Raw genomic sequence first — 72,089 nt, 5'->3', positions numbered from 1 at the left:
GCCCGTAAATAGGAATCGCACGGCCCTGTAACGGTAAACAAGAAAGATCTGACCAATCACACGAGAGTTTGCAGGACCACACTGCAGAACTTCGACAAGATCCGTCGGCGCAGACGGTGGGCACTGCCGAATGAAAGACCCACGACGGTCGAACTCTCTTCTCATTCCTATGGGAGATGATTTGGCCTTTATAGTTCAGCGGAACTCAAAACGGGGAAACGGAGGAAACGGCATTAAAACAGGAGAGGTCTCCATGGCAACCACTCCAGACTAATTTAGATGTTGGGGTGGTGACAACCGGCTGCTAGACAAACTTTCTGTCCCTTTACGGTCGTTTGTGGAGTCGCAGGAATATTTCTTCCACTTGTCTGGCTGTCGTGACCTTTGACCTTTTGCCTGCATCAATTGGTGGAGGCCTCCTATTTCTCCTGCTCCTCCTCAGCCTGATGATGGTGAAGGTGATGAGGATGATTATGAGGAAATTTAGTTAGAAGTGAGGAAATAATCAGGACTTCTGTGTGTTGAGAAGAAGCTGAAATCAGTGTAATTCAAAATAAATCTTACAGCAACAAATGCAACACAGTCATCCCCAGCCCAAACTCTAATCCTAATCCTAAACCTAACTCCTAACCATAACCCAAGCTCTCACCCTAAACCTAACCCCTAGCTCTAACTCTAAATCAAATCCTAAATCTAATTTTAGCTCTAACTCTGAATCTAATCCTAGCTCTACCTCTAAATCTAACTCTAAATCTAATCCTAGCTCATACTCTAAATCTAATCCTAAATCTAATCCCAGCTCTAACTCTAAATCTAATCCTAAATTTAATCCTAGCGCTAACTCTAAATCTAATCCTAAATCTAATCCTAGCTCTAGCTCTAAATCTAATTCTAAATCTAATCCTAGCTCTAGCTCTAAATCTAATCTTAAATCTAATCTTGGCTCTAACTCTAAATCTAATCCTAAATCTAATCCTAGCTCTAACTCTAAATTATAATCCTAAATCTAATCCTAGCTCTAACTCTAAATCTATTCCTATATCTAATCCTAGCTCTAACTCTAAATTATAATCCTAAATCTAATCCTAAAACTAATCCTAGCTCTAACTCTAAATTATAATCCTAAATCTAATCCTAGCTCTAACTCTAAATTATAATCCTAAATCTAATCCTAGCTCGAACTCTAAATCTAACCCTCACAATGACGGAGAACAACCCATCTGTGGCAGAGAGGTGGAAGCAGCTCACCTGGCTCCCCTTACGTAAGGTGAATTACCTCTTTGCCCATTAAGGAGTCGCCCGGACACAGACGTGACATTAGGAGGAGCTCACATGGACTGACGGAGCGAGGGTGGTGGTTAGAGCATGTAGGAGATGGTGGAAGAGAAAAAACTCCCCTTTAACAGGAAGAAACCTGCAGAACCAGAGTCAGAGGTGGAGGCTTCCTGCCGTTCCAGTCGGGGTGAGAGGACACTCTTTCAAATTTGGCTTCAGAGCCTCGATGACCTGAGGGCCATCCTTCATCTCTCAGCAGACAGAAAGGCCACTCATAACCCGCCTGGGACGTCGTAGCCAAGATGTAATTGTCGCTCAAAGACTCAGGACAAGTTGTCGAGACGCTGGCGTTTCTTCCGTTGTCGTGGGTGTACAGTACTTCAAGATCAAACTGAAGGACAACGTGCAGGTTAAAGAAGAAACTTTCAAACCCCTGAACTGTCGAACCTTTTTGTTTCCAGCGTTCACAGTTGCAGCCTTTTGTTCTTCCTGAAAAGACGTCTGTAAACTCTGTCGGACATCGGCTGTAAACTCCCCCATCAATGTTATGTAACGCGGAAGCGGCAAGCATGTGGCACAGACACAGCTTTAACACAATAAAACAAAGATTACTCCAAAAAAAAAACCCCAATGCATTAGAATCACCGAACACACAAAGTAGAGATAAACGAGAACATGCTGACTACACTCACCGTTCAGAAATGAAAACGTAGAAACGATATGTTTTCTCTTGAAAGTTTGCAGCGTAAACAGGGTCCTAATGAGTTTAACTATGATTTAGGTATTTATTCTCGATTCCTTGTGTGCTGCCCTTTCAGCCCCGCTGGGATTTACGATAAGACAAAACACAAGTGGTATTTTTCAAAATAAAGCATGAAGCTGTTCTAATCTGAAATCTGCTTTAGACCTCGTTAAAACGACACAGTTTTTCAGAAATGTTTTGGTTCACACAGAAAAAAAATCTGAAAAATTCTGAAAACGAAATTCTGTAGTGACAGTGCCAGGCCACTAGTTGGCGAGTTGTATGGACAGATGACCAAGTTCGATTGTTATTGCTGTAACTCTCAGCTATAAAACTACCAAGTCCCAGGAGAATACGGACTCAGGAAACACTGTGGTTATAGTCGAGCTACTCGCACATGTGCAGTAACAGTGTGACACAAAAGTTGGCATTTCCACAGGAAAACTTTCAAAAAGTGGTGTTTTCAGTCGCCCCAAAGCAACGTCCTCCGATAAAAGCAAGTACTTCAAAACGTTGCCTTCCGACTAACCCAACGAGAACAAACCTCATGACTTCAAAAGTGTTGAAAAAACATTTATTTATTCCCACCGAGTTCAAATTTTCAAGTAGTTCAAGTAGTGTTTAAACAATAAAAGCACAGACACACACACACACACACATATATATATTCTTAAGGAAACAATTCACAATAAAAGTTGGGTATTTGTTGGGCACACCAACACATTCACCCATATTTAAAAAAAAAAGAAGAAATCCATTGTAAAGAGTTTATAAAGCAGATGAAAGCCGACATTTCCTCCAGCGCCGACCTGCTGCCTGTGAGCCACTAATTGGTCCTGAGAAAACTCACCTACAATAAAAAAGCAGGTCTGAATCGTCCTGCGAGGCGACCCCCATTCAGCCCAGATATGTAACTCGAGCCCCTCCATATTATTATTACCCCGGACGCCGCAAACTGCTAGTTAGAGCCGGCCTCCGCGGTGCCACCTTCAGACCAGCTCCATTGTGTGGACGCACCAAGGCTGAGATTATGTGGTGGGGTTAAAACACAAGAGAAAGACCCCCGAGCTTCCACCCCCCCCCCCCCACCCTCCACCCCCGGCTCTTTGGGAACCTGCTTTAAATGGGCTCCATAGAACAACGGGAGATGGTCTTACACATGAGGCAGCAGCTCAGTGAGCTGGTCAGGTTGCTGTGGTCACCTGGAGCTGGTGCCACCCAGCGGGACTCACCCTTTCATCCTTTGTGGCGCCGAGCAGGAAGGGGAGGGGCTTTCATTTTGCCATGCAGCTGGTAGGGACGCTCCTCTTCCAAAAAAACCCCGGGCCCCACCCCTCACCCCCTCCTCCAGACCCGACCGGGGACCCAAACGCAGGTCTGAACTTCACCTCGACTCACCTCATCGCCTGCATATGTTCGCAGCGCTACTCGGATTACGGCGGCGGGTTTCCACTGTTTCCCACCTTCACAACAAAAAGGCAGAAAACATGGAACATTTTCCAAAAAGGTCAAAACTCATCAGTCGGTCACAGAGGAACTTCACACACTCTCATTCACACTCGCCCCATAGCCCCGTTTCCACGACGACGTTTTGGGTGAAAACAAAATGTTTTTGCATTTTTGTTTCGTAAAAGTTTCCCGGAAAATTTTTTGGAAAACGAGGTCCGTTTAGGCGGAAACAGAAACAGCAGTAACTAACGCTGTAGTTTTCTTTCAGCTTGTGTTTTCTCCCGTTTCCACGGCGACAGAGTTTTCAAAAAGTTGCATTTCCAGTGACTTCGAGCATCGTCACTGTCGAACAGAAATCCAAAGCACAAGAACAGTTTTTTTGTTTTGGCTTAAAAAACCTCCTGGTTTAAACTCAACCTGGGTGTTCACCTCAAACACTTTGGCTTTTTGGTTTTTTTTTCATTGTGGGAGGAAACTGAAGTACACGCATACACGCACATGTAGAACATGAAAACTTCACACAGGAAGACGAACAAGCCCAGACTTGACATTTTCACACATTTCTAACTCCACATTATGAAGACGTTTCTATTTCCAGTTTTTTTCAGTAAAGCTAATTTTAATCTCCTTTACTGTTATTCTTGTTTTTAGATGTTTTTCTGCGTTTTAATTAGTAAAACACTTTGAAGTGGCCGACGGTTGAGTTGTGCTCTGCAGGTAAAGGCGTGTTGCCTTAAGTTTAACATCTGGTGTAGTTTCATAAACCTTCACTTGAATACGAGCTTTACATTCCTGCAGATTCCTTCTGTTTCCAACTCCACCTTTCTAATGCCTTTTTAAGCATCCGCCACCTCGTCTTTAGTCGATATTTTACGGCGAGTGTAAATATATTTCCTGGCTCGTGTTGATTCTTCACGTATGGATTCAAATGTAGAGAAGAGGCCACGAGGTAGACGATGCCTTCGTCCCCTCCTCCTCCTCCTCCTCCTCCTCCTGACTCCGCTCCTGTAACAGCCAGTTAAAAAAGCTCGGACACACTTGAAGCTTCTCAGTATCCTGAGTGAGGAGTTAACAAGCCGCCCCCCTCCCGGCCGGGGTGAATGGATGAGAGCCTGTCGGTTGGAGTGCTCCCTCTTTATCCTCCACCCTTTCCACTGATCACTGAAGTGTGATGTCAGCAGGAGGCCGCCTGCTCTGATTGTGTGGGACACTTTTTTTTATTGGATAAGTGGAGCGGCTTCCTTTGTGCCTTTGAGCCCGAGGTGGCCTGTTGGGCTCTTAATCACCGGCGCTCCGAGGTGCGCCGCGTCCGCGGGGCGGCGGATAAAGGAGCGCCGCCTCATTCAGGCCGAGCTGTTGATCTACCAGCTCATTGTCCCTCGCCTGCGCACCTCGGCCGAGCAAGGTAAACAAATGGCAAACAAAAGGCGGAGCTTCAGAGGCGAGCCGCCGCCATGGGGGGGCTGCTCCCGAAACGTGACCACCGTTCCACCAAAGACCCCCCCCCCCCCCCCCCCCCCCGAAACCTCCCCCACACAGCTCCCGGTTTCAGCGTGGAATTTGTCACATTTACGTCTTTTGAACCATTGAACTTACGATTTTAGTCCATTTAAACATAATTTATTCAAAATCCAAAGCTTCACTGCGAAGATTCATCTTTTACTGCTCGAACTCATCGCGCTGATGGACGATTCAATTCAGTTTTTATTGATACGGACGTGCACGTGCCAAGTAAAGAGGTAGAAACTAAACAACCAACTGGCACCAGATACGTCACAAAGTCCTTTCAAAGCTCTTTTACAGAGAAAAATCCACCAAATCCAGATGAGGAAGCAGAGGAGATGGAGGATCGGGGGAAAAAGAAACCCTCCTTTTTAATGGGAACAATGGGAATGTATGTTTTTATGGGTGCACGGACAACTCGTCCACGACTAATTATTCCTGCATTATTGATTTGTGAAGTGTCTTTGACACATTTGGAAGGATTTCAAAGTATATTTTCACACAAAAACATAATATATATTTATATATTTCATAATGGAGCAGTCTTTAGGGTGAGATCTGAGGTGTGACCAGGCCAGTGTCGGGGTGTTAAACTGAATTTGAGCAATTCTCAAGAGACACAAAGCCATAGGATACTTTACTAAATGTGTTTTGTCGTATACTAGATATATGTAAAATATATAAAGTATCAATTAGAAATGATATGTAAAAGTACATTGTACAGGATCCTCAGAAAAAAAGTCTAAACCAATCAAAATTTGTTCTTTACCTGGTTAAAGAAAGAATAATTATTATTTGATCCTGTGTTATCACAATGGATAATTCATCTCGATCCATCGACCTCCTCGCTGACATTCTTGTTCTATTCTGATTTTCTCTCCAGCCGCCGTCTCTCCGACTCTCTTACATGAACAAACAAACCTCATCTGTTTAATTTTCTCCTCCAGAGTGTCCCCGCATGAACATTCCAAAGTACTTCAATACGTGAAACCAGAAAATATTACATTTGATTAACCTGCAAACACAAAGAGACACGCTGGATCTTCCTCGAGTGTCTCGGCCGTCGCTAAGCACACAGAGCGAGGGGACAAAAAAAACAACAAAAAAAACCCCACACAATCGTGGCAGCAAAGCTTCGGTTCGGTCACACGACCGCAGGAGTGGCTCATCATCACACCGCTAATCTGAGCTGATCCCCCACGGAGAACAGGGGTGAGGAGGGAGAGCCAGGGGGAGGCAATAGAGGGGGGGGATTAGGAGCATGTTGGGGCGAGGGGGTGGGGGTGGTGGTGGGGGTGGGTGGGTGTTAAGATACGCAGAATGAGAAAGTTTACAATGAAAAAAAAAATCAAACAAAAAAGTTAATTCTAGAAATTAGTATCCATCATAACTTCTCTGCAAACGTTTAGTTCAGTGGGTCTTAAAGTATAGAAGTTAAAAAAAAAAAAAGAAGAAAAGAAAGTCTTTCCTGGATTTGAGTAAATCCTCTAAAACTCTTGGGCTCTGCGGTTCCCAGTGTGGGGGTCAGGACCCCCCCCTGGAGAGCCCACCATGAGTCAGAGGAGGTCAAACGATGGTTTAGAAAGAGCAAGAGGGGAAAAATCTGCCGAACTAACTGGCTGCGTTTTTTAAAGTCAAACAACATAAATATAGAATTGGAACTCATGTTTGTTTAATTTCCTGGACTGGAGGCGTTTCTGCTGTTCGTGGCCTCGTGCTGCTGCTTGTGGAGCTTTTTAACACCGATGAGTTTCCATGTAAACATTTTCATGGAGTGTCAGCGATGGAGAAATGATGCTGTTACACACACACACACACACACACACACACACACACACACACACACACACACACACACACACACACACACACACACACACACACGTTTGACCTGCAAAAGCACCACGAAGGCAAACTGCAGACGGCGCCATCTGTTGCTCACATACATCACCACAGAGGAGGACGGCTGCGACACAACAACATAGAAAACACACGAACACACGGCTGATCCACACGGGGGAAGAGTAAAGAAAAGTCTTCCTCCTCAGCCTGAGCAACAAGTCTATGAAGACATGAAGTCAGCAATATTACTCTAATTGTTTTGGCAAATTTTCCACGCATGAAAAAGAGAAACTGATGCCCAATGAGGTCTGTTGCAAGCACTGAATCATTCGTTTGATGAAGGTAAATCTGTTAAGTCAGTAAAGTTTATTTATAAAGCTCTTTTCACAGATAAAATTAAAAGAAAAAATCACAAAGTGCTGTACATAAAATGGGAGCAATTAAAACAAAACATAAGAATGTCATAAAGTAAATCGGAAAAAGTGGGAAATTAATGTCACCAAAAGCTTTTTTAAATAAAAATGTCTTTACGTCCTTCCATAGCCTGAGGGCTAAAGCCTCAAGTCAAAACACGTAGTTTTTGAGTTTTCATTTTGGGAAAGTTTTCGGTTTACGCATTTAGAAAACGATGCCTGTTTCCACGACAACGGCAGAAACAGTGAAAATGATGTAGTTAGCATGCCAGGCCACGGGTTGGCGCTGTTGTTTGTTTTTGTAATGAAAGCACACACACAGCAGAGAACAATCCAATATAAACATTAACAATGGGAGAACACGGACATATAATTTTGGATATATTAAAGTTTGGATATAAAGTTTATGTTTTACTGGTCCGGCCCACTCAGATTGGAATTGGGCCGTATGTGACCCCTGAACTGAAATATGTTTGACACTTGTTCTAAGTGTTGTAAAAGGTTCAAATCTTATGTTTGAAATTATTAAGGAAATGTGTTAATTCATAAATAAGTTAAAATGACTTTATTTTGAAAGTGTTTAAGGACGGAACCTAAGTTCCATGAGGTTTAGGTTCCTACGGCGGAGTTTACAGCCGGACCACACAGTTCACTGACACGTAAACAGACTTTAGTAAAAAAAAAGACGAAAACTAAAGACTCTTTCTCATGAAATGCGGCGAATGAGGTACTGCTCCATCATATATGTTTGTATATTTATGAAATTGACCCGTACAATGTGCGTTTTCACAAGTTTATACTTTTCATGTTGGTTGTAGTTCTCACGGCGTCCCGGTACTCTGCAAGAACTTATATAAGAAAGTAAACGCCCGTTCCAAAAGAACCTGTGTCCATGGTCGTGAAGAGTTCTACGACATCACTGAACAATAATAATCAAAACAAAAATGTTAAAAAGTTTTTAGGTTTTTCCAAAAAGACTAAAAATACCACAAGTATGACAAAATAAAGACTTTTCCCGTCACTTTATTCATATTACACAATGTTTTGCTGATAACTGTGAAGAACAACGATTCCCTCTTCTGTTCATGGAGGATCTCGACCTGGAATAATGAAGTTTTAACTGAATCTTCGCAGCAGCGACGCTGCCGACACATTCCTGAGTGTCTGAACGGCGCCTCAATGAGATTTAGATATCGAGGAAGTTTTAAAAAGCTAGTTAAGTGCTATTCAGGCGCGCTCAAAGGGAGAGGCTTTGAAAAAGCCAAAATGAGAGTGTAAAGAGTGTCGCGGCAGGGGGTTCGTGGAGAAGCGAAACATCGACATTATGGCACGGATGCCATCTCTGAGCCGGACAGAAAGCCCCCCCCCCCCCCACCCCCACCCCCCCCCCCCCCCCCCCAGCTGGCAGCGCCGAGCCCGTCGGCTGAAGGCTTTCACTCCGGGACAAAAGATATCTAATTGAGAACAAACTGTCAGTGAAAGAGACGAGACCGTGACCGGAGACGGGGCCACTCTGGGCTGCCGGCCAGTACCGGGGGCCCCCGAGGCCAGCTCCGGGGGCCGCCGGCTCTCAGTCTCTCTGCGAGGCCCCCCGGCCCTCCCTGCCCTCCCTGCCTCTGGGTTCCTCACACCTCTTGTGACTGACACAAGAGGCCACGGAGGATAACACGCGCAGCGGCTCCACACAAAGGCCTTTCACAGCAGACACAGTCCGAACTCAGTCGACTGTCAAGTGTGAAGGAGAGGAGGGGCTCCTGGGAGGGTGGGGGGGGGGGGGGGGGGGGGGGGTGCTTCAGGCGGATCCCAGCACATCACAACTCTCCACATCTGCAGGTTCACCTCTGTCAACGGAAACACTGCAGATCTATGTCATGTTTCAGTCTCAGACCACACAAAATAAAAACACGGAAGTCTTTCTGGAGTGAAACTTTACCGAACTCCTCAGACGTTTCCCGGCTGCGCTCGTTTTATTCACAATCGCTGAGCTCCTGCCTCCTCGTCCCAGAGCTCTTCATTTCCCAAACACTTCGATGTAGATCGATAGACAGAGAACTCCATTGTCATTCTGACAGTTACATCAGAGATGCACTGCAGAGCGAAATTTCGATGTCGGGTCAACGATAAAACGCACAAATAGTGGAAATAAGTACAAACAGAAGAATTAAGTATTTACAGTCCTCTGTTTAAAAGACTTGAACCTGGTAGTTTTTCCATCTGAAGCTGCGAAGCCTTTCTGCGTCTTGGTAAAACAGCATCCATTCCTTCCAGCTGATTAATCCTCCTCCTGCTATCATCACTGCGTTATTGCACTGACGAGCTCAGTCCGATGGCGGGAGGTGACGTCCTACAGTGTCACAGGAATAAAAGCTGTTTTTGAAACCACAGATTTATATGGAAAGAGTTGATCCCTTCGTCACAAACAAAGTTTTTGTCAATATGGGCGATCGCACAATAAAGTAACTGACGGAGCCAACAAGGTGTTGGTGCAGCGAGTTTCACCCGAGATTTCTTCTGAACAAAACTGGATAGAAAAGATAATATGATGTAAGTTCAAAAAACAAAAACAACAACAGCACAACTTTCAGTGGATTTCTGTCTGGTTCTGTCTCCTCCTCTGCAGCTTTCTCTCAGTTAAAAGGGAGTTTTTCCATTAAACCTCCTCCTATATTTGCTCGAATAATATTTTTCTCTCCGACTCTTTTGTGTTCGATGCTTTAGAAATAGAATTCATTCGAATTTGTGAAATTTGATTTATTTAACACAGACTTGGAGCTCGGTGAGAAAGAGTCACGCCGACTCTCTGAAAAATCAGGTTTTCACTCTGACGTCTGGAACAAACAATAAATAAAACAAAATACCAGGTCGAACAAACACTAATAAAAGCTTTTTTTTTTTTGCAGGTTTTGTAAAGTTTACTTTGAGATATCGTGGATGTGAAACATATATTCCATTACCTGATTTTATGAAAACCCCAAAACAAAATGATTGTTCTCTTTTTAAGTCTGAATAAATAGAAAATATGAAATAATGAAAATCAAAGAATCAAGTATTTTCTATACTATTCTTTTGGATTAAACAATCCAGTTCAAACTAAATATGTGAACAATAAACCTGCAGCCTCACAAACATAATAAACTAAATATAATTAACTGTTTATTAGGGAAGTTTTTCAGATGGGATCACATATGATTTGTGGGATATGATTTGATCTACAGGTATTTTGTTAGTAGTGGACCAGCACATGAAGAAAGAGCTTGGAGGTCATGTGACTCACAGAAACAGTCCAGCAGAGTTCTGTGAAAAGTACCAATGAATTCAAATCAAATAAAAACATAAATCTTTTTTTGGAATTAAATTAAATTAAATTAAATTAAATTAAATTAAATTAAATTAAATTAAATTAAATTAAATCAAATCAAATCAAATCAAATTAAATTAAAACTCAACGTAAGTAAAATCCTCCCCTCAAGAGGACGTTTGGTCTTAATTTAAATCTGTGTTTTTTGCCAGATATTTTTAAAGTGTAAATCTGAAATCAATCACAACAAATAAAAAAAATCTAATTCATGTGTAATTCTCACAAACAGAAAACTCATGGATTCAGTTTCACTACAACTTTAAAGACGTTTTTCCGCCTCAACAGGTGATTTTAAAACTTGTTTCTCTGGAATCTTCTTCAGAAAGTTTTAACCCTTTAACCTCCGAACCCTGCACCCGTTGTGCTCTGAAGTTTTTCTTTCTTTTTTTTAAATTGTTGGATATTCTCTGTCTTCTTTTGTTGTTGTTGCATCTCCTCGCATTCGTCTTTTCAATACATTTTTTTTTGCATCTTTTATTCTTTTTTGATTGAATTTTCCCTCCGTCCTGTCTGATCTTCTCTCTGTCTTCTATTTTTTTGCCCGATCTTCTCTCCATCTTCGCTTTGCTGTTGGATCTTCTCCCCGTCTCCTTTTCCTTGTGGTTGGATCTTCTCTCCATCTTGTCGGATCTGCTCTCCATCTTGTCGGATCTGCTCTCCATCTTGTTGGATCTTCTCTCCATCTTGTCGGATCTTCTCTCCATCTTGTCGGATCTTCTCTCCATCTTGTCGGATCTTCTCTCCATCTTGTCGGATCTTCTCTCCATCTTGTTGGATCTGCTCTCCATCTTGTTGGATCTTCTCTCCATCTTGTTGGATCTTCTCTCCATCTTGTTGGATCTTCTCTCCATCTTGTCGGATCTGCTCTCCATCTTGTCGGATCTTCCCTCCATCTTGTCGGATCTTCTCTCCATCTTGTCGGATCTTCCCTCCATCTTGTTGGATCTGCTCTCCATCTTGTCGGATCTGCTCTCCATCTTGTCGGATCTTCTCTCCATCTTGTCGGATCTTCTCTCCATCTTGTCGGATCTTCTCTCCATCTTGTCGGATCTTCTCTCCATCTTGTCGGATCTGCTCTCCATCTTGTCGGATCTGCTCTCCATCTTGTCGGATCTTCTCTCCATCTTGTTGGATCTTCTCTCCATCTTGTCGGATCTTCTCTCCATCTTGTCGGATCTTCTCTCCATCTTGTCGGATCTTCCCTCCATCTTGTCGGATCTTCTCTCCATCTTGTCGGATCTTCCCTCCATCTTGTTGGATCTGCTCTCCATCTTGTCGGATCTTCCCTCCATCTTGTCGGATCTTCTCTCCATCTTGTCGGATCTTCCCTCCATCTTGTCGGATCTTCTCCCCGTCTCCTATTGTTGTTGCCGGATCTTCTCCCCGGCCTCTCGCTCCACCGCCGTGATGTTTGGAGTGTGAGAGATGAAAAGCAGCCCTACCACCAACAGAGCTGAATGGTCATTGTGAGGTTCACAAAGGCGGCTGCAGGGGAACACAGGACTCACTCGTCTCAATGGTTCACTTTGGGAGCGCAGACAAAGGCGTAAAAACACAGATAGAGGCTCCAAAAGAGAAGCACCACTCCAGTCTGAGGGACTCATCTGGGATTGTGCTCTCTGTTAAAGACGCCATCAATCACCCCATCAGCATTGCCCCGCTGACCTGATTTACATGTCGGCGCAGGAACCAATCAATCATCTCCTAACCTGCGGGAGGGAATCGGAGGTTCGCTGCACCTGATCGGGATCCTCCGTCCCGCGGGGGAACGTCTCAATACCTCCTCTGATTTTCTTCAAAGTTACAGGAAGGGCCTCAGTGAGTTGCTCTGTTTTTCTTCTTCTCGTTCACACTCAGGTGTGGAGCGGTGGAAACACTGAGCGGAACATCAATGATGCTGTCGAGAGGCTCCAATCCAGACCGCGAAGAAAAACTGTAAACATTTCAACAAAAACATCAACTTTTTAAACAGATTTCTTAAAAATACACAATACTGAGACCTGAGCTGAGATACTAGAGATGCAGATGGTTTTTTTTGGAGGGACATTTTGTATTTTGCACCGGAAGGTTTCATTGAAATTGGTTCTATATTGAGATTGAAGTGTAAATATAACAACACAATGAGCAGAATCTTTCAGTAAAATTTCATTTTAGATAAAGAATACCAGAGTGAAACTTACTTGATTAGCTCTAAACACATATTCAGGTCACAAATACTACGTTCTGGTTGATTAGTTGGCTCCTCCTATTAGAATATATTGTTGTAAACAGAAATGTGAAATTATTGGGTCTCAGGCCGCACACTCATAACAGATCACATTCTCATTAGGATCAAGAATCGGAAGAATCTATTGACGCTTTTCTAGAAAAATACTCAAGATTAACTTAGCATGAGATGTGGCGTCATTTAAACCTGTACTGATTACCTTGGTGAGTAGAAATACCTCTAAACCCATGTCAGATAGTGGCGGTTAGTGGTAATCGATCAAAACTCTTTGTACTCGGCACTGCCCCCTAAAGGGAGCTGCAAGTACTGCTCGCCTCAAACCTGCTTTTTAACTGCATTTTTAAATACATGAAATCATATTATAATTTACAATTTTAAAATCAGCTGTGCATTGTTCAGAGTTAGATTTAATCCCCCCTGCAGTAAAACAAATTCATGACGATGATGAGGAAGATAAAATCCCTCACATTCGTCCACCAGGTGAGTCCCGCGTCTCACCTGTTCCTCTGAAACAAACAGTGAGAGATAAATAGATCCGATTCTATGCTGTTGACGATGTGCAGATGAATCAGGAATCTTTCCATCTCTATGAAGTCAAACTTTTTCTCTAGTTAAAGTTGTAATGACTGTTTTTTTTATTGTGACTAAATTCGGCTTTTTCTCCAACTTCTGGAGAGTTTTGTCTTTCATTCATCTCCCCTGTTGTTGTTTCAGTTGAAGCTTTTGGTATTGAGGTTAATAAATTAAAGTTCTCAAGAAAACAATGCAAGATCCTTAAAAACCCCACCCCCACCTCCACCCCCCCCACCCCCAGCGACACCTCCGTGTTTTATCGACCCGAAAAAAGTCCAAAACGAGCCGATTGGTGCCGTCTGCGGGGAGACTGAGGAGAATCTGCTTTGGGAAACAAGCACATTTGTGACGGAGGAGGACGACGCAGTGATTATTCCTCCCTCTGATTCCTCCCATCTGTCCCCGTTTCGGCCGGCCTGAACCTCTTTCACGGAGCCTGACAGGAGCCTGCAGCCCACAAACACAGAGCTGGTGGGGGGGTGGGGGTGGGGGTGGGGGTGGTGGGGGGTGGCTCAGGACCCCCACCTTCCCTAGGCCGTCCACACAACCTCAAGCAGCTCCACCCCGCGGCCCCCCGATTGTGGCCCCGCACAGCAAAGCACTCTTCTATAGCTTTTTGATTGGCTTTCAATCCCCAGACCACTGACAAGGCTCTGTATGGGAGGAGGTGTGAGTGTGTGTGTGTGTGTGTGTGTGTGTGTGTGTGTGTGTGTGTGTGTGTGTGTGTGTGTGTGTGCGTGTGTTGGTGGGCTTACTAAGGAGATTTAGTAGAGGAGGGGTGTGTGTGTGTGTGTGTGGGGGGGGGGGTGTACAGAGGTGATTTTTCAGGGGGAGGAGGAGGAAAGTAAAAACTGGGACAGATGGGGCTGATTGTTGCTCTCTACGCAAATTAAGGAGCGAGACATCTGCAGAGAGACGGAGTGGTCCACCAAGGCAATTAAGACACACACACACACACACACACACACACACACACACACACACACACACACACACACGTGCATATATGAATTGTGTGTTTTTTTAATTTGCCCAGCAACAGACGATCCTGAGCTGTGATTGGCCGACAGGTGTCACCACCTGTGACTGAACCTGTGATAAAATGTCAGGAACCGTCAGGTTTGTACCCCCCACCCCACCCCCAGATCAGATGTCGTAAACGTTTCCGTTTGCGTTTAAAGACGTAAAACTTCCCACTTCAACCAAAATTTCAAAAAGAATACCACATTTTATATTTGTTTTTATTTTTTTTTTAGAATTTTTTGTTAGTTTATGTTCTACTTTGCACTTCAACACATTTTCTTTAAAGTGGTTTTCCTGTCTTTTTCCTTCAGATTGATTTATTTTTTTAATTCCTGAAATACTTTGTTTCTGTTAAAGTTACTCTACCAGAATCCACACGGAGAAATAAAGAGAAATATTTAGGACCCAGGATGAGTTGTTGATGTACATCTCTAATATGTTGTCAATACGTTTCTGAGCGAAATTTGTCATTAAAGTCATACAAACTCGTATTTCCAGCGTTCACATTCCAATCCCGTTTGTGCACTCGATCTCGATTCGCACTGGAAAAATGATTGATGGTCAGTTTGAAGACTTGATGACTCTGTCTTGGAGGAATTCTGGTATTTTTTCTCGGGTTGAATCGGTCAAATGTTGATATTTTCGCTGGCGCTACTGCGACACCATCTTTGACATCCCAGAAACCCTTGCGGCAGGTCTCCCAAGATGAGTCGGTGAAACATAAACACAGTTTGATGGCTTCAAATTCCAGTTTCTTTGTAAACATATCGACTTTTGTGTGATCGATTTGGGAAACTACGGGTTGGAAATTTATGGAAACGGTCTTGTTTTGGTTTATTCTCTGTGCAGAAGTGATTCCTTTTATGGGGAGTAATTAAAAAAAGAAAATCTGGTAGAGTAATATTTGTAAAATCACTACATTCATATGATTCACGTGTTGCTTTTTAAATCCCTGCATTTGTTTACTTCAGTAGTTTATTGAGTTATTTTTCATTGATTGAAGAATTTTGTGATGATCGCAAACGAAATACAAACTCTCAGTCTTTATTAAAACAATTCAAGGATTATGTATTTAGAAATGGAAAACACATTACTAAAGTTAAATATAGGAGTTTGGTGACAAACTGCTGAGTCATGAATCAATGACACAGCAATTTTGGGGTTTCTGTCTTTTAGTGGCATTTTGTATTTGGACATTTACTAAAGGCCCGTAAACACATGAAGAAATGTTCAAATATCGTTGTTCGGCGGGAGAGTTCACGCGCCAAGATGAAGCTGTTGAGCTTATAGGCCATGCCCCCTGACGGCAGGCCACGCCCCCTCACAGCAAGCGTGTTATCTTTTCAACTGTACAACTTATTTCTTCCTCCAAATGTTTTCAGAAGTACATTCTGCTGGACTGTTTCAGTTGTAAAAGAGAACGTTTGTGTCCGGGCCGTGACGTTGGTCCGGTTTTAACCGCACAGCTTTGAGTGATGCGTTCAGGGACATCACGTAAACTAGAATCCGTGCTACGTGCTAAATGCTTATAAAAATGATGTCATTTGTTTGGCAAGACCCTCGAGTGGGTTTTTGGCCTTAAGGCTCCATAAGTTGGGTGACCGTTTAGACGACATCGGTGTTCAGAGCCACTGAAAACAGTTTTTGAAAACACTCCCAACTTTTCGGAAATGTTGCTTTTCCACACCCGTGTAAACAATTTTGTTTCATATCCAGAGTTCAATAAATCCGGTGGAAGCCAGGACCTGTACTTGGACGCTTTACTGAACCACAGTGTGAAAACTAACAGAACATAATAAAATATACAAGTCATAGATACGTATGACTCATGGTAAAACAGGTGAGTATAGCATACTGTACTGTAAACAACAACAACAAGATGGTAAAGGAGAGAAACACTAATATTCTCTCATTCAAAGTCAGTTAAAGTAGGTAAATATGCAAATATACACAAAAACACAGTAGCGTCATATCATCCAAAATGACTTGGTAAATAAAACTAAATCTCGGTTGTACTTTACAAATAATGCGCTGAAAACATAAACCTTATATACATAAGTATTTACAGACATTGCGTCTTGGTAAACCTTTGTAGAGGACGGGGGTAGATGAATAACACGCACAAAATGTTCTCTTCCCATCATGTCATTCACTTCCTGAATTATTCCAACTTCCTGTCTCGACCGGAAATTATGTAAATATTGAGGTAACTAATGATTTCACCATGAAACCGCCACTAGGGGGAGCAAGAAACAACAAGGAAAGAAGGATCCATAACATGTACTCCTTGGATTTTGATCACATCTTTAGTTTATTGATCCACCAACATCAACAGGGAGTTTCCATCATTATATCAGCCTGATATTGAAGATTTATTCAGCTGTTTGCATGGATGTGGGCAAACATTATTGTATTATTATTATTATAAATACTGTAAATAAACAGTATCTGAACTCCCAGTGAGACTCCAGCGACGGTCAAGGATGAATGGATGAGTGTTTCCTGACCCGTTAAACAGCATCTTGGTCAAACTTTTAACTTGTGAGGGTCTTTAAATTGATCAAAATAAACGTCTGTGCGAGCGGCGAGGGTGAGGAGGGGAGGGCTGAAGAAGAGGAGCAACTCCTCGCTCCGACGGGTCAGAGGTCTCGGCATAGGCGAGCAGTGTGCTGGATTTAATGCGAGCCCTTTTTGTCTCCGCACGTTTGGGTTTTTTGTTCAGTTCCACCACTGCGTGCACACACTCGGAGACCTCGCGTGACAAAGCAAGGTCATCAGCGGGATTATTCCTGCCCACCGCCGCCCCCGTCGGCCCCGTCGGCCCGCCGCACGGGAACTCGGCGTGCTGGAGTGTGAAAAGTGAGCCAGATTAAAGCCAAGTTTGGAGCCGCGCTGCCTCCTGCTCTTCTGTTTTCTGCAAACCCGGGGCCTGAACTTGATGAATCTGCCTTTGTTTTCTGATGTAGGTTTGCAGACTCCAACAACCAACTCCAACAAAGAATGAGCGTTGTTAAAATGTTAATCCCCAACTTGGCTTCACCCCCCCCTCCGTCCTCATCCAGCGACAGCTGAGCAACAAAACAAAGCCTCCGGGGGAAAAAAAAAAAAAAAAAAAAAAGACACACTGTAAAGCACCTGCTAATCTTCACTCTCATGAAGAGAAGTTTGTACATAACAGGCGGCAAAAAGGTTTTAAGGACTTCCTAAAAAATATATGTTTTGGTAGTTTTAGGTCCATTTCCGCCAGATTCACATGTATTCATTCATGGTTCCTCTTTCATGTTTCCTGGTTTTCCTCGGGAGATAAACTCATGAGTTCATCCTTGAAGCGACGCCATCGCGGGTTGAAGTAATGCCACCTTCGTGCACTGGGGGGGCAGCAGTGAGTCCCTGTTCCTCCGGGGTTCAGCCGTTTGCTCTCAGCGACGGAAGCCCTTAAAGGACATAAAATACATTTAATTTTCTCTGTTTTTGCCTGATAATGTAACAGACTTAAAAAAATACATTTTATTAATTACTATTTTCAATTTAAGGTTGTTATTGTTTATGTTAAGTATTTGGGAATATTTATCTTAATAGATCATTTTTATTTGCCAATGTTTTATTAATTTTGCTTTATTTTTGAATTGCCTTTCTGCTTGTCTCTCCCGGGCTTCTGTAGTTCCTCCATATATTCCTCAGTGGTTGTGGGATAATTCACTGCTGCTAAAATAGTTTTCTCTATACATTTTGTCATTTATGTCAAAGTTCTGGTGCATATTTATTGTCGTATGGTGTCATGCTATCAAGCTGTTTTGACCGTTAATTTAAGTCTTAGAGACGTTTTTAGTTTCACTCATTGTGGCGCCATTTGCCAGTGACGCCTGCACACATTTCAGCTCCTTCTCGTTTGTATGTTCTGGACCAGAGTGGGCAGAAGAAGATTAATTGTGTTCCCGTTCATTCCTACTTTTATACTCTGTATTTATGTGTCATCACTTCTTCTAGAATGGTGAGAAAACCGACCTTGTTTTATACAATAACCGTGTCACGACTCCCGGTCCCAGCTTGGTGATCTGTCCATACGACTGTCCGCGTGCTCGTGACGTTTATAGCGGATGGTTCTCTGCTTGCATGCGTGGCGGCACTGCAGGAAGGGATATTTTCACCTGAAGCAACAAGTCCAGGTGCTGAGTGGCGAATCGGCTTCCAAGGAGCCGCAGAAGTTAAGAAGCGACTCACGAAACAGCAGAATCTTCACATTCCCTGAGTCTAAAAACTTTGACTTGAGGATCTTTGTTTATTGTAAATTTCCCCGTCGGTGTGGAGTCTCTCTCCATAACTGACCTGCCGTCACCTCCGGTCACCTGGGATCAGCCAAAGTAAATTACTTTTTAATAGTCATGCACAGATGGACACCAGAACACAGATACTTGTGTTATCGCCTGTGGCTGATTTAGGATTTCTTCTCATCTGGACATATTGATAATTAAAATTGGAGTCACTGTTTTTACATCAACGCTCTGTTACTTTATCATGGTTAAAGTACTTCTGCTAATCCAGCTCAATGAAAGGATCCTACATGCTGGAGCTCCATATCATATCATGAGAGTCTGTTCTGCCCTTTGGACATGAAATAATTGATTTTATATTTTTTAAATCCACTCTTCATGTTTCCTGCAGATCAGGGTTTGGACATTTAAGTTCTCGCCTGACTCATCAGTGCTCCTAATCCCAGTAACAACCCCCCCCCACCCTCCACCCTGACTATGATCTGGAACCAGACTCCTGATCTAATCTGGTGGTTTGAACACCTCGTCTGACACTCGGATTCCCAGCGGGTCAGTCACCTCCGGGTGTGAGGCAGAGCTCAGTCCGAGGCGTTCAAAAGAGTGGAGAGAAAGGCTGAGAATCCCTCTTCAGTGCAGAGATAAGAGCTCTTTGTCGCGCCGCCTCACAGGAAGCTTTTGTGAAACGGACTCTGAGGTGATCTGAAGCCTCCGAGCTGCAGCCCGAACACTTGAGACTTTCTCCTGGATGGACTGACCCCCAGAAGATCAGCTAAACATGCAACTGTTAGACCCACATTCACATGAAGGCAGTGGAGTTTTTTTTTTTTTTTTTTTAATAGTTCACATTATTAGAAAAACCTGTGAATTTTTTGCAGATGAGATTTTATATCAGATTAAATCTGTGTAGAGCAAAGTGAAACTTCATGGTATGTTACTTCAAGAGCCTCCATATCGTGACACACTGTCATCGTGCAGTTTAAGCATCTTCTTTATACGAAACATTTCCTTAAAAATAAATATATATATATATAAATAGAAATTATAGTTACTGTCCAGCTGTTTATTTTAAACTCTCAATAACAAATCTTTGTATAAAGTTCTATAGTCTGACACGTTAAAGCCCCGGAGATGCTGCGAGGTGTTTGAAGACGGAGGCTCATCAGCAGCTTTAATGAATCCTTGTGGGATCTTTTCACACTCGTGAAGGAGCCGCTGGGAGCGCCGAGGTTTTTTTTTTTTTTTTAAATCTTTTTTAACAAGCTCTGTTTGTTCATGAAGGAGGCTCCACCGTCATGATCCGCTCTCAGCCCGGAGATAATACCGGGGGCAAACGCCACGCAGAAAGGACGGGGCTGATTGGGGAAGAAGGGCTTTTAATGAGATGGAGAGCGGGATTGTCCTGAGGGCTGAACACAGAGCGGGGGACTGCCGGAGCCCAGGAGCAACTCCCATCAGCGCCTTTAAAATCTGTTCTCCTCGGCGAGGAACCTGCCGCTTCTGCTGTTTCACTGAATCTATTCCGGGGCTGCAAAGGAGGAAGTCGATGAAAGAAAGTCAAGGAATAAAACAAGAACATTTACATCCGATATATTCAAACTGAAGTTTCCAGACAGAAACTTTACTATGACGTCATAAGGTTGTTTTTTTGTGAAGTTAAAACAAAGCAACAAAAATAATTAGGCTCCTAATTGGAGGATGACCTCCCGAGGCTCCTGATTGGAGGATGACCTCCCGAGGCTCCTGATTGGAGGATGACCTCCCGAGGCTCCTGATTGGAGGATGATCTCCCGAGACTCCTGATTGGAGGATGACCTCCCGAGGCTCCTAATTGGAGGATGACCTCCCGAGGCTCCTGATAGGAGGATGACCTCCCGAGACTCCTGATTAGAGGATGACCTCCCGAGGCTCCTGATTGGAGGATGAACTCCCGAGGCTCCTGATTGGAGGATGACCTCCCGAGGCTCCTGATTGGAGGATGAACTCCCGAGGCTCCTGATTGGAGGATGAACACCCGAGGCTCCTGATTGGAGGATGACCTCCCGAGGCTCCTGATGGAGGATGACCTCCCGAGGCTCCTGATTGGAGGATGAACTCCCGAGGCTCCTGATTGGAGGATGAACTCTCGAGGCTCCTGATTGGAGGATGAACTCCCGAGGCTCCTGATTGGAGGATGAACACCCGAGGCTCCTGATTGGAGGATGAACTCCCGAGGCTCACTTCTCCAGTCAGCTGAGGCCTCGACCCGGACTCAACACTTTCTACTAGAGCTCACATTTGTGAGACGTGTGGTAGTTTCTGTTTTTGAAATGAGAAAAAAAAAAAATAATGTTTTTCTTATGACAAAATACTAGTATGGTTTTGTACCCGAGCACCGAGAGGAACCCCCCACACATACTCTAATACATATAATACTCCTTCCTCCCTGATGCACCTGCACATCTGGAGACGCGCCAACAAAGAAAATAAACTCACGTTCGATAAGTTGATGTTGTTGTTGTTGTTGTTGAACTCGTAAGACGTCTGGACAGAAAGTTGTTCATTTCCCCTCTAAAGCACCTGAACAGCTTCAGTTTCAGTTTGACGCCTCGGGATGTTTCAGGGCTCACTGGACTGGATCACACACACACACACACACACACACACACACACACACACACACACACACACACACACACACACACACACACACACACACACACACACACACACACACACACACACACACACACACACACACACACACACACGAAGTGTCGGACTGGCAGTGAGAATGAACTTAATCCTCTAAGCTCTTGCTGGGGCTTGTCCTCTCGCTTCATAATGAGAGAGAGAGAGAGAGAGAGAGAGAGAGAGAGAGAGAGAGAGAGAGAGAGAGAGAGAGAGAGAGAGAGAGAGAGAGAGAGAGAGAGAGAGAGAGAGAGAGAGAGAGAGAGAGAGAGAGAGAGAGAGATCCCAAAGTGACCAGACTAAACAAAAAGTAATTTTACAGCTACTTTTTATTTTCACGACGTACAACACGTGACTGCAAAAATGTACTAAGGAAATTTAAAAAAGAATAATTGTGGCTTAGACAACAGTTATAATATCAGTCATTGTCGGCGAGGGAGGGGATGGCCTCGGGCCTCGACTTAAAGGCGCCCGGGGGGGGGGATGGGGGATGTGGGGGGGGCATTGGTCAATATCAGTGACAACGTCCTGGCACTAAGCGCTTGCTTTTCGTCGTTTGATGGTTTTTAGCAGATCCAGCTGCAGAAGCTACTGATACTAGTCGGTTTAATAAGGCGATATGTTGGGTTTCTCAAGTACGAGGAGTACCGAGAGTATTCTCCGTGTTTGGTCCATTTGGTAAGTTACGGCGCCCACTAAAGGCCTGGCATGTGCATTACATCGTGTTGAGCCGGTTTCATAGTGACGTGTGGAGAGAAGAAAGAAGCGCTGGAAATTACACAATCTTCAGAAAACATCGTCAAATTATTCATGAAAGGTGAAAGGAAATTATTGATGGACAAAAAAATGAGTGAGATCAGTGTGAGATGATCGCTCTGCTCAGGTCCGAAAGTAATAAGAAGTTACTGGATGATCACCACTGAATTCACCACTGAAGAGCTGCTGGTATTTATTTGATATTTGCCAATACAACTTTAACAACCTCGGTATCCATCATGTCTGCCTTTCTACTATCTACTAATTATCTACTAATTATTTAGCTTGTTTTAAAAGTCATTTACAAATTTTTAGGCCTTAATTTCACTATCATCTTAGATATAGATTTAAAATCTTATTTCAAGATTACTTATTGAGTAAAAGCTGCACGGACAGATAACTTCACCTGTTTTAAGTAATTTATTATATTTGAAGTACCCTTTTATGCAGTGTACTGCAGTACACCGCTGTAGAGATTACAGGTTAGTACAGTCCGGTTGTGGTTTTTTGAAAACTTTTTCGTCCTGGTTTTCTTTAACGTGTAGAAATCTCATTTTCCGGGCAGGTAAAGCCTCGGGTTCCCTCTGTGAACTCTGGCGCCCCCCTGTGGGGGTCCCAGACTATAGGATAGGAACCACCGGTCGAATTTGTTTGGCAAAACTTCGTAAATCAGTCACACAATCACAAAAGCGCCCTGGAATATTGTGAGGATATTATCCATTTACCCCCACCCCCCCACCCCCCCACCCCCAAGAGGATTTAACTCTCTAAACAAAAACACAATATGAGAATGTAAAAGTGATTTTGGAGAATCGTTACTTTACACTTAGAACAGGCCTGCGCTTGGACTTGTGTTGAACTCGACTGAGGTGGTGTGTGTGTGTGTGTGTGTGTGTGTGTGTGTGTGTGTGTGTGTGTGTGTGTGTGTGTGTGTGTGTGTGTGTGTGTGTGTGTGTGTGTGGGTGTGTGTGTGGGTGTGTGTGTGTGTGTCACCTCGGGGCATTTTGTCACTTAAGAGTGGGACATGTGGCTGATCACTTTTCTCCCCCTGAAGTGCGCTTCAAAGGCCGGATGAGCAGATTAGGGGTCAGGACCGACTCGGGACTAACTGGTTTAGGAAGGTTTAGTCTTCGCTCTGAAATCCATCCTCTTTGTTCGGCCTCATCGCCCCGCCGGCTCCGTTCCCGTTGGCAGCTTCTCTTCGCCGTTTTAATTTGTTTTACTCTGCTTGAGTGAGCGACGGAGGCCTCCAGAGGACTCCGCTCATCACGTTCTCTTACACTCGGTAAATAAACGTGGCCCGTCACCGAGGCGGCGGACTTCCCCCTCCTACTACTAGGTTTTAAACTTGACTTTGTTTTTGTATATGAGTTTTAAATGGAAAACTTTTGATGTATTTATCTGTTGTGGTGTTGCTGTTGTACTTTGTTGGATTTCATTTCTTCATCCGTTAGATTTGCAGTTAAACATGAAGGTTTGCTGCCACCTGCTGTTGGATTGGAGAATTACACCCCGTAAGAGTTTTAAGAAGTGAATCGTCAGGGTGTAAAGAAATACATCCAGTGGACCCAAATGGGCCTACATATTATCAGGAAATACTTCTTAAACCGTTATTGGACCACTCTGATCATAGGGAACTAGAAGTTATTAACTGTTCACAAATGTTTTCTAGTGAACATCTGAGGTCTTTACGATTTTATTAGAGGGATGAGAGTGAAGGGGTACCAAAACTTTTACATACCAGACTTCTCACATTTTTTATTTGTAAAAGAAAAATAGAAAAACTATTTCTCATTCTCCTGATGTTGTTTGAACACATCTTGTTCACATAAATCATTGAAAATTAATGAATGAAACTCAAAGTTGATTTTATTGTGTTCCAAAGCTGCACAGCAGAAAAACGAGGCCACGACATGAGACTCGATTCTGTTCACACCGGAGGTGCTTTAGTTACTGTAGAAGCTGGCCGACGTCTCTTCTGGTCACGGGACATGTCAGGACACAGTTTTGCGAGTATTTACTCCCGGGCAGATTCCTCGCGCCGACGAGGATGATGGGAAATATGGAGTGAAACCTGATGATGTCTGCCACGGAGTGAAACATCTGCGGGGAAGTTGCAGGTCGGTTAAATAAACACGATGCTGGAAAAGGACTTCGGAGGTTCATGCACTCACGTCGCTCGAGCGTTGTCCCGTTCCCAGGATGTACATGTTGATGTCCTCGATGAAGCGGATTTTCACATTGAAAACCTTCTTCTCGTGATACACCACCAGCACCAAGGGCTCGCTGTCCGTGTTGACGGAGCAGTCGCGCACCAAGAAAGCTCCGTCCTGACGTCGGAAATCAAGAGGAAGTGGGTTTTGTGTCGTGTTTTCAAAACGATGTCCGTCTCCACGGAGATGGCAAAACACTGAAAACGATGTAGTTGGCGTGCACGGCCACCAGTTGGCGCTGTCGGTGAGTTTTGTAATGAAATCAAAATTGCGTGCGGAGAACAGTACGCTGTTAACACGAAGAATGGCGAGCACGCAGACATTCGTACGAGCATTTTACTACGTCGTGTTTTCAGTTGTGAGCGCCGTCGTCGTGTAAAACGAAGCTCAAAGTGCGACGGAGGGTTTTTGCGGTTTCACTCGTGCAAACGACGCCTTAATTGTCTGGTGAGTCACAGTGATGTTTTAAAACTGTTTTGATTTCCTGAGCAAGACCTTTAACCTTTAAACCTCCAACTGACCGTCATGCTTACAGACGTTGTTTTAGGCGACGGCATCTCCTCCTCCTGGTCTGCTTGGTCCAGAAACCTTCAGTGTTCAGAGTTTATTATTATGGTCCTACCTTGTTCACCAGGTGTAGGGCGTGCTCGGCGTCTGCCCGATCGCAGGCTCCGACGTACCAGTCCTCCTCACCGAAGGTCTGCAGGACGAAGCGGTGATTCACCGGGAGTTCTGATCTGGTTTGACTGGATTAGGAAGCGGGGCGCTCACCTCTCCGGGCTTCTCCACCGGGACAAAGTCATGCTGGTCCTCTTTAGTCTGAGGCCACTCGTGGCACTGTTGTCGAGACAGCGCCTTTTCTTTAAACAGACATTGATTTGAACTTATTTTCCGAGACCGTGAAACGTGAACGGCGACCTCTCGTCTACTCACCCAGAGTTTCCGTGAACCTGGAGGGAGGAAGAGAAACTCGAGTCAATCGGATGAGATTTCTTCTGAACGCGTCAGAGAGCAGAGAAGCGAAGCGTGTCACCTGTTCTCCGTGTCGAGACTGTCGAAGTCAAACGAGTGTCTCTGGACGGGGTGGGACGTCAAATCGCTCTCAGCTCGGCGTGAACCTGAAACGCACATTCAGCAGTTTTCAGGAAGGCGTTTTCATCCGCAAAGTGCTTCAATAAAAACTCAAACTCTTTTAGGGTTTCAGCTCACCTGAGGTGTGTGAGGCCAGTTCTTTCTATCAGGAGCATTAAGAGAAGAATCACATAGAAAGAAGATTTAAAAATAGTAAAACATCAATAAAGTGTCGGGTTCTGAACATTAACATTATTAGTATTGACGTTCTACTGGAGTGTGAGTAGAACCGCTCGGTGTCAGAGAGAGAAAAATAATGATTGATGGAAGTTTGTTTACAGGCAAGATGTCTAATTACACTCCAACAAAATATGGTTAAAGGAAGTAATACTTAGTAATACTATTATACTACTTATAAAAACTTATATAGTAAGGAAGAAGCCAGCTATGGAGATAATTCTGGAATCTTTGGAAGTGTGCGGGTAAATAAAGGATTTGTCAGTGTGAGAAAATGTCAATTTGTCTAAATATTTATGATATATTTTAATTTATTTTGTGTCATTTTGAAGACATTAACTTATGCGCGTAAGCAGTTTGTCTATTTCCTCTAAATTCTGTCAGCAAATATATGCATACTTATATATGTTGTTGTGTTTTATTTATGTTTTATTTATTATTGTTTTACTCTCCCATATGGTTTTATATCCTGAAAACTTTTTATATGTCGTTTGTTAATTTAAAAGAGCCGGAAACATGTTTACAAAGTGTGTCTTTGACCAACTCTTTTAAAAGGAGAGAATTTAATCTCAGGTTAAAGAGAAAATGAAGAAACCAAACAACCTGAAGAGAAAAAGTATACAAATTAAAATTATATTAAAAAATAAACTATTGAATTGTTTATAGAAAAAAAAAAGAATGGATCAGTGCAACGGTAAAATGTGTTCAATAAGCAACACTAATTTCAGATAATTCTCTTTGAGTTTTCATCTATAATTTATATGTATGAATAATGAATACGAAGTACTCACAGTATTGTATTGAAGTTAAACTAAACTGACCGATCTAAACTATTTAGAAAATCACAATTCACCACTGATCTACAGACACATTTTGAATTAATATTCAAACATTTTTAGTCAACTTTTTAATGTTTTTTTAGCCAATTAAGTTGAATTTTCAGCCGAGGATATTTTATGCAGGTAAATTAAATGGTATTGCTGTTGTTGATAGTGCAATTAAATCCAGCTAAATTATAGATTTTTTTAACAAGAGCAGTTTTATTGACAGTTGAATACAGTTCAGGAAATGTAAATTAGATTGGGTTTTGTAATTTTTAGTCTTCTTTTCAGTATTCAAAGTGATAACGTCTGACAAAGTGCAATTATTACAGTTTAAAAGGGAATAAATCTAAAATAATAATCTCTTTGATCACTCACTTTTCTATCAGTCCTCTGCTGTGAGCTGAAACAAAGAAAAAAATCTCATGAGGACACAAAAATAAAAACGTTTATATAGTCTGTGATTACTTGTCCGACCAGCAGGGGGTGCTGCTGCTCTACAGAACAAAAAGACCAGACGGTCTGAGGGAGAAGAGAAAGATGTAGAAACATTGAAAGCTACAGATCTCTCGTTGAGACTGTCTGATTCCTCGAAAGGTTCCAAAAAACATGCATGTGAAGCTGAAAGCGGTGACTTTTAATAAACTATCCACCGCTCCACCGCTCCACCGCGCCGCCCCTCGGCCCGGTGGCACATTTCAAACTCAAACATTCAATTTCCAAGCACCTAATCCAATCAATTCCACATTATGGGAAGTGAACTCAGTTAAAATATGTGTATTTAGTTGACGTTCCTGACAGAACTCACTCCGCCCTGCAGCCGCCGTTTAAGTCGCTTGCCTGGAGGCGACTGATGATTTCCCGGGTGAAGGCCGGAGGAGGAAACCTGGAAGAGTCCAGATGCATGCTGGGAGTCTGTCCTTCATAATACCCCCTCCCCGTGATCATCTCGGGTCAAATTACCTCCGTTGATGCTGTGAAATTAGAAAGAAATGACAGTGATGACGTGCGATGGAGGATTTGCCCGGAGGAGGTCGGTCAGGCGAGTAGCTACCTCGTCCTCTGCAGGGACAGGCGGAACCTTCTGGCCTGGAGAAGCAACGACATCAGCTCACAATTACGATGCAACAACGACTCACACAGATTAAATAGTTTCGAGTTATATATATATATATTTATATATACCATATTTAGTCTTCCTCCGGCTGGGCTTCAGGTCTCTATTGACTGGAGGAGCTGCTGTTTATAAAAACAACAACAAAACAGGTGTCCACTTCTAAAGAAACACATATAATATACAAATAATCTTATATCTCTATTATGTCTATTCGTCTAGTTTTGTCTACTTCTATGTAGGTTGACAAATTGACAAATATAAATTGGCATGTATACTGATGGACATCTAAGTTTATGTACTTTTAAGTCATCGCATATACAAAATATGTCTATTTACATATGTCAAAGTGTTTACTTCTATATAGTTATGTATTGACCAATAAATATCATATGCATACTATATGTGTATGTTTACTAATGTGTTTCTATATACTTCTAAATGTCTCTGTCCACTTTTAATTAAAGATATATCCGTAGACAAATACCTAATATATCTATGTGTGTGTGTGTGTGTGTGTGTGTGTGTGTGTGTGTATATGTATATATGTATATGTATATGTATATGTATATGTATATGTATATATATATATATATATGTGTGTGTGTGTGTGTGTGTGTGTGTGTGTGTGTGTGTGTGTGTGTGTGTGTGTGTGTGTGTGTATATATATATATATATATACTGTATGTCCATTAGATTACTTATATGCATCAATATGTATACTTATACACAAGTGTCACTGTCAGAAACTTTAGTAATTGGAACGAAATAACTGAGCCTCTAATTGTACTCACCTCCTAGTATTAGTACTACCAGTAAGAAGACTAATAGGAGACGAAGACGTTCCTTTCCAAATTGTTATTGCGGAGTCCTGTTCAGACATGTAGTATTACTGTGTTCCCTCCTCCGAGGACAGACGAGGTATTTACCTGCAGGCCAAGCAGCTTCTCTGCGTGGACGTTGAGGGGAGACGTTGTAGTGAGTCTGATATTTGGAGGGTAGAACAGAAGGCAGAGTGAGTACTGCTGCAGGTTAGTGGGGACAGAACGTTCAGAACAATAAGAAGCTCACGCTGCCGCCCGCTGGAAGGATCTGGGTCTGCGCTGACCTCGGAGGATCCCTGCCTTCAGAACAAGAGTCAAGGGAACACTTTACCCAACAATGATGGATGTTCCCTCTGCATGTTCCCTCTGTATGTTCCCTCTGCATGTTCCCTCTGCATGTTCCCACTGCATGTTCTCTCTGTATGTTCCCTCTGCATGTTCCCTCTGTATGTTCCCTCTGTATGTTCCCTCTGCATGTTCCCACTGCATGTTCTCTCTGTATGTTCCCTCTACATGTTCCCACTGCATGTTCCCTCTACATGTTCTCACTCTATGTTCTCACTCTATGTTCCCTATGCATGTTCTCACTCTATGTTCTCACTCTATGTTCTCACTCTATGTTCCCTATGCATGTTCTCACTCTATGTTCTCACTCTATGGTTCCTTCTACATGTTCCCTCTTCCTGTTCCGTGTGCACATGCCCTCTGGATGTTCCCACTGCAGCTTTCCACTGTATGTTCCCACTACATGTTCTCTTTACATGTTCCCTACATGTTCCCACTGCATGTTCTCTTTACATTTTACCTCCATGTTCCCTCTGCATGTTCCCTCTGCATGTTTCCTCTACATGTTCTCACTCTATGTTCTCACTCTATGTTCCCTATGCATGTTCTCACTCTATATTCTCACTCTATGTTCCTTCTACATGTTCCCTCTTCCTGTTCTGTGTGCACATGCCCTCTGGATGTTCCCACTGCAGCTTTCCACTGTATGTCCCCACTACATGTTCCCTTTACATTTTACCTACATGTTCCCTCTGCATGTTCCCTCAGCATGTTCCCTCTGCATGTTTCCTCTACATGTTCTCACTCTATGTTCTAACTCTATGTTCCCTATGCATGTTCTCACTCTATGTTCTCACTTTATGTTCCTTCTACATGTTCCCTCTTCCTGTTCCGTGTGCACATGCCCTCTGGATGTTCCCACTGCAGCTTTCCACTGTATGTTCCCACTACATGTTCTCTTTACATGTTCCCTACATGTTCCCACTGCATGTTCCCTCTGTTTGTTCCCTCTACATGTTCCCACAGTATGTTCTCACTCTATGTTCCCTATGCATGTTCTCACTCCATGTTCTCACTCTATGTTCCTTCTACATGTCCCCAATGCATGTTCCCTCTGCACATGCACTCTGGATGTTCCCACTGCATCTTTCCACTGTATGTTCCCACTCCATGTTCCCACTCCATGTTCCCACTGCATGTTGCCACAGTACGTTCCCACTACATGTTCCCTCTCCATGTTCCCACATGGACTCACCCGCACGTCATGGAGCTTCATTCTAATTATACTCCAGTGAAACGTTCTCAGCCTCATTGTGTCAGCCGGAGTGAGAAATAAAAATACCTCTTCTAGTTTGGGACTGTGTGGATGGAAGTAATTAGAGTCTATTTCTGAATTTTATAGCTTGTATTTTTATACACTGACAAAAATATAATTAGTTACAGCGCTATAATACAGAATCACAACTGGGACAACAGCAACTGCATAATAATAATAATAATAATAATAATGATAATAATAATAATGATAATAATAATGATAATGATAATAATAATAATAATGATGATACTAATGATAATGATAATAATAATGATAATAATAATAATAATAATGATAATAATAATAATGATAATGATAATAATAATAATGGTAATAATAATAATGATGATAATAATATTAATAATAATAATAATAATACAGGAGCGGTAGGCTGATGACTCAGTTTACTTTCAACAAAACTACTAAAAATGAATATAACATGAAGCTGTTTATAACTGTGACCTTTAAAACTTTTAACTTTCAGGATTTATATATATATATTTATAGAATTCAGTTGACATTTTATTATTTTTGTTGGTTTTAGCCATTTAATCTGTTTTAGATGTTTTAGGTATTTTAACTAGGAGCCGTCTGAGTAGTTTTAAATGTTTTCCCAGATTTGTTGTTTCTTCCAGATCTCATTTAACCGTTTGATCACTTTAGCCGTGTTTTAACATTTTAACTGATTTATTTTATTGAAGCTGCTTTAATCATTTCAGTCGATATTCGTTGTTTTGAATCCGTCTTAATTATTTTGGACATTTTAGGTAATTTTTTTTTAGGTTTAATATTTTCTATACAGATAGTTTTGAATTTTTTTTTCTATTTTTGCAGGTATTTTTTTGAGGGGGGCTGGTGGTGTATTTCTGACGTCGCTTCAGTGCTTTAATCTGATTTTATTGTCTTTATTAGTCGTCTGAACAAAAATGAAGTGGGGGGGGGGGGGGGGGGGGGGGTTTGACCTCCAATCAGAGCAGCAGAGACGTTTTGACTTTCCACCGTCTCTTTTGCTTACCCATGTGGAACTGATGTTTTAAACAGAGATGAATTAAAATGGAAAGTTTTGGTTCTTCCAGTCGTCGTTTGATTGGTTCGTTTGCTACTTCCTGTCCCTGCGCGTGACTATAAAACGATGTTTGCGTGCGATTCGGTGAAATGGCTGCAGGTCTCGGACCACTGAGTCAAAATAATAAGATTATAATTATCATGTAAAACCACACAGATCCAGACCATCATCTCTTTCCTCTGTACCGGCGTACTCCCCCTCGTGGTTTCTACGCCTCGCAGGAAGTATCTGCACGCCGAGCTCCTCTTCCTGGTCGTCCACCACTTCGTAGACAAAGCTGCTGTCGTCGCCACATCTTCTCGTCCTGTCTGCTCGGCTGCGATCCTGAACACAAAAGAGTATTTTCTCACTGGACGTACAAAGTGTGCAATGATGGAGGAAATCGTGTGAAACCTTCAATCTGAGTTTCCTCTCCTTGCTCCTCACACAGTACGCAGTAATGTATTCCGAGCTTACCACGAGCGTTAGATTCAAAATGCAGCCACGGCGCCGATAAGCACAGGAAGCTATTATGAGGCGTTGCGACATAACCAACCCACCGCTTGTCGCCCAGGGATTTCCTTTTTAAAGATACCAAGAAGAACATTATACATTCAGTGGAAAGCCACAATCGGGGAGACGATGTTGTAATAAACTGCTTATTTTGTGGAACCGAGTCCACCGAGACAGAGTTTTCATGTTCAGTCTGTGAAAAAGAAGCAAGATGAAGATGAATTTCTTAACAGAAGCAGGATTATATGGAGGTATTATTGGTAGTTGTGTACCTGTAGAATTCTTTTCTCTCCACAAATACAACACCACACTTACAAAGTCTTGATTCTTAATTACAGGAGCGCAAATCCTGTTTTTAGTCACAGATTTAAAAAAAAAAAAAACTGTCATGCTGATATTTTTCCTCCAATTGTTGCAGTAAATCTGATAAAAAAAAACATATTTGTGCTCGTGTATCGATGTGAAGTTCTTCCACACGAGTCAGATCGTTTTCTTCAACTACAAAATCACACATCACGGCTCTGCGCTGAGATATCTGCTGAAAAAGACCTGTGCGTTCGGTCAACGGAGAAAACGGTGGCGCTTATCTGAGATTGACGGATTTCACAGCCAACGTATTGGCTTAATTAGTTATGTGAGTTTATATGTTATGATTCATTTACACACACACATAATATATATATATATATATATATATGAGAGAGAAAAAATGAAGACATCAACACATGATTGTTATGTGTTTATTTCCTCAGCGTGGCATGTAAATGAATAATAATGCCGTTTATGTCCAGTTGCCGAAAATCTGTCCCTTTACTTATTTGTGTGCTAAAAGGTAATTACATGAGCGGGCTGCGGACCCGCACGCTGCCCCAGGAACGTTGACGTGGAACCAGCAGGGAGACGCCATAACTCACCATTATCCCAGCAGACTCATGGCTGTTGCCGCGCCGTGCAGCTAACGAGGAGGCCGGGCTGAAATGGAAAACATCATTAGTTTGCCGTGCTGAAGAAAGAGGGTGTCCAGAACACTTTGTCCCCCAGCAGCGTCTCACACACACCCGGGGGAGGTCATACCATGAGGTTCCTCTACAGAACCGGGTCGATAATGTCCTAAAACCTTCACGTCGTTTCCTCAGCTGGCTCTACTGGACTTTTATCTGCTGGTCTGATCACGAAATATTTTCTTTACTGAACAACTGAAGCGTGTGTGTGTGTGTGTGTGTGTGTGTGTGTGTGTGTGTGTGTGTGTGTGTGTGTGTGTGTGTGTGTGTGTGTGTGTGTGTGTGTGTGTGTGTGTGTGTGAGTATGTGTGTGTGTTATCAACAGTAAATAACTAAGTACATATTCTAGCTGTATTTGAACTTTACGGTAAAACTACTAGAAAAACTTTGGGCTCCTATAAAAAAAGGATTTTCTCCTTCAGCTTCAGCGTCGCTTCATCTCGCCCTGAACTAAAACTCCTCCATCAGCTCTCTGGTCGTCTGTAGAGGAACCTCGTCGCTCGTTTCAAACACTGCATGAGGTTTTTTTAAATCATTTTCTTTGGGAGAGAAAACGTCTGGAAGAGGAAGAAAAAGACGGAGTGAGGACTGATCCGGGACCCTGACTGACGGGCTCTGATCCTCCAATCCTTTTAGCCGTGAGAGTGAAGGAAGCAGGAGGCGGGAAGTGAACACTCCCAAGTCCCAGGAGGACGTGACCGCGGTCCAACACTGAGAGAGACGTCTGAGAGGGACGGAGATTAGGAGCGTGGCGCTATCATCTGAGGTCGAGTCAGGGAATAAACTTCTGCCTCCTGGAAAAAGGGCTGTGGAGGATTTGTGGAAACTGAAAGCCCAGAGTGACTTGAGGACCGGAGTCCAGAGTGACGGAGGAGGAAACACCACCACAGCAAAGTAGAAACTACCTGCACGGCTTCAAATGGACCCGATTACAGGTTAAAGTACTGTTACAAAGACAGCAACAGTTGCTCTTTACCCACATTTTAATACCTCGTCGGGTCAATCAGCCAAGTGGGTGATTTTAGAAGTAATGGGATTACATGATGTAGATTGTACTTGAGGAAGAGTGGAATAGGGCGTGGCAATTTTACCCCCAAAAGATAAATAATTGAAGTTCTGATTGGATTCTCATTTTGTTTTTCTCGATGCACTTAAAAACAACTTCAGACATCAGATATATTATCTAAAGTGCAAGTTTCATGCCGTGGAATACATATAAACAAATCCCAGCAGCCCACTGCTCCCAGCAGCAGCCCACTGCTCCCAGCAGCAGCCCACTGCTCCCAGCAGCAGCTCCCAGCAGCAGCCCACTGCTCCCAGCACAGAGTTCAGGTTCACCATCAGCTGGAAGGGTTAAAGGAAAGTATGCTTTTCTTCTTCGTTCAGGAACGTTTCTTTTATCCTAATCAATCATACATTCTTTGTTGCTTTTGACTCCGTGGTTCTAAATACCATCGGCCTGTATTTATTTATTAGGTTTGTTATGTATGTGTGTATTTTACCAACTTTTCACAAAAGCTATTAACCCGAATTGAATGAAATTTTCAGGGATGATTTGTCATCACCCAAGGACCAATTAGTTTGATTTTAGGATGTTAACCTTTAACCGTTTTCAAATAAAATCCCAAGAAACTGTTAAAAAATATCCTGTACAAAGCGGATGAGAAAGGAGGAGATCAAAGGAGATCAGCGTCTGTTGCCATGGAGACGCTCCCTGCTCAGTCCAACACCGACTCCTCGTCTTCGACTCTGTCTCTGGTTTTGCTGCTCAGGCCAACCTCTCCTGCACCGCGGATCGTTTTAAAGAAACTTCATTATTCCACTAAAGGTGTATGACAAAGGCTTAATGAGGGATTTGCCAGAAGGGAAGCGTTTTTCAAAATAAAACCCAATGCAGACTTACAGAAATTTAAATGTACATTTTTGTTTTTAGATAATATGTTTTATTCTGTCAAACTTTCCAAACACTTGAGGTCTGCTTTAACTATCGCCTTAATTAAATCAGTGAAAACTTTATTGTTCACTGCAGCATTATTATGATTTTAATACGTTACTCCTCGTAATCATTAAAGATGTTCACTATTCTAAATACCTTTGTATTAGTGTCATTTTGAATTCTTATTTAATCAGTTTTAATTGCTTTTTGTCTTTTTCATGAGCTTTTATTTTCTTAAAACCTTGTTTTATTTCTATTATTTCAATGTAATTTTATGCATTTCTTTGCCTTTGTGTAGCACATTAAATTGCCGTGCGTATGAACGGTGCAATATAAATTGCACCATTCGTACGCGATAGACAAAATCGCCTTTTTGTCTCGCAACCAAATGATCCAGGGACCAGTCTCGTCCCGGTCCTGGTCCATGGCCCGCTCGCTGGACACCTGCTTCAAAATTCAGCCACAGCAAATTTGCTTAATGCTTTAAAGACTAATGTCTTTGCTATGTACTTGTTCCCATATTAAAGAAAAAGTGAGTTTTTCAGGACAAACTTCTGCCTGTCTCATTCTGCTTTTATAAACTTGAAAGTTGAGAAGAATTCAAAGGTTCCGTACCTTTTCTGCAGACTTGAACAAGCTCACTTTAGTCAGGGCGATGTCCAGCAGTTTGTGTCTCTTCGGCTTCAATTTGGTTTGCAGATATGAAGCTTTTTCTTTCCCCTCCTATAAAAAGCACAGAGAGACTTGGGTGTCTTCAGCTGCGACTCTTTGCGAGGCAGCCCACTGCTGTAACCTAAAATCACTTCCTGTGTGGTGAAATTGTCCTCTAACCTGGCGTCAGACTCACTCTGTGAATAGCTTCATGTCGCTCTACTTTTCTCTGATTGTGCACAAAGCTGCTGGTGAAAAGGAGACATAGCTTCTTTTTTACATGCATTGCTGGTGGAATTGAGTTTTTTTTTATGTATTTTCTGTGGCGCCGGTTGAGAGAAAGAAGGAGTGTTTACTGAGCCAAGCGTTTTACCATGCAGCCTCGAGCCCTCCTGCGTGAGGCCCCGGCGCCGCGGCCACGTTTCCGCTCCGAGCCCCGATGATTTGTTCGGTGAATGAGGGTCAAACAGATCTGAGAGTGACAGGAGCCTCAGTTCACTCAGGTAGGAGCAGACTGACATTTCGGTCGGCTCTGCAAAGTGGAAGCAGGGTGACATTTACTCCGTTCATCATCGTCTGACTTCATTTCTCTATCAAACAAGGAGGTGAACCCAAAGTTACTCCAAATTAACCTTTTGAAGTAATAATTCACTTCATTCAGAAGCAGATCCAGAGATTATTTGAAGGCACGGATAAACTCAGGGGGCCAAAAGCGTTGAACCGAACCTCTATTTACTTTTTTTCTTTCACAACCGGGTGGAAAACGAGTTTTGGGGGGAAGTTTTAATCACGTCTCTTGTAAAAAAAACAAACAAAAAAAATCAACCTTCAGCTAAAGTTAGTGTTTTCCACGTGAAATGAAAAGTGAAACTTTCGCGTAGTTTAAAGATTTCACTGTGGAAAAGAGAAACTGATCGATTTCTGCAATAGAATTCTTTTTTTTGGTTTTATTCAGGTAACACTTGTTGAGCTGGGAGAATCAAGATGAGGCACTGGAGCCAACGGAGCGGAGCGTACACTCAATCATGGATCGGAAGAAAAGTTCTGGGAAGGAGGGAACTGGGAGGGAAATGCTTTGCTTTTACAAGAATACCTGCTTTCTTGTAATTCTATAAAATAAATCTTGATAAAAAGTGAAAAAGAGGAGATTTAGTAGAAGCACTCTCAGGTCTCTGTGTGTCTCACCTCATGTTTCCAATTAACCAATGAGCTTCTCCCTCTGAGCTCCCATCGTTATGGGTTCCACCTGTGCCTCCCTTTCCCAGGGTATTTAAAGCTCTCTCCCGCTGGTGCTTCTTGTTGTTTATGTTCCCCCTGCGTTCCCTTGACTTTATCTACAATAAACCTAATTTAATAGAACTCTGGGAGTCTATGCTTTGGTCCATCATCTCACACCCTGACAGAAACAGACCGAGTCAAAACAAAACCAAGACTTCGAAGTGCCAAAACCAAGTGAAGACCAAACCTGAAATCTTTGTCTTGAGACTAAGATTTTTCTCTAGTTCTACAAAACTGGTACAAATAGAAAATCTCAAGCCTTCGTCTTCAGAGCAAAAATTATAAAAATCTTGAAATTAATCTGTTGAATGGATGAAAGTTGTACCTGCATGTCATTATGAGAAGAGGCAATCAGCACGAGTGCAAGTTTAGTTTTTTATTGGAAAAAGAAGAAGAAACCTCAGCAGCTTTTCAATAAATTGGTTTGGAGAAGAATTTATTTATTCATCAGAACACAGATCGTTTTTCATCGATCTGCACTTCAACTCGTAGGGCTGCCTTGCCTCTGCTTTGGAACAAACAAATACTGTGACAGAACCTTTCTGCCTGCAGTAGTTTGGAGGCCGGGCCTCTTCCAAAAGAGCGATGCAGCAGAGCACCGGCGCACAAGGTCAGCCTCTCTCCTGTGGTTTCTTCTGCAATGGTATAGCCTGACTTCCTGCGAGAGATTACCATCGAGCTTCTCAGATTCTCGCTGATGCTTATCTCATGAGCCACAAACTCCAAGTCCCCGAACGTCTCTACGCCCCGGCCCCCCTGTGACAGCGCCGTCCGCCTGTCAACCCTGCAGCCCATCCCGAGTCCTCAGCCCCTCCCGGTGCCCTCGACCCTGGAACCTCACCAAGAAACAGGATCCACAGCCCAGGTCTGGGGGTGGGGGGGGGAATCATTACGATCGCCCGCACCCTTCATGCAATCACAAATGTCTAACTGAAGGTACCGACATTAAATTCGCAGCTCCTCAGGAAGGATGCATGTCATCACAAAGACAAACCACATGGCTAGAACCAAACAGGTGCAGAGCGGCAGAACAACCACAACATGACTGACTTTTCTTTCTTTAGAGAGCAAACACATAATCTTCAAGGACTGCTTCCACCTAAACATTGAATTTGCTGAATTAATTCCGTTTAAACTTTCCACAAGTGGGAGGAAAATCAAATCAATTAAATGGTCAGAAGATTCATAGAAAGGCTGAAGTCTACCGTCATTCTGGGAGATGTGAGGCGACCCTGAGGCACTGAGGCACCCGCGAGGCTTCAGAGTAAATGTCAGCATGCTGATATTCATCAGGAAAGTTTGTTTTGCAATCTTCATCTCCAAGAAACGCGTCGATAATGAAAAATTAGACACATTGATGACGAAACAAACAAACAAAGATCACAATTCTGCAGTTCAATTCTGTAAACAGACAAAAAGAGTCACACATTAACTGTCACGCCTACGACCCATTTATTCATTATATTTCCTAAAGCATGTGTATTAGGTACAAGGTCTGGACTCAAACTAGGGATTTCTCAATGTGAGGCAAAGCATCTCACCACTGCACCACGACACGGCAGAAATTTTGAACCAAAAAAAATAAATGACATAAATCCCCCAAAGAAATCACCAAAGAAAACAACACCTTCACACTGTCAGCCTCACTGGTTCTGGTACCGCTCCTCATCTCCATCAACCAACCACTGGACACTGCAGGTCACGTCTCAGGAGTACCAGGGATTGGCAGAGGGCGGTACACACCAAGTAGTAATACTGAGTTCAATGCCAGATGGCCTTATTTTAATAAATTCCAAATTGATTAGAGGACACCACCTGACTGAATGGCACAAAAACTACCGAAAAATAATTTTATTGACAAAAATGCATTGTCATTTATGGAATATTACATTATTGGCTGCAGTTATGATTCCCAGAGGGTTTCTTTTCCTGAAGCTTTTGAGAAAATGTTTTCACAATATTGCCTCAAATATTTATTGGCAAATGATCTTATTGCCTTTTGTACATTAAAATTGACCACATTTAAAAAAAATTTTAAACATCATTTGTCGTGAAAACACTTTCAGTGGCGGGTGGAGCCACAGTTCCTGTTCTCCTGCTTGCTCTCAGACTCCTAAGCCACCGTACCTGCTCCAGTGGAGCCGAACCTGACACTGTCATTTGTAATCCACAGTGCAGAGGAGAAGGATGACACAAAGATGAGACACTGTCACACAGCCTGATAGATATGATCTGAGAGAGGGAAAGGGCAGACAGGCCGATCTCTGATGAGCGTGTGATTCAGCCGTGTGAATAATTAAAGCTGCGAGCGGTGATAAGGATCTGTAGCTCGGATAATACTGGACGGATATCGGGGGGGGCCGGTGGTGCAGCGGAGGTGGAGGCTCAGGCCACATCAGTCAGTCCGCCGGTGCCCCCGGCAGCCATCAGGGCACCCAGATGAAGGTCAGGGGATGATGGATGGACCGAGAGCGGCTCTCCGCTGAAGTTATCGACAACACGAATGTCCTGTACATGAAATGTCATCCAGATACCTGATCTGATACCGTGTGTCCTGCTGGTGTGAACTTTGTGAAGAGGTGTGGTCCATCGGGTTGAGCTGGAGTTTGTGACAAGGAGAACAGGGGGGGGGGGGGGGGGGGGGGCGGCAACGGGATAGGACAAGGTCATTTCCTCCCAGAGATAGATGGCTTAGGTCCATATCAAAGACAAAATGATGGAAGTCCTCGACTTGGAGTTTGCGATGACAACACATCAGAAATCCCCCTCGACCAGCTCATGATGGGTGTAATAGTTAGAAGGGGGCCCCCGGGGACATTTGGTCCATTCCAAAGACAAACTGAAAAACCCTAAGATGCTGCATCGACATGTCAGGAGTCTCCCTAATGGGGCCCTTCTGGCTGCTGCTGCAAAAGAATTATGTTCAAATTTAATTTAGTTTGATAAATCACCTTAAGTTTATAAAGACAAGTGAGGCACAACTCAATAAGACCATGTGATACAAATACTTTATTCAGTTACAACTAATGAATTTGAAACATTGAAATATTTCATTATACTTCATTTATATGAATAGATACTTTTGGAATGCTTCAACCTACCAGAAGCCCACATAGGGGATATCCAGGATCGATCCAAGTACCGTGGAATCCCGCAGGGTGACGGAAACCACGAAGCAAGGAAGTCAACCACGGCCAAATACTTCCAGAGAGTGAAGCAAGTCCTGGAAAGGCTGGGATCATGAGCTGGACGTGGGAGACAGAAGAATCAGACATCGAAACGTGAACTCTCCTCACCAGACATGGAGGAAGGAAGTGAAAAGAGGGAGTCCAGGGACGAGTGCACATTAGACCACTTCCCAAGATGAACTATCCAAAGATCTAAGATGAGGATGAGGGGGAGCAGGTAACATACCAGCACCGATAGAGGAAGAAGCTGATGTCAACACCGACCAATGGAGGGGAAATGATGGAGGACATGGAGGCAGTAATTATGGCAGTACAACACTGAGCCCAGAGTCTCCCAGTAGATCCGATCCAAGCTGCAGGCTGCGTGAAGATGCTCCAGCATATAGTGGCAGGGTGAAAGACCCAAGTAGGATCAGTGCACATGGAGACACAACCAAGGAGGTGAGATAGAGTACAGAAACATCAGCAGGTGACGTTTATCAAGTCACACAACTTTGTCATCAATCTGCTATTAAACCGACTATATTTAGTTCTGAATAATTTTTAATCTGATTACCCTGCGAAGGGTTAAAATGTGCTTCCTCTGCGAACAGTCCCACTGACAGCTGTGGTTTTTTTTTAGTTTTTTTGTCTCCTCCTACTTCACTATCGTTCTTTCGTTTTGAAGCAGACGCCTCTCATGTTTGCTCACAGACACAAAGTCGGCCATCAGCGTAAACGATTTGAGGAGGAGGTCTTATCTTTCAGGGAAAAAACATCCGCCAAACAAAGCCCGACTGCTTACTCACGCTGTTTTATTCAAAGGTTTATAAAAGCTGAAATTCACATTATTCATCTTACTGGCGCTCTAAAAATAGAGAACGTGTGGACGTGACACCGAAACAAGCAGCTGCATGAGCCCAACCACAAAAAGAGCATCTTCCTCCTGCTCGCTGAGCTTCAGCGTGATTCTGCTGTCACCAGGCGCAGCTTGTTCAGGGGGTATATGGGAGCTCCACCCTGCTCTTTATGATTTAATTACCCCCCCCCCTCTGCTTGATATCGTCCTTGCTGGGTGTTGGGATAACAACTGACTGGACAGAATACACACACTGAATGTCAAGTAAAGCACCATTAAGGGGTCATTTGTTTCACGTCATTAATGAATGAAACTATGAACGTCTCATTTTCTGTGTTTTCTGAATCAAAGATAAGAGATTAGTTGTTGGAATCAAGGAGGTAAAGTGAAGTGGCTTTCACTACATTCTAAATTTGCTTTAAAACTCTTTTTTTAAAATCTTTTCTACGATCTTGGCTGGCAAAAGTATCAGTACCCTTTGAGCTTTTCTACATTGAAAGTATTGTTTTGGAGATATTATGTCCTTGACCGACACATCATGACAAATAAAAGACTGGAGAGTGTGTCTTATGAAAGTCTTCCTCCCCCCTGAGTCAATACTTTATAGAACCTCCTTTAGCGACAATCACAGCTCAATGAAAGTCTTTTGGTGTGTCTCTATCAGCTTCGCACATCTAGAAAGTCTTTTTTATTTATTTTTTTGCCAGTTCTTCTCTGGAAAATAGCTCAGTCAGATTGGATGAAGAGCGTCTGTGACCTCTGCCGGGGGAAATGGACGAGGTCAGAGGATGTTCTCTGTGGAGGAAAAACCCCTCTTAACATTTATCAGTCAATCTCAGTAACGAAAAGATTTCTCCCGGTTGGTTATTATATATTAATGGTATTTTCTACTTCTCTATTATGCAGTGTCTTTTAAGTTTCCCCACCTCTTTCCCCGCCGTGTGAAGCATCACAGATCACAGTACGTCTCACTCACACTCCGCTCCATTTACCCTGGCAGCAGCAGGGTGACGGCAGAACCTCCACCACGGCAAGAAACCCCATATTCAGGTCAACTCTCAGCCAGAGCCATTCCTTGATTATTCCTTATTTATCGCAGCCATTCTCCCCGCTGCGGGCTGAAGCCTCTGTAAGATGTGTGTCTGAGTGAGCGGGGCCCGGCTAATGAGCTGAGAGCGAGCCCGCTGATTGTTCGAGGGCTCGGAGCTTCGCTTCACCTCCCTCAGATGGCACATTTAAATCACCAGCAGGCCACAGCCGCGCTTTAGGAGCCATGCAAAGCAGCGATGCGAGCGAGCGGCGGTAATGTGGAGGCCCATCTCGTTCATGATGATTAAAACAAGTTCGCACACGCAACGTTTTTTTGTTGTTTTTTTTTTCTTTATGGATGTAATTCAAGATGTGACATTCAGGAGGTTCTTTGACAGAAACCTTTCTGCGGTGCAACGTGGACACAGAAGAAATCCGGGGGATGTTTCCAACGAGGGTTTGGAAGGGTGAGACCAGCGCACGAACGTTGGGGCGGAATGTTTATTTGTTTATTTATTTATTTATTTATTTGAATGCATGTCTTTTCCCAAAAACATATTCACCCGAATTGCATCTTCAGGAATGATTTATCATCATCCAAGGACCAGTCGATTACATTTTGGGACGTTAACGACTAATCGTTTCCGAATCAATCTCAAAAAACTGCAAAAAAAAAGTTCCCATACAAAGCAGATGAGAGAGGCACCTCATGGAGGATATAAAAGGAGATCAGTGTCTGTTGCCATGGAAACGCTCCCTGCTCAGTGTTTCACATAGTGATGTAGCTACCTGACTAGGTTTTATTCATCTATCATAGGTCTGCGCTCTACCGTTGTCTAACGTCGGTGACGTTGTACTTTTAAGAATCTAGAATCTAGAATCTAGAACAGTCTTTTATTGTCACTCAGAATCAATGTTAAAACACAGAGTGAGCAGCAGTGAAATGTTGTGAGAGCAACCTCCGTGACAGCGGAAAGAAAAAACACACACAGGTGGAAAAGTTCACATCTGATATCTGATACCTTTAAATATATGATTCTTGGAGCACTTCACCAGCAAAAACTCCAGAGGAAGCCAAACTGACAAGAGGAAAAGTGGCTAAATTCGACAAAACTTGACTTGAGTTGGTTCCTGTCTGGGACGGACATCAGCTCAGTTTATTGCTCTTTGTCATCCCCGAGGATTTTATCTCACTTGCTCCTGGTTCTTCTTGTGTTTCAGTGGCGTGAGATGACTGTTGAATTGAATTTGAATTTAAGTGAATGTTCCGGAAAGCAGAGCAGCAACATGAACTTTACCCACCGCTCATAATATAGTTTGTAAAGAGGCTGAAACTCCGGACCACAGGGAAGAGCCTTGAATTCTCTCTCTCTCTCTCTCTCTCTCTCTCTCTCTCTCTCTCTCTCTCTCTCTCTCTCTCTCTCTCTCTCTCTCTCTCTCTCTCTCTCTCTCTCTCTCTCTCTCTCTCTCTCTCTCTCTCGGCCCAGGAAGTTTTAAAATGAGCAACATTGGGACCCAGAATAATGGATGAGCAGCAGCAGCAGCAGCAGCACGGTCTAGTCTAATTACTCCAACCTCTCCACCACTGGATCCAGTCTCTTACGTTTGCAGCCGGCCACCTCGGGTCTGGTCACATGTGTGAGAGCCCGTCGGGAGAGCTGGCCTCCCTCCCTCCATCTGTCTCTGCGCTGCAGCAGGTTAGCGGACTAGCAGTTCAGGTCTTATACCTCCACCCGCCCCCCCCAGTCTCCAGCCTCCACTAAGCGTGGCTCTCCATCACCCCCTGGAACAATCCATCCACATTAACTTCAAGCACCAGGAGCCTATTTCATCCCCACTGCCTACAGTGTGTGAGTGTGACAGCCACTCCATTCATATATCCCACGGATCTCCACCTGTTATGCGGCGTGCGTGCGGTTAAAGTGGTTTAAAGGACACGGCGGGGCAGAGAATGTGAGTAGATTGAGTGTGCACTGGCTGTAATGGTTTGATCCGGGGCTGAGTGTGAAAACTCTCCGGCGTTTCTCCGCAGACCGTCCACAGCTGCAATCAGGCGACGGTATCTATCACCCCTTCAGGCTGATGATGTGATGTCCATTCCAATGAGTTGTGACATCATACACAGAGGTTGATGAAGTGGTTAAACAGCTAATTTATCCTCAAACTATAGCGTCTGTCCAAAGTATTGATACTGTATTGGTATTGGTCAGGTTTTACTTTCTCAGGCATCGAGATACAAAACAATTTTACATATTTTACTAACTGGTAAAGACTTCAATGTCCAGTTTACATGAGTAAAAGTTTTTTTAGAAAAGGTTTCATGATTACACAGCAACGTTCTGAAAACGATGTCCGTTTACATGGCAAAGGGTAGAAACACTGAAAACAATGTAGTTTCTATGTTGGGCCACTAGTTGGGGCTGTTTTTTGCTTTTCTCGTGAAACCACAAACACAACACAGAGAATAATACGCTATAAACATCAACAATAAAGTTTATTGTCATTTGCACAAGGGAAAATATATTTCTGTGGACAATAGAATTCTTCCTCTACTGTCCACACAGAATGCCAGCATTAAAATAGTAAATAAAATAGAATTAAATGTGCTGGGGAATAATCAATGGTGAACGTTCCCAGTGGAGACTTATAAGACCTGAATCGTCCTCGGACTTAAAGCCAGCTACTTCGTAATGCCTCCTCTGAAGAAACCTCGTATGAACGTTGTTTATTTGCAGCTTCCTTTTCCTGCAGATTGTGCTTGATCTGCTTCAGCCACATTTACCTCACAAGCATCACTTTCACAGGAGTGCAGCGGCAGAGTGAGCACGAAGCTGCATGTGATGATCCGAGCGGCGGTTTTACCTTGTGCAACTCGTGGCGCCGACTTTACCTTAAGAGTATCTATAAGGGGAAGTATTGCTCTCTATCCTCTGACCTCCAACCAGAACAGCAGAAAGTCGAACAAGAGATCTCCGGTCTCGATTCATTTACAAACGATCGTTCTAGTGGGTGGGGTGAGAGGACGTGACGTAGAGCGCAATGCATTCTGGGTAGTAAGCAAACAAAGCTAGCCGCGGGAATCAGAAGAAGCAGACGCAGAAAGAAAAAGTTGGAGGTGGAGTAGAGAGGAGGACGTAGTGGTGCTTATTGATATCTGGTCTGAATATCGCGGTTGTTTGTGGCTACCCATTACCCACGAGCTAACTGGCCTAGCCACCATGGGCTAAAGCGGCGGGACTTCCGCTTTCGGTCCGGACCAATCAATGAGCTGTGTTTCTTCTTCACTTCCTCTCTGGTCAGTGTTTGTTTCCGGCGACAGCGCCCCCTAACAGAAGCTGGTGTGAATGTCCAGGCGGTTTGATCGGGTCTCTAAAGCGAAGGAGAACACCACCCGAACCAAATGAAGGCTGAACATTTCTCGGCTCCCCCTGCCTCCAAAGTGAACCGAGTCCCCGACTATCCCAATGTGAAAGGAACTTAAAACAAAGTTTTCTCTCAACTCTGCATCAATGTTCTCCTTTAATATCATTCGTATCATATCATTTTATTTTGTTTTTGCGTACACGTCTGAATGTTAATGTTTCTTTCAGGAAAGTTGACAACGCAATCAAAAGGGATTCAAATGCGAACGTTCACCTGGACCCTTTATTTGAGTATTAAAGACGCAGTAGTTTAACTTGCTTGCACCGTAAGAGTAAGAATGTTGAGCAGTGTGAGTTGACATTAGCATGTGTGCGGGCCTCCATGTTTTTGTCTCCACGCCGTGCTAATTGAACCTTCCCACAGTGAAGCAGCGGCAGCAGCAGGGCGCCAGCTCGCCGTCTCATGTCTGTTTGAAGTCACCACACGGTGGTGCCAGTCGTCACGTCTCTTTCATTTCTCTTTGTTTACTCAGCGAATGCCTTCAGCAACATTTTATTATTAGATTTCAATGTGGAGTCGTCTGATTTAAATGTCATTGTGAATGAAAAACAGTGTCGGTAGACGAGGAGGAAAAAAAAAACAAAAAAAAAAACAACACTTTTCGGAGAAGAAAGTGAAGCACGACTGTGAGTGAAGTCACACTTCCATGTGTTTGGATTGTTGTCTGAGTTTGATGAGAAAACGGTGACGGCTGCAGGCGATTCACAATAACCGGAGTTTTATCACCAAACTTTGTAGAAATATATGAGTTGCTGTGGGATTTACAGTATGTGTGATACTGAGGTCGTCTTTGGTGAGCATCTGCAGCAAACACACACACACACACACACACACACACACACACACACACACACACACACACACACCCACACCCACACACACTGACCTGAAAGAAGACAAAGAGAGATTTTGTGAACTTTGAATCCGGTTTGGTATTTCAGGTCCGGTGCTTCCACATTGGAAAGGTTGGAGTTTTACAATTAGTTTGTTCACAAAAAAAAAAAACCTCTGTGGGTCAATTTAACGACGTGGAGCCGAGCACAGAAAAAAGCCGTCAGGCAGGCCTGACTTCATTATCAGGTCGCTGGCCACCGTTCTTAATTTAAACCAATTCCCAGGAACAGAATTCTTCTCTTTAAAGCCCAACAGATCCGTCTCAAAGGGGAGGTGATACATCAGATAGCTCACATGATATGTGGAAAAACTATTCTTAAAATAAAATAGACTGAATCATATTTTCTTAATGTTGTCCAATACAGTGTCTGTGTGATTCTGATCATAAACAGTATGAGAGATTAATTTCCAGTCCAGACGTGGAGCGGTGAATAACTCCTGCTCTGACCTGTGAATGCTTTGGGATGGTGGAAGAGCCGTCGGCGCCGCCACGCTCTTCACTTTATAGTCTTCAGTAACTTTAGAAAACATTGAGTGAAAAGGCCTTTATTGGTTTTATTTATAATGATTTCAACTTTTTTAATGGATTTTAAACGGATGACAAATAAAAGGTGAATGAAAAAGTGAAAGAAATGTGCATATATCATAAAACTATTTCTTCTTTTTCCCTTAATTCAACAGACTTCTATTACGTACCTAAAGTCAGCAGGCAGCACAACAGAATCTGAAAACTCTGTGTTGATAATTGCCTCTCTGGAAATGTAAATACTAAAGAAACGTAGCTGAAAACAAATTCACTCTCATTTGTATTTCACTTTTCAAGTTGAGTTAGTGGTGCCGGGGGTGGTCAGAGACCAAACTGTGTTTTTCCGCTGAGGTAAAGATGTTTACCGGAACCGATAATGAACCTCGCCGCTGTAGGAAATGTTTTTGGTTTGCTTGAGGAGCAACTTGACGTCGCTGTGATCGGGCGAGAGGTGATCAATAAGCAGTGAAATAAGGCTGGGATGTGAAAGTACAAACAGGGCTACAGGAGTGCTGCTGACCTTGACACCACAGAGAACGTGAAACACACAGCTTGTTTGTGCACCGAGGAGGAAGAGGAAGAGGAGGAAGACAGTAGTAATTCCATGGCGGTGTATATTTATCACCCGCTGTGTGGTTGATGGCGCAAACACGTGTTTTTCACCATTAAAGCTCACGAGCCAGAGTGGGAGGGAGTGTCCAGCCAGCATGCCTTCATTACTTGTTGTTAAAAAGGCAGTGAAAGCAGGTAAAACCACATGTTTGTTCATTTTCAGAGCTGAACGTAATGAGGATCCCTTTTCAGATATGACGTAAGCTATCGTTCCAAACCACGAGTGTAACAGGTCAGTTAAAGCGAGTTTCCATCTGAGGGAAGTCGCTTTAATTGAAGTCAGGCCCCGCCTATTTACCTTTGTCTCATTCCAGAAATCCACATTATTTATTGTTGTAATCAAAATCATTGACGGTCATACTGGAACAGAAATTACCAATTAAATAAGATTAAACACAATGCTTGTTTCCTATGTTTACCATAACCGAAAGCAAAGAACATCCAACAGGTTCAACCAGGTGATGCTGGAGGATGAAGCCCGACGACCTGCTGCTCACGAATGAAGAAAAACAAACGCAATCCGGTAAATATCCGACATGTGTAACCACAGTCGTGACGTTTATTTGAAAGTTTTTTTTGGCTGATGACAGGTAAGAACATTGTGTTTGGCTGAGGACAGGTACGGAGTGGAGCGAGACGAACTACGACATCAATGAAGGATGTCGAGAGAATAACTTCAGGGAGGAGAAGCAAAGGAGGAAAGAGGAGTGTGTTCTAAAAAGAAAATGACTCGTCTGGAAAACAGAAGATTAAGTTTGCCGTGTGTAAGAATGGTTAAATTAAACACATTTGTGTGTTTTTCTTTTTACACTTCCTGAGTGGAGTCCTTGGTGCAGTTTGGAGATTCTTAAGTTCCTGAATCTGAAGCGTAAACCTCTCCTGTGTGAATTCTTCATGAGTCTCCAAAGTCTTCCTCCCGGGACGGAAATGTGCAGCAACAGTGCAGCAATCACATAAAAAAAAAAAAAAAGAGAAGGAAACCATTGGCAGAGTCACAGTAGCTTCACATGACAAGTTGAGCAAGAGTTTTTAAAGCACAACTTTTCTGTTGGATTTAAAAAAAAAAAAACTTGTCCTACAGATTCTTTACAGCTTCGAGCAAGATGGTGAAATAATTTCATCAAACTGAGACAACGGTGGTTTTAATAAACCAGATTTCTGTTTGTATACCAGTGAAGACACTTAAAAGAAAAGTTTGTGAAGAAGATTTGATTTCCTCGTACAGCTGAAAGATGAGAACTAAATAAATAAAAAATAAATAAAACAGCATAGTGAAGCATGAGGACGAATGTCAAAATAAAACAGGAAGTCACATCAAGTAGTTTTCACCGTATGTATGCTGACGTTGCGTGTTTGGAGAGTATCATATACTATATATAGTATATGAATGTGTGAATCTTATGTATTAATTTATACAATAAACCAAATGTTTCCTGTTCACATTCCAAAATGTTTGAAAAGTAACTAAAACACTGAGAATCTACTTGAGATCAATTTGAAATTGAGAAGTGAAATGTTGTACGTTTACGCTGCTGTTACCCTGGTGGCGCTGTACCGGGGGCAAGAGGGGTAAAACCAAGCTGAGGCCTCACACATTCCAGAGGTCAGAGGTGAAATTCAGCCCGGAGCGATACCAGCAAACAGGACTGTGTGCAGTTTGACAGTAATACAGTATTTCTCCCCCGAACAGCAGCAGCTTGTAGCAGCGAAAAGAAAGGAGCCGAGCAGCTCTGCCTCCCCCCCACCTCCCTAATCCCTCCACTCTTTCTCCTTTCATCTCCTCCATCACCGGAATTACAAACGGGCGTCGAATGTTTTTCTGCTCACTTCTCTGAAAGCATTAACAATTGCACGGGGCTGCAAATGGCATCTCCAAGGTAGGGAGCGACCTTCATCCGTCTGCAGAGGGCACGCCAGTAAATCCATTTCTCCAGAGACGTGGCTCGCTGAATAACAAATCACGGGCGCAGACGTGGCTCTCGCTCTCCCGTTAGGAAACACACTGCTGGGAACCCTCTTTGGTCGGGCGAGTGACACCAGGTCTTTATTATGGAGAGAGAGAGAGAGAGAGAGGAGAGAGGACAAACAAGCAGAGTGAATAGACATCACATCAAGGAAACACCCCCGCCCCCCAAAAAAAAAAATGAAAATGAATATCAATAAAGTGTACAAGGTGCTCGACCTCTATTTGGAACAATTAATGTTTAGATAGTGTTCAGCATGTCTTTCAGGGACACGTCACCTTATGGGCAGAACAAGATGGCCGAAGAACTGAATCTTAGCTGATCCCCTGCAAATCGAGAGTTTGATTTATTTGTATGACAACTTAGCTTTGTTTTGAACTACATATATATATATATATATATATATATATATATATATATATAGATGTTTTTTTTAAGTATTAATGTTCTCTTCTTTGCCCCACACAAAAAAAAAATATTTTGAAATAAATAGCGTAACGTATTTTTTTTGACCAGCGCTACAAGCCCCGCCCCCTCGCCCTCCTCCTGCTCACTCGGGGCCAGGCGGTCTGCTGTGGACATACAGGAGAGCTCAGGTCGCTTTAATGTTGTTGTGGGGAGTTAAAGAGCTGCTAAATAAGTTACTTTACTAACCAGAGCTCAGACCCGGCGAGTGAAGGGCTCCTTATACCAAAGAGTTTTCCAAATATAAGACATAAACACTGAATTTGAGAAGAACATTGCTTAAAACTAGTGAAATTATCTGTTTATGCAGCGTATAAATTTTACTGGACTCTAGTTTGGACTCCACCTTGTTCTGGGTTGTTACTCCCGTGGACAATCTTTAATCTTTAATAAACAATTTATATATTTTTACATTTTTTATGGAGCTTGTGAGTTCGTGTTTCAACTGTAAAACCAAGGACTAAAAATAACAAGCCAAAAAAAACAGGTAAATTTATCAAGTAGAAAAATAAACACACACACATACAGTACGCACGCGTACTGTTCCCAGTGGATGGTTTCGTTAGATAAAAACAGCACCCACTAGTGGAAAACATTAAAACTACATTATTTTGAAGACGCAAAACAAAATTTGAAACGAAAATGCAAAAACGATGCATTTTCACATGAAATGTTGAGTCTCAATTTAACCTGAAACACGTTTTTTAAAACTGTGTGTGGCAACCGGAGTACCTGGAGAACCCCCACCGGGAGAACACGCAAAGAAAACACAGGAAGATATTATCTCATTCTGAATGAACACCAACCGCTACGCCACCAGAGCGGTTACTCTCCTTCAAAACACGAGGCTGATATCTTGATGGCATGTCGGCGGCGACTCAGCCGTGATTATTTAAAGTGGACTGATCGGCTCCATTTGATCTGGACTTGAACCGGGGGTCCACTGACAGGGAGACGAACTGCAGCCTGCAAAACAAACGAGGTCTTGTGGATCTATGAATCTGCACTTCGTGCTTCTCTCTGGTGTTCAAACGTCCACAGATGATGGCGACGACGCCTCATGGGAGGGGTGGGGTGGGGGGTGGGTGGGGGGGCGGGGGGGTCTGGGGGGGGGGGGGAGCGCAGTCTGCTGATATCTCACTGCTTCTGCACATATTTCTGTATCTCATTTCCGATGTTCTTTTCCCCCCTTCTCGAACGCAAAATATCAGCGACCCGTCAAAATCTGTTAGGGCTCGCATTTCATGAAACGTCTTATCTTACTCCGGGACCGATGTAACGTTATTTACACCGCGCAAACAAAATGGCTTCAGCACTGCCGGCGCCGATAAGAGCCTTTAGTCGCGCTCTGAGGTGACAGCAGCCAGATTACAAGTTGGTGATTTACCTTATTCATTCCCGTGACCTAGAAAAGAAGAGCGGCTTCGGTCGCGGCGGCTGTTCCGCCGCAGACAGATGTGATTTACTGTCGGTGGCGTTTTATTGAATCCTCCCTCGCCAAGTGTTCGAGCAACAACTGAACCTGCGATTCTCGGCGAGATTAGGATGCAGATTGAAGGAGGAACGATTCGCAAAACGTTCGCGGGAAGACATTTTTTGACCCACAGCGCCAGGGCGATCTGTGTGTGTGTGTGTGTGTGTGTGTGCGTGCGTGCGTGCGTGTGTGTGTGTGTGTGTGTGTGTGTGTGTGTCCCCACTGTGACCAGGACGTAACGAGTTGGGAAAAGAAGAAAATTCCCCCAGAGAATAAAAACCCTGAAAATCCTTGTTTCAAACAGATCTGATGAATTCTTAAAGTTCTGTTTCTACTAAGCATTCATGACAATGTCAAGGCCAGAAAACTGTGTGCATAGGTAGTATTCGGGGGAAAAAGTCCAAGTACACGTGCAGAAAAAAATCAAAATGGCATCCCGGAGGACGGACCGACCGCTCACTTTAAGGGCCGTGGACACGACAACAGAACCACATCATTTTAAAAGTTTTTTCATCAGTTTTGAAAACGATGTCTGTTTCCACGGAAACGGCAGAACCACTGAAAGTCATGCCAGGCCACGAGTCGATGTCGTGAATTGTTTGTGTAGTGAAACCACACACAGACGAGGAAGACTCCCACCGATGTCTGGTCTGAAGACACAGGAGAAGCAGAAGAAAGTTTTTGGGGAAGTTGAGGAATAAAGGCTTGGAGGAGTATTGATTTGAAGGCTGAGCGCACGAGGGACACGAAGGTGCAAAGAGCCTTCAGACTGCAGGCCGGATCACTCCCACTCCTCTTCCCATCTCACACCAAGATGTAGCGTGCTCTGGGTCTGGCGGGGGATGCCCACAGCTACAACCTGATAAGTGCATCACACACACACACACACACACACACACACACGGATAAGTGAGAGTGTGCCTCGTACCGGCTTATTAAATAAGTGGAGGTCCTACATGGTGAAATGGAGCGGTGAGGAGGAAGAGTTATGTGATCGGCCTCCTCTGCAGTGTTGGTGGACGGCCAGCATCACCGTAAGCAGTCAGTCAATAGGCCGAGTCAACAGTGTGTGAAATTAAGAGCCAAATAGAAGTAGACAGACATTAAGCCGCTCTCCCACTTCCCCTCAAACTCACAGACGCCAGACCACCGCTAATGCACACACGCACGTTCGTGGAAAAGGTGAAGTGTTCCTGATGGTCCAATCACATGAATATTTTGAACATCTTTCCTCCTCTCGCAGTGAGTGAGTGTGAATCTTTCCGTCTCATGTCTTGACAGTAGGGCGGCTTCCCAGACGGTCCTGGTACAGTGTGTTTTGCTGGTGACGTGCAGATCGACACAGAAACATCGACGCCTCCGATCCCGAGCTCGTCTGCTAAAATATCAATATTTACATTGTGGAGAAGATTAGCGCATCGTTCAGCTTCGCCGACTGGTAATAAGACGAGGTTTCCTCTGGAAAAGGGGCCACAGTCTGTGAGGTTTATGATACCACCATACGCAGTTATTTTTACTATATTAGAGCATCTTCTTGAATCTACTGTTGTTGGTTTGGAAGTCAAACTAATGAGGCGCATTTGAAAGTGGACGTGGTGTGGGTTGATCTCTATATATCAGACGGAGCGACTTCAATCGTTGCCGGGGCCATAAGACCAGAGGGCCACGATGATATGAATGAGCCTTCACTATTAAAGAAAAGCTCAGGTGTATTTAAAATGACTATATCTCATTAAACTGTGAAAACAATAATACATGTGCTTGTGTTGTGTGTGTGTGTGTGTGTCCTGTGGTGGACTGATGGTCCGTGCAGGACGGAACCTCCCTCTGTCATTACTGTCCCCACGAAACCTGAACTAACTGGCTGAAGTGATACAAGCGATGGACCGACAGAGACAGCGAGGAACAATGTGTACCATTAGAAAAAAAGAGAAGAATTCTGAATTCACCACAGCGGAGAGCGAGAACAAACGCACAGGAACATCAAAGCAATACACAATGATACGTTTAAAATTCAGTTGGCTAAAAAAAAAACCCCATCCTGCTCCAATAAAACTCGACATCTATTGTCAGATATCCGCTGGGAAGATGTTTAGAATATCTCCCCATCTATTTTCCTTCCCCTCGCAGCTCCTTGATATGTAAATACGCCTCTTGTTGTTGAGTCGGAAACAAAATCCTTTCTGCCGAGAGTCTCATTTTGTCAAAGCGGGGAGGAGTCACATTTCCATACCAAATGTCTGGCGAAGAATGAAACTAGTATTAAGGAAATTTTCGAACGGCGGCCTAATGATAAAAACAGGCAGTTGCCAAGGCGATATGCAAAACAGCCTCATTGACTCCAAGTTGAACTATGAGAAGCACCTTCAAAACGGAGGCTGGGGAGTTGGATGGAGTCCTGCTGAAGAGGATTACTTAGCTGTTTGTTTGACTCATTTTCATATCACTGCCGTTCAAACTGCACAATGTTGTCACGTAAAGGCTGATATATCACTACTATTATTATGTATTACGACGCAGACGCTTCACTACTGGAAGTTCTGCTTTCAGACTGTGCGTGGCCATATGCAGTTCACCACCACTACGCTAGGGGGCGATGAAGGCTCGGTCCCGAAACTGTATGAGACTCTGTTGTGTTTCCGGCCACATTCATCGTTACGAGTGAATCCGTCTCGTAGAACGACGTTCTACAGCCGTGGTGTGAATATAGCAGTGTTTACTAATAGTTTCATATTTCCCGTTTCCATGGAAACAGAATCGGAGCGACTTCAAAATGTTTTCAGTGAGTCTAAGCACGTGTAAAGGGACGCCCGAAATGTTTTCAATAAAAAATGTTTGAACTATGTCACTGCAGCAGTGCGTTGCCTCTTCGCCGTCCCTTCGCCGCAGAACCACGGTCACATGTGCCGTAAGGTGGTTCTCCTCCATGACGCGAACCGCATAACGCTTTAATAAAACCTGAAGTGTTTGTTGAAGTCACACTGTTTGAGATCTTTTCTGAAAGTTCACCGACGAGTGATTTCCACACTAAAAGAGAAAATCTTGTAAACAAGGCGAATGAGAGAGAATCCAGGGAAACGCAGCGCCGGTTGTGTCCTCTTCCTCCGGAGAAGCGACGGCTCGTCAAGTGTTTGTTTGTTCTTCTGAGCCCGCCGTCCGTCTGAAACAGCTGAAGATGAGCACAAGTGGCCGAGGCTCAGAGGAGACGAGGGTCTGCGGAGGCTCCTCAGATCGTTATTGACAGAAAGGGAACAAAGCTGATGGAATTTCATTGACCCTGTGGCAAACTGCAGCGTGTTACACAACCAGATCAATGTCCTCTCGCTCCCTCCTTCCTCCCCCCGCCTCCCTCTGGGGAACCATTAATGCTCAAACCTGTTCTTGTTGGGGAATGGCGAGGCGGCGGAGCTCCTGAGGAGCAGATGTACGCGTTCGGCGAGGCTCGTCGGGGATTGTTGGTTAGGGCGTTTGATCTTGCGCGATTGAAGGACGGCGAGGCGAGCTTTCAGCCGCCGTTGTATCTTTCCGCTCTGACTTCAGAGGAAACGTGAGGGAAAAAAAACAAAAAAAAAACTGCGATTCTGTGATCTGGAAGATCCTGCACAGATGCTTCATGTGCTTTTCTCGCTCCCGGAGACTTTTTATATTCACGCATGTGGATGCGCCGCCTTTATGTTCCGTGACCAGGGTCGGCGGCTGAGAAGATCTGATTGAATCCCTCTGGATGATTTGTGATTCTGTGCTTCATAAGGACGCGTGTGTCGGGTCAACGTCCCTGAACTACAACGGGAACACAAAGACGGTGTCACGGCTTCACGTCGGTCTGAAGCTGATGAGTCGCAATTCTGTTTGATCCGAGCGTTTTCCTGCGATCTGAAGGGACTGATGATAGAAACATGAACTGAAAACAATCGCCAATCCTGTCACAGTCGTTTAGAGGTGGAGAACGTACAGAATATACACTCGAGTGCTATACCACTGTAACAGGTCCAGTTCCATGAAAACAGGCTGGAGAGACTAAAAACTAAACTTTTTGAAAATGCTCCTGCTCAGTTCCAGTGTGGACGGCGGAAACGCTGACACTGCGTATTCGCACCGGGGCCGTAGTACATAGTTCTGCACACGCATGGGCAATGGTGGCTTCCAGAGTGTCATGACTCCCAGTCTATATTCTCTTTCATTTCAAATTAATGTTTGTTTTTGTTATTGTGAAACACTTTGAATTGTTGCTTCGAAATCTGCTGTCCAAGTAAATTTGCCTTTTTAGTGTCAGTTTGTGTCAATTTATCCCATTTTTGTGTCTGTTGTTGTTGTTGTTGTTGTTGTTTTTTAAGTGATTGAAGCGGTTTTCTGTTTTATAGAAAGTCTTTGTAGCTGCATGAAATAATCTGAGACTGATTTTCATGTCTTTGTTTCTGATGCAGGCCAGACTTTTATTGCATGTTGTCGTTTCTCTTCAAGCTGTTTTGAAGCATTGTGAGTCACGTTGTGTGCCTCCACATAGCTTTATATAGGTTCTCTGTTTTTGCTTCATGTTTGATTTGTCTGCTTTCATTTTTATTTATTTTTTTTCCTTTTTTGTGGGTTGGGTGTTTTGAATGTTTCTGTTGCATTGCGTCATTTTATGGTCATCTGCAGTAACACGGGTGTGTTTTTCTCCACAGGAAAAGAAGTTACAATGCAAAATTCCTGACGTGACCCGGGTCGCTCCAGATGTTGACCTCATCCTGGAGGAGACGCGTCGCGCTCGATCGATTTCATTATCATGGATATGTGATTTGTTTTCCATTGACCTGGAACAGGAATGTGGTCAGTAGCGGGACTCCACCACCAGGGGGAGCAGCACACACCTGCTTTTAATGATATGCAGCAGATCTGCTTTTAATCAAGACACACACACACACACACACACACACACACACACACACACACACACACACACACACACACACACACACACACACACGCACTGTTGCAACGTGATACTTGAGGGCTCTTGCAGGATTTGGATCACATGTTGCTCCCTCAGTAAACATTCGTAGTGTTTGTGGAAAGTAACTGTGTTAAAAATCTGCGTAAAAGACACAACGTTCAGTAACACTGCAGTTTAATCTGAGCGTCAACGCCGCCCGCACACGCTCAGCGGTGACGTCAAGTACGAGTGACGGCGTTCACAGTAACTAAGTGTCCGTTTCGCTCCGCAGGGACTTTCAGGGAACCCAGAGATTAAAATCCAAAATGGTTCCATATGGTCAACCCAGTCACATTTTCACAACAAGAATAAAAAACATTAAACCAGCCCTGAAGCCAGCATGCCACACACACTCACACACACACTCACACACTCACACACATGCTATCAGAGGGTCCAGTCATGCTTCACCCATGCTGAGGTGTCTGCTCGCTGTGGGAGTTATCGTTGGCAATGGAGGCTTATTTCTCAGCCGGGAGACGGCGAGCAGGGACACTGACTGATAACAGCGCACAGCCGCGACGGGCTCGCGCAGCGGTGGCACATGTACAACCTGACCAAGAGCAGGAGGAGCTGCGAGATTATGTACATACATCACACCAACGCCCCCTCCCTCCAATGACGTCCCGTCAGCGCTGAGAGGGCGAACGAGGTCACTCGGTGGCAAAATGGCATTTTTCTCATCTAATACCCAAAATGTTTTTTGTCGCAGTGTCAAGCGGCAACAATGGAAATGTCTCACAGACGTAATGAGCATGGAGGGAAACAGATGAAGGGGTTGAGTCATATGCTGCGGTGTTCGATTAATTCACTGTAATGTGGTCATCTCCTGTCACAGGGAGAGGCGGACACACCGAAGACGCTCCGCAATGATAACACACACTCTTCCAGTGTGCAAGTCGTGAATTTAAATAGAAAAACAAATGCTTGTTTAGTGTAATTCAGTTGTATTTAGTGGGGTTTGTACTTTTTAGATTTTGCTTTCTGAGAATTAGAACAAGTATAAAAGGCTTCTACTAACAATTCAGTGTGATTCCACCTAAAACCCGATGCTAATTGCAAAAGCGTCGCAGTAGTACTGTGTTTGTCACGAAAACATGTACATAACAAGTAATGTCACAACGTCTGGTGTGAATCTCAGGCTGTAAGTTTGATTATTTTTTATTTATTTATTTTTGCTTCAACCAGAGAAGAAGTGTGAATTGGTATTTGGGTTTGTTGCTTCACATACAGTGTCAGGTATTCACGAATATTTCATTGGAGTTTGATATACCTTTTTGAAACACTCGTGACACATACACAAAGTACCAAATTAGTGCAGCTTTATCTATAAACGTTGACTGATTGCTGCCTTTTCTCATATTTTTGTGTCTGTCCTTGCTGCCTGGGTTGAGGAGCTTTAGGTCTTCTCTTTATATTTTATATTACTGCAATTAAACTCAAGAGGAGACATTTATACAACTTTGCATGGGCTCTATTTTAAAAGTTTGTGTGCCTATAAAGCCATAGGGAAGATTCATAAAACTGTACCGACACACACTTTTAAGCTGCATTAGCTCTATAGATCTTTATCCACCTAAAACTGTATGTAAGTAACACTGTCCAGGTTACAGCGATCCGTCGCAGGACACACACCTACAACACTAAATACCCTCAAACACATGCTTTTTGAGTGTTGGGGAGAGCCGGTGAAACATTCTGAATGAATGGAGAGAAAACGCAAACTTCACACAGAAAGACCCCCAACCGGACTGAAACTAGGATCCACTCGTATTGAAGCAAGAGTTCTAACCATCAATATAGTCCTAGGTAGGTGGGTAGGTAGGTAGGTAGGTAGGTAGGTAGGTAGGTAGATGGGTGGGTAGATAGGTGGGTAGGTAGAGGTTAGGTAGGTAGGTAGGTAGGTAGGTAGGTAGGTAGGTAGGTAGGTAGGTAGGTAGATGGGTGGGTAGATAGGTGGGTAGGTAGAGGTTAGGTAGGTAGGTAGGTAGGTAGGTAGGTAGGTGGGTAGGTAGAGGTTAGGTAGGTAGGTAGGTAGGTAGGTAGGTAGGTAGGTGGGTAGGTAGAGGTTAGGTAGGTAGGTAGGTGGGTAGGTAGGTAGGTAGGTAGGTAGGTGGGTAGAAAGGAAGGTATGTAGAGTGTAGCTAGGTAGATGGGTGGGTAGGTGGGTAGAGGTTAGGTAGGTAGGTAGCTCGATAAGTAGGTACGTAGGTAGGTAGGTAGGAGGGTAGAAAGGAATGTCAGTAGGTAGGTAGGTAGGTAGGAGGGTAGGTAGGTCGGTAAGTAGGTACGTAGGTAGGTAGGAGGGTAGGTAGGTAGGTAGGTAGGTAGGTAGGTAGGTAGGCGGGTAGGTGGGTAGGTAGGTAGGTAGGTAGGTAGGTAAGTAGGAGGGTAGAAAGGAATGTCGGTAGGTAGGTAGGTAGGAGGGTAGGTAGGTCGGTAAGTAGGTACGTAGGTGGGTAGGTAGGCGGGTAGGTGGGTAGGTAGGTAGGTAGGTAGGTAGGAGGGTAGGTAGGTAGGTAGGTGGGTAGGTAGGTAGGTAGATAGGTAGGAGGGTAGGAAGGAATGTCGGTAGGTAGGTAGGTAGGTAGGTAGGTAGGTAGGAGGGTAGGTAGGTAGGTAGGTAGGTAGGTAGGAGGGTAGGTAGGTAGGTAGGTGGGTAGGTAGGTAGGTAGGTAGGTAGGAGGGTAGGTAGGTCGGTAAGTAGGTACATAGGTGGGTAGGCGGGTAGGTGGGTAGGTAGGTAGGTAGGTAGGTAGGTAGGTAGGAGGGTAGAAAGGAATGTCGGTAGGTAGGTAGGTAGGTAGGTAGGTAGGAGGGTAGGTAGGTAGGTAGGTAGGTAGGTAGGTAGGTAGGTAGGTGGGTAGGTAGGTAGGTAGGTAGGTAGGAGGGTAGAAAGGAATATCGGTAGGTAGGTAGGTAGGTAGGTAGGTAGGAGGGTAGGTAGGTAGGTAGGAGGTTAGGTAGGTAGGTAGGTAGGTAGGTAGGTAGGTAGGTGGGTAGGAAAGTAGGTAGGCAGGAAGTCTTCTCTATAATGTTTTGTCAGACAGCAGGGACATTGTAAGTCCTCTGGTGTGACGAGACACTCTGAGCCAAGAAATTGTATAAATCAGAAGGTGAGACATTTCGTTTCCAGGAGGTGCTTCGTTTAGAAATTGAGACACAAGTAGAGAAACGTAGAACTATTTTTGAAGCGGTTAAGAGATGCTGGGGATAAGCTTCAGATATAAAGTTAAGATTCCCAGCATGGAGAGTCGAATGTAAAGGTACACTGGGCACAAACCAGGGACAAACTGGAGCGAGGGTAACAAGCTGTGTGTGTGTGTGTGTGTGTGTGTGTGTGTGTGTGTGTGTGTGTGTGTGTGTGTGTGTGTGTGTGTGTGTGTGTGTGTGTGTGTGTGTGTGTGTGTGTGTGTGTGTGTGTGTGTACATTCCTGTTGCAGTGTTTGCATGAGAAACACAGAAAAGAGTGGGAGCACGTGTTATTTCTGCCGGACTTCACACATTGAGTGGACAAACAATCTATTCCAATTAAAAGGAGTTGCCGCTGCGGACACTGCAGAGAGGCCGAATTCCATCGGATCACATCATCCCCTGGAAGAATAAACAACAACAACAACAACAAAAAGAAGGCTGATTGTGATTCGGAGGAAACAAGAACCTTCAGGAACAACCAGTGTGGACTGGCAGGAGGAGGAAGAGGAGGAAGAGGAGGAGGAAGCTGGCTCCAACTGAGTCCAGAAACTTCAACACAAACAGTGTTACGGAGGAGGGGAGGTGTCAGGAGGAGGCCATTAATCCTGGTCGCAGCCCCGGTTTGCTCCTCCTCCTGCACGTGGGCCGGGGAGACAAATTAATTATGTGGCTGAGATTAACGACGTGGCTGAGATTGTTGAGGGAAATCTGTGACTGTAGACGTTTTAGAGGCCGACGAGACTAATGGAGCGTCCATGAACACTTAATAGGTGAGCGAAACGGTGGTCACTGGCTCACTTTCTACAGCTTGGGAACCCGAACCAGAACCAGAACCAGAACCCTAACCCTGCAGCAGCCTGTACCTGTATACATCATCATTACAATCTCCTGCTTGTGCTTAAAGCTGAGGATCAATATTTTATGGTGGCAAAGGCCTCAGACGTCTGAACGCAGCAGGAAAGAATGAATCTGCAAGCTTTCTTTGTTTTGAGGATCTATTGACTGGTTGAGTAAATTACTAACTATTGACGCTTTTCCACTCGTACCCACTCAGCCCTACACAACTCGACTTGTCTTGCCTCGCCTCTACTTGACTCAGTACTATAAACTACCACCACGGCGTGGGCGGAGTCAGCTTTTCCCCGTCAAGCACAAGTTATATGATGTGGAGCGAAAATCCATTGGCTATCAGCTCAAATAATAAATCAAATAGTATATATTTTCATATATTTATTAATAATATTTCAAAATGTGGATTGTTAGGATGGTGCTTCACTGTCTGGTGTTTCGGTTTCACTGGTGCCCGTGTTAACTGGTGACTTCTACCACCAGCCGTTAGCAGCAGCTGATGTTAAAATTAGACAAACAAACGCTACGATACTTTAAACTTTAATGGAAATGTGGTTAAACGGCGTTGGTCAGGACAGCGACGGGTTCTGGTCGGCTTTTTAACATCTGCTGTGAAAAGGAGACGCTGGAGGAAGAAGGTCACCAGTTAACAGGGAATCCAGTTTATCCAAAACACCGGGCGAACTCCTGATACTCGTAGCGGGTCGCTGAATCCTCTGGTTGACCACCAGATGAAAAACACCTGAACCCCGTCGATGCCCCCCCCCCCGTCTATTTTTGTGAGCGTTCTTGTTACGATCGGGTTTAGAAAATGGCGGCTGAACGAGACGCTCCCCTGACTCCTCTGTGTCGTGACGCGCCGGCCAATCGGCAGCCTGCCGTCTGGTGACGTCACAATGTCTACTCACCTTCGCTCGCTTGCTGAGTTGGATGTTCATGGTTCATCAAACCCAGGGAAGGTTTCAGTCGTAGGTTCCACACACACGGTAATGTCCATGACCTCGTAGCTTTTAACTTGCCCTCACTACATCTATTAAGTTTTACCTTCGACTGTCACGTCAGAAAGATTTATTTTTTTATAAAACTGCAGCCTGAATCTGGAGTTTTTGTGAGCCTTTTAACATTTTTTTCCCTCGTTGTGCCTCCGAGCTTTAAATGAAAACATCAAGTTGAAAAGGGATAAAAAAAAAATAAAAGGCGTCTTTGGGTGAAACCGCTAACAATGACTAATAGTAATAAATGGTGTTTTTTGAGGGGCTACATGCCAGAACCCAGGTGACGAAGTGTGTTTTAACAGCTCATTATATCATTAGTCATGTAATGTGAAGTTTAAAAAAAAAAAAAAAAAAAAAAAGTTGAAAAACTCAACTGGCAGAATAAAGAGCAAGCCCAGTGAGGATTAAAAACGGGAGAATAATAGTTTTGAGGTGAGTAAAGGCTGAGCAGATTTATCTGGAAGTTACATCAGCTCTGCGGGAAGGTGACACTGTCATTGGAGCTGCTTTATTCCTCGTTTCCACTCCAGCGGCAGCGGATGTGGATTTATCCAGAGCTCATTTCAGCTCAGAAGTCACAAACAAAAGAAATCAACATGCAGCGTCCAGGACCTGTGACATGATTTAATACCAGAGGGGGGTCAAAAGTACAGTAATGAAGCAAAAACAATCTTATTTTTAGTTTAAAATAAAGGGTCGAACAAGGATGAATTAAAAGGTTTTCTTTTGTTTTAATTTGAAAGGATAAGAAGTTAAAAGAAGAAGACATGACTGTCCTCTCCGTGTCGCTCCTCTAACCCAAACCGGACCAGCAGAAAGCCGCCGCCTCTGATTCCGGTTCTGAAGTTTCTTCCTCTTAGTTTTTTCTTTCCACCGTCGCTTCTGCTTGCTCCTGTGGATTTGTTGGGTTTCTCCCTGTACAAAGCACCTCGTGTTGTGTTTGGTGCTCTATAAATAAAGTGAAGTGGGAAACTGCGTAGGTTTCTGGCAACGTTCTGAAAACGAATTACGTTTACACAGAAATGCTGGAAGTGCTGTTGTTTTCACGTTGGACCACTAGTGGGGGCTGTTTCTTTGTTGTTGTTTTTTTGGTAATGAAACCAAACACACACGTGCAGAAAACAATCTGCTATTAACAACATTACCAATGGGAGTAAACAAAGTGCTTCACAGAAAGAACAGGAAATAACTGGCGCCATTCGTGACGTCGTGTTTTGGCTTCGTGCTTCTCGTTACACTGCCCCCTGCAGGTTTGGCATGCTCACAGTAGCTCTGAAGCAGGTTTTTATGTGAGTCCGTGTCAATTAATTATTTATTTTTTTAAACGTAGAGGGGAAAATATCAGTCTTTGTAAATAGATGTAAGCAGCCTAAATCCCGTCTTGTTTGAGGTGATTGTCTTGCGCCGCCTCCACGTTCTCTGTGTGTTCTCTCACGTTCTCTCATGTTCTCTTGATTGTTGTCAGCTGAGCGTCGTTACTCTCTCCCTGGTATATAAATGTTTGGTCCACACTGCTGTCTTTGCCAGATTTTCTCTTTTCAGCTGCCGTGTCTCATGTGAGCACTCAAGTCCTATTTTTCATATATTAGTTCAGTGTTTCCTGACTTTTCCTGTTCTTGACCATATCTTTGGTTTAACACTTGTTTTTGTACTTCTTCCTGACTGGGCTGACTCCCCCCGGTTCTGAATGCTTTGAATGCCACTCTGGAGGCCGCCATTGTCGTTATTGTTCATCTACTCACTCATGTCGAGAAGAACTATTTACTACTGTGAGAAGAAAAGTCGTGTTTCCACGGAGACCGAGTTGGACCATTTTCAAAAAGTTCCACCTTGGGAGCCATTTTCGAAAGTGTTTGCTCCGAGCACCTTTGTCTTGTAAACAAACATCTCAAACACAACAAATTTTTTCGTTTCCACTTGGAAACGTTGTGTTAACAGGGTTTCGATGCAATCTGGAGTTCAGGGGATTCTTTTAAACAGCTTTATATTTTATATTTAATGTTTGAAGGGTGAATATAGTAAAACAAATCAGCAAACAAACCATTATTATTGATGCTTTAGACACATTTGAACCAGGTAACTGTTGAAATTACTACAAATTAAAACATTACTGGCTTCAAGGTGAAAAATACCAAATGGTTGCCCCTTGGTTTAAATGAGAGATAAACGATTTGTTTTTCTCATTAAATTGTGGCTCATAAAACTTTTTAGTACAAGAACTCGGTCATGTTTTGGTGCTCTACTGCTCAGGGTGAAGTCGCCCTCTTCTACAGGGTACAAGGTTGAACAGGTTTTCACTTTCCCAAGAAATGACATCAGATTTAAACTGCCCGTAATGATTTTCAGGAAAAAACTTTAAGAAGCCGGAAGGATTAAAAAAAAAGAAAGAAAGAAAGTGAAGGTCAGTCCTGAAATGTCCTTGAACAAAACCCATTGAATTTTTTTCTGGATTTGTAACGAGGATGAGTCGGTCGGGGTGGAAGGATTAAAGCAGCTGACAGGAAGTTATTCACACCAAAAGCTGTTTGATGGGGAAAATGTTGCTCACTCAGCAATTATATTTTGTGCCCACTATTGCTAAAGCAGAGCGGATAAGTAAGCATATCCTGTTCTACAAAAGCTTATTGTGATGGTGCGCGTTTACTTCACACTAATTAAGACATCTGCCCTTCACTTCCTCCGTGACATCCTGCCTGCAGCGCTGCAGGACGGACGAAGCGCCGCGGCAGCAGAACCACGACGCCACGGAACCCGAGGACAAAGCAGGATTCCTCGGCTCTACTGGGGTAGAAGGACTCTGGATTTGGGGGTCCGTTCACACCACGGGGTTTAAATCACACTCAGAGTAGCATCAGCATAGAATCCTAAATAAAACAAAACTTTAGCCTCCAGCAGCAGGAATCTTACGATCCGATTTTGAGTGAAAAATAAAAGTCTTCCCACAGGTATTCACTTTTTTTTTTTAATTAAGAAAAAAATAAGGCAAAAATCGATCAGACGTCAGCCTGGACCCATTTCTGCAACGGAAATTGTAAAAGAAAACAAGAAACGTGTGCGTGAACGTTGAAGCACTCTAAACTGAATAAATAAAATTCAACTTTTGCTTTGGAACTGTAACTGGAAAAATAAATAAACCAAGTTTAAAATCTAATACGATAATAATCTTGTGGTGGCCGTATGTTTGACATCGTTTTGGCTGCAGAGGCTGAGCTGGTTCTGTCCCGTGAGAGGTTCTAGAGAAGGTCTTGTTTGTTGGAGCCTCATGAACAGAACCAAATGACTTTAATAGACTTTAATAGCCGGGACGTCATCAGACGGTGACAGTCGGGGGATTTTTCATAGCGTGGGAAAGTGGGAGTGACTTGGGAGTAGTAAAAGCAGCAGGAACTAGAACTACACTCGGTAGAGCGTCGACCTGTGTGCGGGGGCACACAGATAAACCGATACCTCGATGAGGTCACACTGGTTTTTGTGGATAATAAACCGCGGCGCCCCAGTGTGTCCACAACGGAGGAAATATCTTACCTCTCCAGGAGCTGCTCGATCGAAAAATCAAATCGTTCGGACCTCGGATGATGAGAAATAAAGATTTGATGAATCTGGGTAAGTAGTTTTTGCAAAAAGTTGGTAAAATACATACAAATACAAGCGGACAAAAACACAACCTTTCCCCAACGATGCAGGTGAATCAGCACAAAGCCGTCCGGAGCCGGCTGGACAGGTGCAGGTACCTGCAGGTACAGGTCGTTGTGCCGGAGCCGTACGGGCCGACATGACGCAAGTCTGATAATCTCACAGCAGATCAGCGCTTTCTCTTCCATTTACGCCCGCAGTCAAACCTGTACGACTCATTCAACAATATCAGAGGGAAACAAACGTCCCGTGGTAAGAGGTCAGGGAACGCTGCTCACGGTGGAGGTCTGCAGCAGGGTTCACATCCTGCCCCAGTAGTACCCCCCCACCCCCCCACCCCGGGAAATATCTAGGCCACATTCAAATATCAAACCGCCACTGTGGGTTTTTTTAGAGCTTAATGTCTTTGAAAGTGTCTGCTGATGTTTTCAAAGTGGCATTTGAATAAATAATACCATGCCGCAATAAAAAAAACAAAAAAAGAAAACGGGTAAGAAGATCACACCCTTGGGCATAAACAACTTCTCTCTTGATTTCAACTGGTTTGGATTGTGCACAGATCTGAATTTACCTAACTGCCCACGCTCAATCTCCTCACACTAATCCCAAATTTATGTTTGTAGAACTTACTCTCAGCGTGTGAAGCAAAGTGGAAATCGGAAAAAATAACCCTGATTTAGAGCTGAAGGACGAGAAACACAGTGTGAGCACAGACGGAAAACTTGGTTTTAAAAATACTAAACATCCAGTGGTGGTCTAACAGGAAATTCAGCACAGTTGATGATCTTCGACTGCACCATTGTTTTATCTGCATGTCACAGCATGTACAAAGGCCAAGTCCCGGAAATGTAAATTCATCCAAAGAAACAGTGCGATCTGTTCATCCAGCCTGTCCAAACACACACGAGTCATCGCCTTCATTCTTTAAAACCTACAAACAGTCACAGAAACCTGAAGCGGAGTTTTCCCTCCAGTCGATGCAGAAATCCGTGTGAAAACTATTCGGGGGATTTCGTCACAAAACTAGAAGCACATGTACACACATGTACTCTTGAGTGTTGTAACAGAAGCTTTCGCATTCATGACACAGACTGTGAATCATCTTGACGACTCGGTAGTGAGTCAGAAACACTTGTTGAAGTTTCAGTGTTTGACCATGACTGACGGATCATAACAGTTACCCTCACCTGCTGCCACTGGTTCTCTGGAACACCTGAACAATCCACTCTTAACTAGAAGGAACAATGATACTCGTGAAAACGTGCTGAAATAAAGACTTTTTCTAACAATGACTCATCAAAGGGTCTAAATCAGGGATGTCAAACACGTTTTACTTCAGCGTCCAACTTCATTGTGAAGTGGGTCGGACTGGTAGAAAAGTAATAATAAATCATAAAATCAAACAAATACTACAGAAAATTACTGCAGTCCGACCCAAAAACTTCTCCTGTCGCTGTTACATTATGCTTTTTACTACAAACTCACCCTGACAGCATTGCTATGAGGCTAATGTTAGGTTGTTATCTCTCATGGCAGCATCTATTAGATCGGTGTTATGTTGTGTCGGCCACTTTTAAGAATTTTTTCATGAAAAAAATCAATGTTTTCTTTCTTTAATGTGTTGACGGGCCGGTTGGAGCCTCCTGCAGGCCATTTCCTGGCCCACCAGCCTCATGTTTGACACCCCCGGACGAGAGATTGATCAGAGTGGCCCAGAGATTTCTGCACCGAACGTATCAGACAGCCGAGAGGTTAAAAGAGAAAATGCATTTCAATGAAATAACAGGAGCCATAAAACTGTCTTCACTTCTGCAGCTCTCCGCCGAACGACTGCCCCAACGATGCCGTTAAACCAAAAACAGCCCCAGACATGCTAAAAAATAAAATACATTTTTATTATGGTATTAATTCTTCACTTAAAAAAAACACAATAAAGTACATTTACACCGTAACAATCAGCAATGAACGATGTGTACACGGCGTTTCTTTAACTGATAAAGAAACACGTGAGAAACGAGATAAATTCAAAGGTGTGCCTGGAAGTGACTGAGGAAACCAGAGCAGCAGGTAAAAGGTCCTTCAGAACGGGAGATGCAGTTAATGAGTGTCCTGTTATATGTAAGAGGGGGAAATAAGCGCCATTAAAAATGTAACACGATAACTGGGACAGTATGAATGTCATCATCATGGGTGTTTTGTCTCGTCTCGTGTCGTCTGTGCGTCCTCTCTCTGCACCTTCCTGCCGGATCTCTGCCTTCATCCACAAAGTGGCGACGCTTTCTACCTGATGTCAACTTCTAACACAAGATGTATTCCACGCTAGTATATATGTGGCACAGACCCGTCATTTAAAGGTCAGCATTGTGTAAAGCCACTTTTAAATCCCCCATAATGCACCACTCAGCAGTGTTTAGGAGCCAGATTGACTAGTTGTTGTTTTTTTTTTCCCTAGGATGATGAAGCCATGACCCTACTCTGCCTCTGATTGGTCCTCACTGCAATCACTGATCTGATTGGTTAATGACCATGTTTACCGGGCGGCATGAAGGCTGATGAGCCAAACAGAGGCCGAGTAGGGCGGGCCATGACGAGGCAAATATAATTAAGTAGCAATGAGCAAATACAGTTGATGGATTTTCACTTTTACATGTCAGTTTCTAAAAACAAAACAAACAAAAAAAAAGGCGTTTCTGGGCTGCTTGAAAAGAAGGCAGGAATTGAGCATCTACCCACTTCTCCAGGGATCCCGACGCCACGGTCTCTAACTGTCCTTTAACTCCAACCGATGCAGCAGGAAGATGCTGGATCTGTCTGAGGTTTGATCTTCTCCACCGTCCGATATGCTCGCTCATGTGGGATTACTGGGATTTTATCCATATTTGTCGTTACATAAATAAAACTTAACCGACTCATGAGCCGTGTAGCCGCGGTAGTACTACCACCAACTGCAGTCTGCCCTGATTTGGCTCCAAAATGCGCCTGTGACAAACATACTAGTACAAAAATAGATTTTAAATTTACATTGTCTCTTCATCATCGCTAGCGGGGGTGAAGACGAGTGGGCCGCTTGTGGAAATCATCCCCATCGCGACTCTACAAACGAGGGTCACTTCCAGTCGAATGTTCGACCCACCAGCTCAAAGAACTTCTTGTTGGGTTCGTGAAAGAACTGGTAGAGTTTCTGCAGGATGGCGGGCGCCACGTGAGGGTGCGCCCTGCCCTTGGAGTCGTGCAAACACCGCTCCCGCCCGTGGTCCCTCAAACAGTAGAATCCCTTCGTCTTGTTGAAGTAAAAATTCGAAGCGTTGATCTGCGGCTCCAGGTTCAGGAAGCGCTCCACTTTCCTCATCTCGGGGAACGGGTCCCGGATCAGCTCGTCGCCGTCCACGACGTGGATGTTGTCCAGGGGGAAGTACCGCAGCCAGTTCTGCATGTGGACGTAGTAGAGGCTGCGGTTGAGCGCCTTGTATCCCAGGTTGACGTCGCCGTCCTTCACCAGCACCGACTCGATGGGCTGGTAGCGCTTGTGCTTCTGCAGGCGGTTGTAGAAGACCTGGGTGTAGTCGGAGAGCACGCGCTCCGTCGGGTCCCGGAGGATCAGCAGCAGCTTGATGCCGGGGTTCATCTCGTGGATGCGCCCGGGGACCTTGGCGGAGGTGAAGTAGGCGGGCGTCTTCTCCACCGTCAGCTGGCCGGGCAGCGCGTAGGGCATCTGGCTGAGGTACCAGGACAGGCCCTTCTGGAAGTGGCCCTCCCAGTCGAAGAAGTGCACCTCGCTCTGCGCCGCCGCCACCGCGCTGTGCAGGCTCAGCATCTCGATCAGCGCCCGCGTCCCCCCCTTCCGCACGCCGATGATGATGATCTGAGGGAGCTGCTGCAGGGTCCCGTTGGCGTGGCCGGCGGTGCCGTTGTCGGCGGGGGGAGCAGTGGGGGGCGGCGGCGGCCCCTCGTCCGGCGTGGGCCTGGAGGGGAGGGGGGGGGACTGCATTGCGAACAGCAGCAGCCCGAGGAGTACGGCTGCCATGACGGAGGTCCTGACCCGGGAGGATTTCAGCCTGGCGAGAGCAGAAAAACTGCGTCCCACATCGAAAGGGCAGCTGGCCGAGCACGAGGGTCCGAGGAAAGAAGAAGAACAAGGAGGAGGAAGAGGAGGAGGAGGAGGAGGAAGAGGAGGAGGAGGAGGGGCTTCGCTCTGCAGGAGGAGGAAACAGCTGGAGTCAAACAGCAGATCTACTCAACTAAACAGGATCAACGCAGCTTTACGACTCAAATACCTCAAATTCTTTCCAGCATCACCTGTATTAACTTCTCCTCGTGAAAAATACTCAAAGTATCTGGTACTTTTTACCTTTTTAACACACAATACAGCGTGTGTGAACAACATCTGAGGAGAAATAGAGCCGGACTTTTAAAGTAATAGTAATACTGTGTGTATCCAGTAATGACTCATCGCTCATCAAGTAGTGAAGTATACATGAAATAAATTAGCTTAAGTTGTTTTGCATTGCTCAAATTGTACTATATTTCATGTTAGGCGCTATTTCTTAAAGATACTAAAGTAAAAGTATAAAAAATACCCAGTATAAGTTACTTTTTGACACCATGCAAACTGTGTCCAGAACATTTCACTAGAAACAAAGCAGGAATTATAATTTGTGAATAAACGTCACACATCCAGATTTAAGTTTTTAATATTTATTCATTTATTGTGTGTGTACACAGAAGTGATTTTTATTGTTAAAAGTAGTGAAGTAAATGTGCAAAAGATTGTGTTTTATGTTCCCTAAATTTTACTTAAATACTTATAAAAGCTGTTAGGAAATACTCAAGTAATAGTGCAAAGTATTCAGTACTTTTTACTGTTTAAACAGTTTGGGCAGGTAGAAGTAGGATAAAGAATAAACTAGAAACATTCAAATTTAAAGGTTTTAATATCAATTCAAATTGATTATTAACTAATTAAAAAATAACTAAATGTACATAAATAATATTTCAAATATTTTGAATACAAGCAGAATAATCAGGACTCAGATTATACTGTTACAATTAAAAGTATTGTTTTATAATGATAAGTAACTATTAGTTACTTTAAAGCCACATGAAGTTGATTATAAATATTATTCTATGGTACACACATCAGTCAGAAACTACATAACTCACTGTTTCAAGATATTCAACAAAAAATAATTGGAAACAAGTACTAATAACACCACTCAATAGTAATCAGAGTATTTCTAAGCCATTAGTTCCAGCTCTGTGTACAGATAATAAGTCACATGTGACTTTAATAGTCTAAAAGTAGATTACATGGTGTAAACTGTACTTAAGCAGTACTTCTCTACGCAAAGTACACAAACACTACTTAATTACAGTAATAGTACTTCTTAAAATCTGTTACTTTCTGTTACTGTTTACTTTATTTTCTATGAAATAACATTAGGAAGAAGATGATGTATAAAATCAAACAAGGAACTTAAAATATCACTTAATTACAGTTGTAATTAGTTACTTCCAACAAGCTTCAAAAGCTCCTTACATCCTGAGTTACTATAATGTGAGTAATATTTGTACTTCATTACTTCCACCTTTGTTCTCTTCTGCACAGATTAATGTGAACACATTTGTAAAACTCTGAAAGTAGATGAAATAGTCAATTACACTGGAGTAGGCGTAAAATACTTGAAAACATCACATGAAGGTAAAGTGCCAAAGATATTACTAAATCACAGTACTGTGAGTATTTGCAGTGTTTATTTAAAAATACACTTATTTCAAAAGCCACGATTGGCATTCATAAAATACAAGTACTCCGAAAACCCACACTATGACAGTAACATAACTCTTTGTCATACTTTCACCTCATGTTTTAAGTTAAAGCCATAAATCAGTGTCAACGACAGTTTAAAAACAAAGAATACATCCACAGGATAATCTAGAGGTAAAAAACAAACTCATCTCAAAAACTACTTAGAGTATTAATTACCTTTTCTACTATTTAACTGCATTGTTAATAGTAAACATTCAATCCAAATGCATGGAATAGCTACAATAGATTTACGGGTACAAGTATGACAAAATACCTAATAACAGGAATGTTTTTAATTAATAACTCTCAGCCTCAAAACTTCAGTACACGTTAGGACAAATACAAATATCAACACCGAGATACAAGCAACTCAATTCCATGCATTTCTAACTAGTTACTTAGGCAGTCGTGTATTTTCCACGCTCTTATTGATTAATAAAATAATGGTTTTGTAATATGTATACAAGGAGTACCTCATATTTGGAGTCAACTCGAAGTGCAATTACATTAAATGTGAGAGTAGTTATTCATCTCCCACTACGTTACAAGTCAAAATCACGAGTCATTGTGGTACATATTATTATAATGCCATAGTAAGACGTGGATAATCGGTTTAAAAAAAAGAAAAGAAAAGCCTATAAGAATGAAAGCTGTATTATTCTGCTTCATAAATTAAAGGTATTTCTCGGGAACATGAATTAATGAAGCAGGTTGTGAAATAGATTAAAAAAACAAATACAGGATGTATAAAAGGTTTCTGACGTTGGAGTATAAAAAGCAGCCCCGGTATTGTTCGTCTTGTCAGTTTGACGCGCGGCTCTCCTACCTGACGGGGGACGCGTCTCCGCGGCTCCGCGGCTCTGCGCTCCGGCGGCGCGTCTCGGAGCTCCGCGGCTCTCCGCCCGGCTGCAGCTTCACGATCCGAGTCCGCTGCTGCGACCCTCCGGGGCTTCGCGTCTGTATTCCCCGTGCACGCACACACACACACACACACACACACCCACACGCACACGCTGCACACACGATAGTAAAAGTTCCTCTGATCCGCGCGCCACTTCCCCGGAGCATCTCCTCCGACTTGACTCCGGATCTCGCCGAGATCCGCGTTTTCACCGTCAGCTGGAGCTCGGGCAAAGCCACGCCCACGTGACGCTGACGCGGACACGCCCACCCGCCTGGACGTAGCAGGAGGGGCGGAGCCAGGTGTGGCAGGTGATAAGGGTGCACTCACAGTTGTGCAACGGCTTTGACTGGTTTGTGTGGCATGAAAGGATGAAGTAACTTATAACACCATCATACTTCAAATAATCTCTGGGGCATTCTGATTTATACTGGATTCTACCTGTTTCTACCAGCTGGTTTATGATGGTATAAACTGGTTTATTTGTGTTTATACTGGGTTATAATGGTTTATAATGGTCTGTGATGATTTGTACAGGTTGATGAAGGATTATCTTAGTTTATACTGGTTTGTATTTGCTGGTTTGTACTCTGAACATGCTAGTCAATGCTGATCTATGCTGGTTTCTAACTGGCCGTGCTTTTCTCATACTGGACTACACTGGTCTATGCTGGTTTATTTATGGTTTACTACCATTTTATATCAGTTTATGCTGATTTCTGTGTGTCTGTTCTTCTCTCGCTGACCTATGCTGGTTTAATGTTCCTTCTCATGCTGGTTTCTGCTGAAGGTCTTTTGTGACTTATAGAGGTCTGAGCATAGACCAGGTCTGAGCATAGACCAGGTCTGAGCATAGACCAGGTCTGAGCATGGACCAGGTCTGAGCATGGACCAGGTCTGAGCATGGACCAGGTCTGAG

The 72,089-nt window shown here is 43.6% G+C and overlaps 2 protein-coding genes and 1 long non-coding RNA gene across 3 annotated transcripts; all 3 read right to left on the bottom strand.

Moving 5' to 3' along the window:
• Positions 1-23,769: 23,769 nt before the first annotated feature.
• On the bottom strand, positions 23,770-35,227 carry clnk (cytokine dependent hematopoietic cell linker). Its single transcript, XM_080466296.1, has 18 exons — positions 35,093-35,227; positions 32,455-32,512; positions 31,505-31,608; positions 31,234-31,372; positions 28,627-28,679; positions 28,485-28,539; positions 27,627-27,680; positions 27,496-27,530; positions 27,405-27,415; positions 27,250-27,327; positions 26,820-26,844; positions 25,522-25,546; positions 25,346-25,430; positions 25,246-25,262; positions 25,084-25,172; positions 24,935-25,012; positions 24,274-24,429; positions 23,770-24,202 (listed from the first exon to the last, which is right to left on the bottom strand). The coding sequence occupies exons 3-18, from the start codon at positions 31,574-31,576 to the stop codon at positions 24,050-24,052; spliced, it is 1,125 nt and encodes a 374-aa protein (XP_080322422.1). The 5' UTR covers positions 31,577-31,608; positions 32,455-32,512; positions 35,093-35,227; the 3' UTR covers positions 23,770-24,049.
• A 2,609-nt stretch (positions 35,228-37,836) lies between these two features.
• LOC308111394 lies at positions 37,837-40,203 on the bottom strand. Its single transcript, XR_013935442.1, has 3 exons — positions 39,821-40,203; positions 39,508-39,651; positions 37,837-39,005 (listed from the first exon to the last, which is right to left on the bottom strand). It is a non-coding gene; the product is annotated as an uncharacterized lncRNA (long non-coding RNA).
• Positions 40,204-66,337: 26,134 nt separating this feature from the next.
• Positions 66,338-71,349, bottom strand: hs3st1 (heparan sulfate (glucosamine) 3-O-sulfotransferase 1). The gene is made up of 2 exons (XM_080464985.1): positions 71,096-71,349; positions 66,338-68,655 (listed from the first exon to the last, which is right to left on the bottom strand). The coding sequence occupies exon 2, from the start codon at positions 68,485-68,487 to the stop codon at positions 67,570-67,572; it is 918 nt and encodes a 305-aa protein (XP_080321111.1). The 5' UTR covers positions 68,488-68,655; positions 71,096-71,349; the 3' UTR covers positions 66,338-67,569.
• Positions 71,350-72,089: the final 740 nt, after the last annotated feature.

The sequence above is a fragment of the Lipophrys pholis genome (genome assembly GCF_963383615.2).
Source record: "Lipophrys pholis genome assembly, chromosome: 6".
In the NCBI taxonomy this organism is placed as follows: Eukaryota; Metazoa; Chordata; class Actinopteri; order Blenniiformes; family Blenniidae; genus Lipophrys; species Lipophrys pholis.
The sequence above is the reverse complement of the archived record's forward strand: the minus strand, read 5'-3'. Positions and strand labels throughout refer to the sequence as shown.

What these genes read in the sequence shown, in the direction of transcription:
- hs3st1 (XM_080464985.1), bottom strand. Translation starts at nt 68,487, where the DNA reads ATGGCAGCCGTACTCCTCGGGCTGCTGCTGTTCGCAATGCAGTCCCCC.
- clnk (XM_080466296.1), bottom strand. Translation starts at nt 31,576, where the DNA reads ATGTCGCAACGCCTCATAATAGCTTCCTGTGCTTATCGGCGCCGTGGC. An exon ending in CCACGAGGGGGAGTACGCCG is followed by an intron (nt 28,680 to 31,233) that starts GTACAGAGGAAA and finishes CTTGTTCTGAAG; the next exon opens with GCAGGGATCCTCCGAGGTCA. An exon ending in CGGGACAACGCTCGAGCGAC is followed by an intron (nt 24,203 to 24,273) that starts GTGAGTGCATGA and finishes ACTTCCCCGCAG; the next exon opens with ATGTTTCACTCCGTGGCAGA.